Source organism: Macaca mulatta, chromosome 1 (assembly GCF_049350105.2).
Source record: "Macaca mulatta isolate MMU2019108-1 chromosome 1, T2T-MMU8v2.0, whole genome shotgun sequence".
Classification (NCBI taxonomy): domain Eukaryota; kingdom Metazoa; phylum Chordata; class Mammalia; order Primates; family Cercopithecidae; genus Macaca; species Macaca mulatta.
Window position 1 is genome coordinate 214017731 of NC_133406.1, and position 68686 is coordinate 214086416.

A 68686-nucleotide genomic window follows, 5' to 3' on the forward strand; every position below is an offset into this window, starting at 1 on the left:
ACACCCGGCTAATTTTTTGTATTTTTAGTAGAGACAGGGTTTCACTATGTTGGCCAGGCTGGTCTCGAACTCCTGACCTCGTGATCCGCCCGCCTCAGCCTCTCAAAGTACTGTGATTACAGGCGTGAGCCACCGCGCCTGGCCAAGTCACTTGTTTATTAATGCTATTGTTAAGTTATTGAGTTGTTATTAATATTAAGAGGAATAGTAACCCAGGACAGTCTGAGCCTTGCCTTCTTGACATTCAATGGTGATGCCTCTTGCAGAGACCTTTTTTGGATGTAGTGACCATGGCCCATTTTGGCCACCACTTTTGATCCTGGATGTATCTTTCAGAGCTGCATATCCTGGACCCCTCCTCTACCCTACTCAGGGCCCCAGAGCTGAGGTTCCTGTCTTTACCTGCAGATTTCTCTGAAAAAAAGAAAAGGTCAACTGATCAGTGGCCCAGGCTCGCAGTTCTGCCTCAGGGCAAAGGGAGAGATTGGGGCCTAGGGCCTCATTCAGTGGAAAATATTTGTTGAGTACCTAGTATGTGCCAGGACCTGTGCTGAGCACCAGGAACACAGGGGAACAAGACCAAACCCTGTAAGGAAGGAAGCTAAAGGAAGAGACAGAAGACAAGAAAACGACAGTGTGCTGAGTACAGGGACTGTTCTATGCAACAGAAAAACAGATAGACTTAGGGTCAGGGAAAGCTTCCCAGAAGAGAGCTTCCCTTTGAGTTGGAGCTTTATGTCCCGGCAGGAGCTCCACAGGTGCTCAGAGACTGACAGGACCACTAGCCTGTTGAATAGAAGAGGAGACTGAGCCCCAGCGCCTCTCGACCCCTCTCCGCCACATCTCACCTACTCGGACTAGGCCGAATGGCCGAGCACCCGAGCGGGCCCGCGCAGCTCCACAGAGCCCAGGGGCGGGGCCTCGGTCCAGGTGCGCGGCGGCGCTTCGCGGAGGCAGGAAGTGTGTCCCTAGCGGCGGCCCGTGCAGCGCTCCCGCGAGACACTCACCTGCGCCCCAGGTGAGCGGCGAGGGGGCGGGGGAGGGGCTGAGCCGGAGGCGACTCACCTGGCGGGACAGGTAAGCCCCGCGCGGGCCCGAGGGGGCGCAAACCAGGGCGGCGCCGCTGTGGGGAGCCCCCGAGGCTGAGCCCGGACAGGGGAGGGTCCCGGGCCCGGTTCCTCGGGGCCACCCTCCTACTTCCGGGGTGCGCGGGCCGGGCTGGGGAGCGGCCTGAGCGGGCGCCCGGGCTGGGCGCGCAGAATGGGGTGAGGGGCCGCGTTCGCTCTCAGGGCTGCACTGGCTGGGTGCGGGGGCCGCGCCCACCGGGGGGCAGCGTCGGGATGGGGCAAAGGCTGGTGCTCACCCCAAGGAACCGCGTCGGGACGGGAGGGAGGCTGGGTCCGCCCGCGGGGTAGGGCCCTTGCAGCTGGAGAGTGTAGTGCTCGCCCCGAGGGCAGAGCTGGCGTAGGGGCTGTGGTAGCCCGAGGGGCAGTGCCAGGGTCTGGTTCTTCCTTGTCCCCAGGACCAGGTGCCGGCGGATATGGGAGTCTTGGGCTGCACCTTTGGGGCAGGAGGCCGGGGGTGCACTGAGCCGACGGCTGTTTCTCGAGCAGGACTGGGGTGGTCCTCCCCGGCCTGGTGTCCGAGGCTTGGCACTGGGCTGGGGGCAGAGGCTGGTGCGGCCGGGCCTGTCCTGGGGACCCTGGGAGGAGGAGACGGTACATAGACCCTTGAGCGTGTGTGTGTTCGCGAGACTAATGGGGAAGAGGGAAGCATCAGAGAGAAATACAGGGAGGGCTGGCCGGGACCATCTGAACTCCGGGAAGATCCTTGCGGTGCCTTAGAGCGCCCAGTGACCTAGCCCCTCCCATGTGCAATGCCACTGCGGAAAGCCCCCTCACTCAATATTTCATTTAAATCTCACGAGATTGGCGGGGCATGAAGATAGTAGTCTCTCCTTATTTAAAGATGAGGAAAGCGAGGTTAAGAATCTTGCCTCAAGCCACAATAGGGACAGGGAGCCTCCCCTCACTAAACCAAGTGACCAGGGTTCCTAGGATTGGGCGGGGTGGTGGCGGGGCGGTGGCAGCAGCAGGGTCGGGGAGATATAGCCTGGAAGAAACTGCCTGAGTTTGACTTCAGGAGCGTTCAATGGCTGGAGGGAAGTGGGGAACTGAGGCAGGCATTGTTCTTATCCCAGGTCTTGCCTCTTTTCTCATCCCAGTCCCGCTGGAGATGTGTGGCACACACAAAGTACGCAGGCTCCAGAGCTTGGCGGACCACAGTGCAAATCCTACTCCAGCCCTCTCTTGCTAGGTGTCTCTGGGCCAGTCACTTTACCTTTCTGAGCTTCAGATTCCTGATCTGTGAAAAGGAGATATACTACTTATTTACAGAGCAATTGTGAGAGTCAAATAAGGTGAAAAGTCCTCTGGCCCATTCACTGCTGTTTTCTCAGCATTTAGCACAACGCTGGGCACCTCCTTGGTGCTCAATAAATACCTGTTGGATTAATTTAATCAATATTAGCGAGTCCTGAAGCTTTGGAGGTTGGGGGAGAAGAAAATAGCCAGCCCATCCTCAGGAGCCCCAGATACCTCCCAGCTCAGCATGGTTAACTGTAGATTTGTCCACTCTCCTGAAGGCTTGAGCCTGGAAGACAGGGCTCCCAACATGGGCTCTCTCTGGGCACACGCTGGTCCATGGAGCTGGCAGCTGGCAGCTTTGACTGCCTCTTTCCTCCCAAGTAATACATGGGATGGGGTAGTGGATAACAGTCTGGGGCCAGGCCAATTGTGTACAGATAGGTGTATGCCTTTGGACAACTTATTTAACCTGTCTGTGCTTCAGTATAATAATACAGGTAATAATATTACAAAGAGGGTTGTGAAAATTAATTGGTTATTATGTCTGAAGTACTTAGAACAGTGTAAGCCATCAATAATCAACTCTCACTGGAGTGTAAACTCCTGAGGTTGAGGGATTTTGTCTGTTTTATCACTTTATCCATAGAATTTAGAACAGCTGGGCCGGGCGTGGTGGCTCACGCCTGTAATCCCAGTACTTTGGGAGGCCAAGGCGGGTGGATCACGAGGTCAGGAGATCGAAACCATCCTGACTAACATGGTGAAACCCCGTCTCTACTAAAAATACAAAAAATTAGCCGTGTGTGGTGGCATGCGCCTGGGAGGCTACTCGGAGGCTGAGCTACTCGGGAGGCTGAGGCAGGAGAATCGCTTGCACCGGGGAGTCAGAGGTTGCAGTGAGCCAAGATCATGCCACTGCACTCCAGCCTGGGCAACAGAGCGAGACTCCATCTCAAAAAAAAAAAAAAAAAAAAGAATTTAGAACAGCTGGCCAGGCACCATGGCTTATGCCTGTAATCTCAGCACTTTGGGAGGCTGAGGCAGGTGGATCACTTGAGGTCAGGAGCTTAAGACCAGCCTGGCCAACATGGTGAAACCCCATCTCTATTAAAAATACAAAAAATTTAGCTGGGTGTGGTGGCATGCACCTGTAGTTCCAGCTACTCGGGAGGCTGAGGCATGAGAGTTGCCTCCACCTGGGAGGCAGAGGTTGCAGCGAGCAAAGATCGTGCCATGCACTCCATCGTTGGTGACAGAGTGAGACTGTCTTAATAATAATAATAATAATAATAATAATAAATCCAGCATGTGGCACACAATGGGCCCTCAGTAAATATCTGTTAATTCCGTGGATGTATGAATCCATACCCAACCCCACATTTCTCAAACTAAAGCAACAATTTTTAACCACTTGCCTCGGATTGCAAGGGAATTTAAAATCACCTGTTACAATTTTAATTGGGATACCTTTGCAGATGGGATTTCACTCCCTGTCACCTCCTATCCTCCATCCATACTCTGGTCAACCTAGAGCCTAAGTCTTTTTTTCTACCCAATGGTCCTGATTCTACCCTGAGGCAACCTGGAATGTGTCAGTCCCCTGAGGCACCTAGTGTACCAAACGCTGTTCTAGACACTGAGGAAGAAAAGAATTACACACAGTCCCTGCATTTCAGGGTCATGGTCCTTGGGGACATAGACTTATCCTCAAACAATCAGTACATGGCGACCCAGCTGACAGCCCAGCCGAAGGTCATGGGGAGAGGGCCTCCCATCTGACTAGTGATTCCAGAGGGTCCCTGGAGAAGGAGTGCTGAGTAGGGCCAGGAGAGTAGGTTGAAGAGTTGTAGGAATGGTTAAAGAACTGTATCCTAGGTCAGGCACAGAGGCTTATGCCTGTAATCCCAGCACTTTGGGAGGCCAGGGCAGGAGGATCACTTGAGGCCAGGAGTTCAAGACCAGCCTGAGCAACCTAGCAAGATCCCATATCTACCAAAAACCAAACCAAAACAAAAAACTAGTGGGACAGGGTGGTATGCACCTGTAGTCCTAGCTACTCAAGTGGCTGAGGCAGGAGGATCACTTGAGCCCAGTTGTTTGAGGTTTCATTGAGCTATGATTACACCACTGCACTCCAATCTGGGTGACAGAGGGAGACCTTATCTCTAAAAATAAAATAAAATAAAAAATAAAAGAACTGTATCTTTCACATCCCCATTTACCAGTGGGTAACATTCCCTCTTTCCCTTTCTGTACACACACATACCTTCTGTTCATTTGTGTTTGAACCATTTGAGATTAGGTTACAGATATCCTGCCCTTTATCCCCAAGTGCTTCAGTGTATGTTTCCTAATAATAGAACATTATCTTATATAACCACAGTAATCAAATTCAGAAAATGTAACATTGATATAATACTATCAAATAACATATTTCACCAGTTATTTACATTATTCAATTTCCAATTTTTCCTCCCAATCCAGGATCCTATCTAGGATCACATTGCATTTAGTTGTCATGTTTCTCAACTTGGGCTTGTCTGTTATTTCCTCATGATTACATTTAGGTTATGCATTTTTGACAGGAATACTTCGTGAGTTGTATCCTCCTTAGTACATAGTATCAAGAGGAACATGATGTCAGTTCATCCCATTATGGTGATACTATCTTTGATCATTTGATTAAAGTGGTATCTGCCATGTTCCTCTAAACATTTTATTTTATTTTATTTTATTTTTTTTTTTTTGAGACTGAGTCTGGCTCTGTCGCCCAGGCTGGAGTGCAGTGGCCGGATCTCAGCTCACTGCAAGCTCCACCTCCCGGGTTTACGCCATTCTCCTGCCTCAGCCTCCCGAGTAGCTGGGACCACAGGCGCCCGCCACTTCGCCCGGCTAGTTTTTTGTATTTTTTAGTAGAGACGGGGTTTCACCGTGTTAGCCAGGATGGTCTCGATCTCCTGACCTTGTGATCCGCCCGTCTCGGCCTCCCAAAGTGCTGGGATTACAGGCTTGAGCCACCGCGCCCGGCCCCTCTAAACATTTTAAAGTTTTTACTTGTTACAGCAAGTAAGAGGGAATGGAGGTGGCCAGAATGGGGGCTGTGACAGTATTTGGGTGAGAGATAATGATGGCCCTCTTTAGGGAGGTGGCATTAATTTTCCCCAGTGCCAAATCTGGGGTTAGATTAGGGCCAGAACTAGAACTAAAACACAGATATCCCGATGCCCAGTTCCATGTTCACGCACCCCCAGTTTCAGACCCCAGTGCCATTAAATCAGGAATAAAAGGATAAGGGATCAGTGTCTCAGAAAATCCAAGCTAAGAATGGTTACTGCCTGGCAAACCCCTACATGAAATCAAGGACCTTCCCAAATACACTACTGCATAATCTTCCTTCTCTCAGGCAGAGTTATTTACTCCCATGATGCTTCATATATCCTACATGCTCCATCTTACAAACTTGTTTGTTTGTTTGTTTGAGACGGAGTCTCTGTTGCATAGGCTGGAGTGCAGTGGTGCGATCTGGGCTTACTGCAATCTCTGCCTCCCAAGTTCAAGCGATTCTCCTGCCTCAGCCTCCTGAGTAGCTGGGATTACAGGCACGCTCTACCACGTTCAGCTAATTTTTGTATTTTTAGTAGAGACAGGGTTTCACCATGTCGGTCAGGCTGGTCTCGAAATCCTGACTTCATGATTCGCCCGCCTCAGCCTCCCAAAGTGCTGGGATTACAGGCATGAGCCACTGTGCCCAGCCCTCATCTTATAAACTTTTAAGCATCTGTTTTCCCTACAAAACCATGTGTGAATCATCAAGAACAGGATCTGTAGTTCATTCATTTTTGGTTCTACAGTATCCAGCACAGGGCCAGCCTCAGTGTTTATGAAGTGAATGAAGTCTTAGCTCTGAGCTTCCTAGCAACCAGGTCAGAATGGGAAAGAAGACAAATTTTGGGCCGGGCGCGGTGGCTCAAGCCTGTAATCCCAGCACTTTGGGAGGCCGAGACGGGCGGATCACGAGGTCAGGAGATCGAGACCATGCTGGCTAACACAATGAAACCCCGTCTCTACTAAAAAAAAATACAAAAAAATTAGCCGGGCGAGGTGGCGGGCGCCTGTAGTCCCAGCTACTCGGGAGGCTGAGGCAGGAGAATGGCGTAAACCCGGGAGGCGGAGCTTGCAGTGAGCCGAGATAGCGCCACTGCACTCCAGCCTGGGCGACAGAGCGAGACTCCGTCTCAAAAAAAAAAAAAAAAAAAAAAGAAGACAAATTTTGTGGTTCAGCATTTTTTTTTTTTTTTTTTTTTTTTGAGACGGAGTCTTGCTCTGTGCCCCAGGCTGGAGTGCAGTGGCGCGATCTCGGCTCACTGCAAGCTCCGCCCCCCCGGGTTCACGCCATTCTCCTGCCTCAGCCTCCCGTGTAGCTGGGACTACAGGCGCCTGCCACCTCGCCCGGCTAATTTTCTTGTATTTTTAGTAGAGACGGGGTTTCACCGTGTTAGCCAGGATGGTCTCGATCTCCTGACCTCGTGATCCGCCCGTCTCGGCCTCCCAAAGTGCTAGGATTACAGGCTTGAGCCACCGCGCCCGGCCGGTTCAGCATTTTTATCTAATCAAAGGACACCAACAGGGCTTGGTGTTAAATGTTGCTAGCAGGGCAAATGTGAGTAAGACTGAAATATTGACAGGGGACCTCTTACATTCCCAGATCTGATTTGAAGGACCAGGGGAGGGAAATAAGTGTTAATGATCAGGTTCCATAGCAAGTCTTATGAAAAGGCATTTGTTCAGCAGCCACAGAGACTCTCAACAAGAAAAACTTACCAACAGCAGGAAGAAACTGGGGGAGACCACTTCACAGAAAGTGAGATCCAGGAGATCTTTCTGTAAAATAGCTATAAAAGTTACCATATTAGGCCGGGTGCGGTGACTCATGCCTGTAATTCCAGCACTTTGGGAGGTTGAGGTGGGCAGATCACCTGAGGTCAGGAGTTCGAGACCAGCCTAGCCAACATGGCGAAACCCCATCTCTACTAAAAATGCAAAAATTAGCCGGGCGTGATGTCGTATGCCTGTGATCCCAGCTACTCTGGAGGCTGAGGCAGGAGAATCTCTTGAACCTGGGAGGCGGAGGTTGCAGTGAGCTGAGTTCGTGCCATTTCACCCCAGCCTGGGTGACAAAGCGAGACTCTCATCTCAAAAAAAAAAAAAAAAAAAAAAAGTACCTTATTAACCTTTTTTTTGTTTTTTTTTTTTTTGAGACAGAGTCTTGCCACTCTGTCGCCCAGGCTGGAGTGCAGTGGCACCATCTTGGCTCACTGCAACTTCTGCCTCCTGGGTTCAAGTGATTCTCCTGTCTCAACCTCCTCAGTAACTGGGATTACATGTGCCCACCACCTTACCCAGCTAATTTTTGTATTTTTAGTAGAGACAGGGTTTCACCATGTTGGCCATGCTGGTCTAGAACTCTTGACCTCAAATCATCTACCCACCTCAGCCTCCCAAAGTGCTGGGATTACAGGCATGAGCCACTGCACCTGGCCTAACCTTTTTTTTAAGAAACCACATTTGGCCGGGCACAGTGGCTCATGCCTGTAATTCCAGCACTTTAGGAGGCTAAGGCGGGCAGATCACCTGAGGGCGAGAGTTCAATACCAGCCTGACCAACATGGAGAAACACCATCTCTACTAAAAAAAATACAAAATTAGCCAGGCGTGGTGGTGCATACCTGTAATCCCAGCTACTCGGAAGGCTGAGGCAGGAGAATCGCTTGAACCCGGGAGGAGGAGGTTGCATTGAGCCGAGATCACGACATTGCACTGCAGCCTGGGCAACAAGAGCAAAACTCCGTCTAAAAAAACAAACAAACAAACAAAAAACAAAAAACAAACAAGAAAAACAGAGACCACACTTAAGGGCCGGGTGCCATGACTCACACCTGTAATCCCAGCACTTTGGGAGGCTGAGGTGGGGGGATCACCTGAGGTCAGGAGTTCGAGACCAGCCTGGCCAACATGGCCAAATCCTGTCTCTACTAAAAATACAAAAATTAGCTGGGCGTGTGGCATGTGCCTGTAATCCTAGCTACTTGGGAGGCTGAGGCAAGAGAATCGCTTGAACCGGGGAGGCAGAGGTTGCAGTGAGCCGAGATGGTACCACTGCACTCCAGCCTCAGTGACAGAGTGAGACTCCATGTAAAAAAAAAAAAACAAAAACTCAAGCCTGTAACCCCAGCACTTCGGGAGGCCAAGACGGGCAGATCACGAGGTCAGGAGATCGAGACCATCCTGGCTAACCCGGTGAAACCCCGTCTCTACTAAAAAAATATATAAAAAACTAGCTGGGCGAGGTGGCGGGCGCCTGTAGTCCCAGCTTCTCGGGAGGCTGAGGCAGGAGAATGGCGTAAACCCGGGAGGCAGAGCTTGCAGTGAGCTGAGATCCGGCCACTGCACTCCAGCCTGGGTGACAGAGCAAGACTCCATCTCAAAAAAAAAAAAAAGAAAAAACAAAACATATTTAAGCATCATTCCTGTGGTATTAAATACATTCACATTGTTGTACAACTATTGCCCATCCATCTCCAGACCTTTTTCATCTTCCCCAGCTGAAACTCCCTACCCATTCAACACTAACTCCCCAGTTCCCTCTGTCCCCAGCACCGGGCAACTACCATTCTACTTTGTGTCTCTATGAATTTGACTATTCTAGAGATGTCATACAAGTGGAATATTACAATATTTGTCTTTTTTTTTTTGAGACAGGGTCTGGCTTTGTTGCCCAGGCTGGAGTGCAATGGCACGATCTCATCTCACTGCAGTCTCCACCTCCGAGGCTCAAGTGGTCCTCCCACCTCAGTCCCCCAGGTAACTAGGACTACAGGTGTGCACCACCATGCCCGGCTAATTTTTGTATTTTTAGTAGGGATGGCTTTCACCATGTTGGCCAGGCTGGTCTCGAACTCCTGTGCCCAAGTGATCCACCCATCTCAGCCTCCCAAATTGCTGGGATTACAGGCATGAGCCACCACACCCCGGCTGTTTGTCCTTTTGTGTCTGGCTTATTTCACTTAGCATAAGTTCTTCAAGGTTCATCCATGTTGCAGCATGTATAAGAATTTCCTTTCCTGGGCCGGGTGCGGTGGCTCACGCCTGTAATCCCAGCACTTTGGGAGGCCAAGGTGGGCGGATCACAAGGTCAGGAGATCGAGACCATCCTGGCGAACACGGTGAAACCCCGTCTCTACTAAAAAAAATAAAAAATAAATTAGCCAGGCATGGTGGCGGGCGCCTGGTAGTCCCAGCTTCTCGGGAGGCTGAGGCAGGAGAATGGCGTGAACCTGGGAGGTGACGGAGCTTGCAGTGAGCGGAGATTGCGCCACTGCACTCCAGCCTGGGCGACAGAGCGAGACTCTGTCTCAAAAAAAAAAAAAAGAATTTCCTTTCCTTTTTAAGGCTGAATAATATTCCATTGTATGTATATACCACATTTTGTTTAGTCATTCATCCATTGGTAGACACTGGGATTGTTTCCACCTTTTGGCTATTGTGAATAATGCTGCTGTGAACATTGGTCTAAACATCGGAGTCTCTGCTCTCAATTAGGTTGGGTATGTATCCAGAGTGGAATTGCTGGGTCATGTGGTAATTTGATGTTTAATTTTTGGAGGAACCACCATACTGTTTTCCATAGCAGCTGCACTGTTTTACATTCCCACCAGAAATGCACAAGGGTTCCAGTTTTTCCACATTATTGCCAACACTCATTATTTTCTGGGGGAAGGGAGATTATTTTTAAATACAGATTGAGAGATTGAGTATCCCTAATCCAAAAATCCAAAACACTACAAAATCTGAAAGTTGAGCACCAGGATGATACTTAAAGGAAATGCTCATTGGAGCATTTCAGATTTTTGGATGAGGAATGCTTAACAGGTGAGTATAATGTATACAATCCACAATCCAGAATCCAAAACATTTCTGGACCCAGGCATTTCAGATAAGATGTTCAGCCGGGCGCGGTGGCTCAAGCCTGTAATCCCAGCACTTTGGGAGGCCGAGGCGGGCGGATCACAAGGTCAGGAGATCGAGACCACAGTGAAACCCCGTCTCTACTAAAAAATACAAAAAATTAGCCGGGCGCGGTGGCGGGCGCCTGTAGTCCCAGCTACTCAGGAGGCTGAGGCAGGAGAATGGCGGGAACCCGGGAGGCGGAGCTTGCAGTGAGCCGAGATCGCGCCACTGCACTCCAGCCTGGGCGACAGAGCGAGACTCCGCCTCAAAAAAAAAAAAAAAAAAAAAAAAAAAAAAAAAAAGATGTTCAACCTTTCATAGCCATCCCAATAAGCCTAAGTCACAGGGAATTTTGAAATCTGGGTTAGACCACAGAGACTTTGTGGAGGGAGGGCCACAAGATATGAGAGTTTATGGGCATACTTGGGTCCCTTCACATCCCAGGCCTCTGAGAAACTAGAAGTGTGAAGCTGCTCAAGTCAGCCCAGGAGTTAGTCCCTGACTTCTGATCCTGACCCCTTCCTGGCCTCTCCTCTGCAGGTGCCTGGCTGCTGCAAACCATGCAATGAGCCATGCCCCGCCCTGGACACCCCCGCCCAGCATCTGGGCCTCCACGCTTGGGACCCTGGGAGCGGCCAACAGAGCTATGTCTGGAGACATATGATAAACCACCTCAGCCCCCACCAAGCCGCCGCACCCGTAGACCAGACCCCAAGGACCCTGGTCACCATGGGCCAGAGAGCATTACCTTCATCTCTGGCTCTGCTGAGCCAGCCACTGAGTCCCCTGCCTGCTGCCTGCTCTGGCGACCCTGGGTGTGGGAGTGGTGCCGGGCTGCCTTCTGTTTCCGCCGCTGCCGGGATTGCCTCCAGCGCTGTGGAGCCTGTGTGCGGGGCTGCAGCCCCTGCCTTTCTACTGAGGACTCCACTGAGGGGGCTGCCGAAGCCAACTGGACCAAGGAGCACAATGGAGTGCCCCCTAGCCCTGACCGTGCACCCCCCAGCCGGCGGGATGGCCAGCGACTCAAGTCAACCATGGGCAGCAGCTTCAGCTATCCCGACGTTAAGCTCAAAGGCATCCCTGTGTATCCCTATCCCAGGGCCACCTCCCTAGCCCCTGATGCGGACTCCTGCTGCAAGGAGCCACTGGCCGATCCCCCACCCATGAGACACAGCCTGCCCAGCACCCTTGTCAGTAGTCCTCGTGGCTCCGAGGAGTACTACTCTTTCCATGAGTCGGACCTGGACCTGCCCGAGATGGGCAGTGGCTCCATGTCGAGCCGAGAGATTGATGTGCTCATCTTCAAGAAGCTGACAGAGCTGTTCAGCGTACACCAGATCGATGAGCTGGCCAAGTGCACATCAGACACTGTGTTCCTGGAGAAGACCAGTAAGATCTCGGACCTTATCAGCAGCATCACGCAGGACTACCACCTGGATGAGCAGGATGCTGAGGGCCGCCTGGTACGCGGGATCATTCGCATTAGTACCCGAAAGAGCCGTGCTCGCCCACAAACCTCGGAGGGTCGTTCAACTCGGGCTGCTGCCCCCACCACTGCTGCCCCTGACAGTGGCCATGAGACCATGGTGGGCTCAGGTCTCAGCCAGGATGGTAGGTGGGGGCCCCATGGGGCTGAGGGGCAGAGTAGGGGAGGCTCTGGCCAGGGGAGGGTTGGAATGGGGTCTTTGGCCACTGTGGGTGTACCCCTCAGCCAGTCCCTGCCCTTCCTCCTCCTTTGTGTCAACTCTTGCATTCCCCCTCCCCAGCTCCCACTCTGGCCCTTCCCTGTGAGGTCTGAGCAAGGCTGAGAGAAGCATGCAGACCCTGGGAGAGCTCTCTGGCCATCGCTGCTGTCCCCAGAAAGGACAAGGTTCCCTCTGCATTCAACAAGTTTTCCCAAAAGGCTCCTCTCCCCTGCTGTCTCATGCCAGAGTAGCTTCTAGGCCTGGTCTGGTTAACAGGACCTAGGGACCCACGTGAAGTTGGACCTCTGACCTGTTCTGGGCTAACCAAAACTCCTACTCATCCATCACTCTGCGCATGCACACGTTGTCTATGTGTCTTTTTTTAAGCATTATTTTTCTTTTTTTTTTTTTTTTTTTTTTTTTTTTGAGACGGAGTCTCGCTCTGTCGCCCAGGCTGGAGTGCAGTGGCGGGATCTCAGCTCACTGCAAGCTCCGCCTCCCGGGTTCCCGCCATTCTCCTGCCTCAGCCTCCCGAGTAGCTGGGACTACAGGCGCCCGCCACCTCGCCCGGCTAGCTTTTTGTATTTTTTTTTTTTTAGTAGAGACGGGGTTTCACCCTGTTAGCCGGGATGGGCTCGATCTCCTGACGTCGTGATCCGCCCGTCTCGGCCTCCCAAAGTGCTGGGATTACAGGCTTGAGCCACCGCGCCCGGCCTTTAAGCATTATTTTTCTAGCCCTGCCCAGGAGTGAGTGGCTCCTCCCTCATCGAGCTGGGAACAGAAGTAGGAAATGGGGTTGAAAGAATGTGCTGATGACCACTGCCTGCCTCACGTTCCCTCCCTAGAGCTGACAGTGCAGATCTCCCAGGAGACGACTGCAGATGCCATCGCCCGGAAGCTGAGGCCTTATGGAGCTCCAGGTGTGGTCCTGACCTAACGAGGGGTGTGGAGGGTGGGGGACTACCCTAGGGGTCCCTTACATGCTCCTCTCCCAGCTTTCTCTTGGAGTGGTGAGGATGACATCAAAAAGGGATGGGGGCCTAAGCAGCCACAGACCCATCTCCATCCAGCAAGCTGACTTAAAGTGGGTGCAGGTGCCCAGAACAGGCAAGCTGAAAGTGATCAGACCCCACGCCCAGATGACTAGGAAAGTAGTGGGTGGAGAACCATCCAGCATGGTGCCGGAAAGGCACCCTGTGTGGTTCTGTTGTGGTCTTACTGCCCTTGACAACAACCCCCGGGAGTGAGATCATTATCCTTTTACACAAAGGGAGGCTAGGGCTCAGACAGGTCAGTAAACTGAGTGGGTCATCCAGCCAGGATCAGACTGACCCAGGCTCAAGTCCCACTCTGCTCCTTCTCAGCAGGCTTCTCCCTGGTCGTGGGATCTGGATGAGCTCCTTCCCCTGAGCCTGTTTCCTCCTCTCCTCTCCTTCCCACCAGGGTACCCAGCCAGCCATGACTCATCCTTCCAGGGCACCGACACAGACTCATCGGGGGCACCCTTGCTCCAGGTGTACTGCTAACCCCTGCCAGGCCCAGCTGCCACACCGTTTCTGGGAGAAGCACAGCCTACAGAATGAAGAGGCGGACCAGGAACCCCTGCGGGAGGGGCTGGGCCTTAGACCTGAAGCAGTGCCCACTCTGGCTCCTCCTGCCTTGGCTGACTGGGTTCCTGGACCATGTGCATTTCACTGGGCCATAGGATCTACATCTCTTTGCATCCCCAGCTGGTCTGATCCCTGCCTGGGCCTCTTCCTTCCTGCTCATGGTCTTCAGGTGGCCTGATCATGGAAAGTAAGGACTTAGGCATTACCTTCTGGGAGTGAACCCTGACTCCATCCCCGTATTGCCACCCTCACCAATCATACAAACTTCTCCCTCCCTGGGGGAATTCAACGGCTAAAAGAAGCTTATCTTAAATATATTGTATTGGGGGGTGGGCAGGGCCCACTCTATGTTATGTTAAGCAGTTGGTTCTGGTTCTTGGCTGATGTTCTGTATGTTAACATGACCATAGTTTTAAGGAAAAGGTAATTGGTATCTGCCTGCTTATCTTGGCTGTCCTTTCTCTCCCGTCTGCCTTCACTTAACTGCTGCGCAGAGCGGGAGACAGGATATAGGTGTCCAGCCTGGCTTAGTGCTCTGCAGTTGAAGTAGGAAGAATAAAATGGGAGTAATGCCCCCATTTCAGGTTCACTGTGAGTTCCAGGAGATAAAGAACCAAGCACAGAGTCTGTGCCTGAGAAAGGTTGGATAAATGGTTTCTGACACTGTTTGAGAGGTTCTTCGAGGGAGACCTGTCTGAACTGCCTCTGCTCTCCCAGTCCACCACCTGCAGGCTGGCCTGCTTCTGCCCAGCCCCGTTTCCCCAAAGCCCTGATCATTTGTTGGCCCTACCCAGCCTTGGACCTGATGCTCCTCTCCCACTCTCTCTGTGGTGGTAACAGAGCACTGTGGTTTTCTTTTCTTTTTTTTTTTTTTTGAGATGGAGTTTTTACTCTTGTTGCCCAGGCTGCTGGAGTGCAATGGCGCGATCTCGGCTCACCGCAACCTCTGCCTCTCGGGTTCAAGCGATTCTCCTACCTTAGCCTCCCGAGCAGCTGGGATTACAGGCATGAGCCACCATGCCTGGCTAATTTTGTATTTTTTAGTAGAGACAGGGTTTCTCCATGTTGTGTCAGGCTGGTCTCAAACTGCTGACCTCAGGCGATCTGCCCACCTCAGCCTCCCAAAGTTCTGGGATTACAGGTGTGAGCCACCGTGCCCAGCCAGCACTGTGGTTTTCACCAGTATCTTGGCTTTTCCAATAACCTTGGAGAAGGGATATTATATTTCACAGAGAGGAAACCTGGGGCTCACAGTGAGGTCAAGGAACTTAATGGGACACGCAGTTGGTAACTGTGGCTCTGGCCTTGCTGGGGTAGACGCAGAATCCCTTCTTTAGGTATCAGAGCCCATGAGTTGAGAAGGATCCTACTTGGCTGCTCCTCACACGCAGGCTTATCTACTGGTCCTCTTTCAGCAGAGAGGCCAGGGCAGGCCCACCAGCCCATTCTTAATTAACCAGCTAGAAGGTATTGATCCAGCTCCCACATGACCCGCTGCCCCCACCGCCCTTTTTATTATTCCAAAAGGCACCCTTTGGAAAGTAACTACTAGACAAACTACTTGTTTGTCCAGTTTCCTAAGGGAAACAGGATGATCTCTCGGGACTATGAACGTAGAGTCCAGTTCTAACTCCAGGCTCTGCTGTCGCATCCGGGTGGCCTCCACAAGACTAAAATGACCACAGGGCAGAATAGGAGTAGAGTGGGAGTGACACCACAAACCCTCCACTCTAGCCTCAGCCGTAGAGCACCATTTTCCAAACCTAGCCTTGTAAACCACTATTTGCATTCCCAGAAAAAAAAGGTTTAGCAAGTTTGGAAAACAAAGCTATGTACCGCATAGCCTCTCTGAAATCTTTAACAAGCTATTCTGAATTTTTTTTTCCCCGAGACAATCTCGCTGTATGGCCCAGGCTGGAGTGCAGTGGCGCATCGCAACCTCCGCCTCCCAGGTTCAAGTGATTCGTCTGCCTCAGTCTCCCAAATAGCTGTGATTACAGGCAGGTGCCACCACACTCAGCTTTTTTTTTTTTTTTGAGACAGAGTCTCGCTCTGTTGCTCAGGCTGGAGTGCGGTGGTGCAATCTCACCTCACTGCAAGCTCTGTCTCCCTGGTTCGTGCTATTCTCCTGCCTCAGCCTCCCGAGTAGCTGGGACTACAGGCACCCACCACCACACCCAGCTAATTTTTTGTATTTTTAGTAGAGACGGGGTTTCACCGTGTTAGCCAGGATGGTCTCAATCTCCTGACCTCGTGATGCACCCGCCTTGGCCTTCCAAAGTGCTGGGATTACAGGCATGAGCTACTGTGACCAGCTACTCTGAAATTCTAAAAAAGACATCTGCGGCCGGGCGCGGTGGCTCAAGCCTGTAATCCCAGCACTTTGGGAGGCCGAGACAGGCGGATCATGAGGTCAGGAGATCGAGACCATCCTGGCTAACATGGTGAAACCCCGTCTCTACTAAAAACACAAAAAACTAGCCGGGCGTGGTGGCGGGCGCCTGTAGTCCCAGCTACTCGGAGGCTGAGGCAGGAGAATGGCGTGAACCTGGGAGGCGAAGCTTGCAGTGAGCCGAGATCGCGCCACTGCACTCCAGCCTGGGTGACACAGCGCGAGACTCCGTCTCCAAAAAAAAAAAAAAAAGACATCTGCATTCCAGAAATTTAGGGGCCAGAGAACTAAGCACTCACAGCAAGTCAACCTAGACATTCTTGCTATAACCTCTGTGGCTCAAGCATTCTGACCTCCACCCTCTAGCCAAAGTGGGGCAGGGGTCAGCTCTGTGGGCTGGATCTGAGCAAAGGGGAGCACCTCTTCAGCCCTGGGAGCTAGCTTTGAGAAGGCCTAGAATCTGCAGAGGTCCAGGTCAGAGATAAAAACAATGAGGCCTCACTGGACTTTACTCTGTCCTCCTGGTAAGGTCCCTGTACCACATACACACCAGATCTGAGGCCTGAACTGTCTTCCTGGTACCCCTCCCAAGCCAGGCAGTGTCACCTTGGCCCATGCTGCTCTTCTGTCCTGGTACACAATAGTCTCTAGTTTGAAGAATACTTGATTCACGGCTAGAGGGCAGACCCGCTGCAGTGGGCAGTGAAAATCAGATCAACAAGTCCAGCAGTCTTAAAACTCTGTTGGGTCGGCCGGGCGCGGTGGCTCAAGCCTGTAATCCCAGCACTTTGGGAGGCCAAGACGGGCGAATCACGAGGTCAGGAGATTGAGACCATCCTGGCTAACACGGTGAAACCTTGTCTCTACTAAAAAATACAAAAAACTAGCCAGGCGTGGTGGCGGGGGCCTGTAGACCCAGCTACTCAGGAGACTGAGGCAGAAGAATGGTGGGAACCCGGGAGGCGGAGCTTGCAGTGAGCTGAGATCCGGCCACTGCACTCCAGCCTGGGTGACAGAGCGAGACTGTCTCAAAAAAACAAACAAACAAACAAAAAAAAACAAAAAACCTCTGCTGGGTCATGCGCCCCTTTGAGAACCTGACACATGTTCTGGTCTCCGTAGCCAGAAAAACTCAACCTTTGCTCAGAAACATACATAGACTAAATGCCTTGTTTTATTTATTTATTTTTTTGAGATGGAGTCTCACTGTGTCACCCAGGCTAGAGTACAGTGGTGCAATCTGGGCTCACTGCAACCTCTGCCTCCCGGTTTCAAGCGATTCTCCTGCCTCAGCCTCCCAAGTAGCTGGGATTACAGGTGTGCACCACCACACCCAGCTAATTTTTGTATTTTTAGTAGAGACTGGGTTTCTCCATGTTGGTCAAGCTGGTCTCAAACTCCTGACGAGGGGATCTGCCCCCGTCAGCCTCCCAAAGTGCTGGGATTACAGGTGTGAACCACCATACCCGGCCAAGCCCTGTTTTAATCTTCACTTTAAGTAATGAGAAACTGAGGCCCAGAGAGGGCAAGGATTTGCCCTAGGTCACACGGCAGAATCTGGGCTAGAAGCCAAACTCCCAGTTCCCAGCAGCAGCCGTAAGAGGCCTGTGCCCCAGAGAAAGGCCAGAGGCAAGAGAGGACACAGAAGGAGCTGGGCAAATTGTTTTAATGTGTAACAGTAGACCAACTGGGGAGGACAAGGCCCCAAGCCCCAGCCTTTCTCCTGATGCCCTGGGACCTGTGTGCCTGGGACATTCCCATGCCTGCCCCAAGCCCTGAGGCCCACAAGTCCCAGAGAAGAGTGGGAAAGTAAGTTGGGTAGTTGCAGCTCAGCCCCAAGAGTTCAGGGAGGAAAAAACAGGGGCTAGTTGAATTTAGCCTTGGAAAAATCCATCTCCGGATGCTGATCCATGAACCTGGAGAAAGGGAAGCAAGAAGATGAAACAACTCATCCTTCTCTTCTAAAGCTGTCCCTTCTCCCAGCACCCCCGTGTCAAGTCTAATCTCTTTAGACCTCAGCAACACCGAGCCAGGCTGGGCAAGAGCAGTGCCCAGGGTATCTGAGACCCATTTGAGCCCCAAGGTTGGAAGCTGAGGCGCCAACACTGGCACTGTTTTCCTGTAGGTGGCAATGACCCGCCTGTTACCCCTTCCCTCCTATCATGAGCCATGAGCCGGCCTTGCCCTCAAGATGACCTCAGCAAGTGACAAGAGTAGGCAAGCCAAAGCCATAAAGCCATAAACGTGGCTGGAAAGGGGGCAGGGCAGCTGCTGAGGCAGCTCAGTGATCCACTCACTACTGTCACTAAAATCTAAGCCCCCAGGCACCCACCCTCCCCCAACCCCTCTTGCTCACTTCTTCAGAATCTCCTGTTTCTTCTGTTCATCTGAGGTTGGCAGCCCCATGGACTTCTGTCTCTGGTCATACATCATCTTTTCCACCATGCTGCGAGTCTCACTGTCCAGGTCTGACAGCTGAGGGCAGGCAGTGACGGGAACTGGTGAAGCTCTGGAAACACCTAGGCCCCTCACCCTCCTGCCGAAGTTCTCCCAACCAGCCAGGGCTCACCTTGGAATTCTCAGGGTTAATCTTCTTGGTATTGATCTCAGGGTCACTGGACACCAAGCGGCTCCACCACTCCATCTTATTGATCTATGAAGAGAACAACCAGGGGGTGGGAGGTGGCCTGCTCTGTGCACCAGGAATCACCCCTTAACCCTTTCACAACCAAACTCTCTCTCATCCATATCCTGCACCTGAGACCCCTGCAGGCCTATACTGGGTCCAGAGGTACAAGACTGCCCTTCCTGCAGCTAGGGGAGACACAGAGGCAAACAGTTACAAATCAGTGTGATAACGGAAAGAAGAAAGCAGAAAGGGAGATATTCATCCAGGGTGGAGGGAGAAAAGTTTGAAAGTGACACTTGGGCTGAGCCCTAAGACACAAAGCAGTATTCCAGATTTAAAATGGGAAGAAAATTTTCTTTTTTTTTTTTTTTTGAGATGGAGTCTTGCTCTTCTTGTCCAGGTTGGAGTGCTGTGGCACCATCTCGGCTCACTGCAACCTCTGCCTCCCAGGTTCAAGCAATTCTCTGGCCTCAGCCTCCCGAGTAGCTGGGATTATAGACATGCACCACCCACCACACCAGGCGGATTTTTGTATTTTTAGTAGAGACAGGGCTTCACCATATTGGGCCAGGCTGGTCTCAAACTCCTGACCCTAGGTGATCCGCCTGCTTCAGTCTCTGAAAGTGTTGGGATTACAGGTGTGAGCCACCGCGTGCAGTGGTGCAGTCTCAGCTCACTGCAACCTCCGCCTCCTGGGTTCAAGCGATTCTCCTGCCTTAGCCTCCCAAGTAGCTGGGATTACAGGCGCCTACCACCATGCCCAGCTAATTTTTTTGTATTTTTAGTAGAAATGGGGTTTGCCATGTTGGCCAGGTTGGTCTCGAACTCCTGACCTCGTGATCTGCCCACCTCAGCCTCTCAAAGCACTGAGATTATAGGCATGCGCCCCACGCCCAGCCTGAAAAAGTTTTTAAGCAGGGAAGTGCCAGGCGTGGTAGCTCCTACCTCTAATCCCAACACTTTGGGAAGCCAAGGCAAGAAGATCCCTTGAGCCCAGGAGTTTCAGACCAACCTGAGCAACATGAGACCCTGTCTCTACAAAAAACATTTAAAAATTAGCCAGGAAGGGTGGCACTCACAGTTACTCAGGAAGCTGAGGTGGGAGGGTCGTTTGAGCCCGGGAGGTCAAGGCTGCAGTAAGCCGTGATTGCGCCACTGCATTCCAGCCTGGGTGAGTACAAGACCCTGTCTCAAAAAATAATAAATTTAAAAGGCAGGGAATGGGCCAGGAGTGGTGGCTCATGCCTGTAATCCCAGCACTCTGGGAGGCCAAGGCAGGTGAATCACGAGGTCAGGAGATCGAGATCATCCTGGCTAACACGGTGAAACCCCGTCTCTACTAAAAAATATCAGGAAAAAAAAAAAAAAAAAGCTGGCCATGGTGGCGGGAGCCTGTAGTCCCAGCTACTCTGGAGGCTGAGGGAGGAGAATGGCGTGAACCCGGGAGGCGGAGTTTGCAGTGAGCCGAGATTGCGCCACTGCACTCCAGCTGGGCCACAAAGCAAGTACAGAGGCATGGAGGGGTGAGTGAGGGCAGCCAGTGCCAGTCGGGCAGGCTGGGACAGGGTCTTATGTGCCCTGAGAAGTTCTCCTCAGACCTTTGGCCCTTTTCAGAGACCACCTTTATTTACTGGTGTCTGTGTCCCACCTCTCTGTAAAGGCAGTGAGGTTGAGCATGTAGGCTTCCTGAGGGCACAGATTTTCCTATGTTTTGTTCACTGTTCTCTCTCCAGCACTTAGAACAAGAACAGTACCACGCACAGAGTAGGTGTTCAAGTATTTGATGAACTGAATCCATGTACAGACCTAGTGAAAAAGAAGTGGCTTCAGAACTTAAGACTTTCTTTTTTATGAGACGGAGTCTTGCTCTGTCACCCAGGCTGGAGTGCAGTGGCACAATCTCAGCACACTGCAAGCTCCACCTCTTGGGTTTACGCCATTCTCCTGCCTCAGCCTCCCGAGTAGCTGGGACTACAGGTGCCCGCCACCTCGCCCAGCTAGTTTTTGTATTTTTTTTTGTTTGTTTTTTGTGTTTTGAGACAGAGTCTCGCTCTGTCACCCGGGCTGAAGTGCAGTGGCCGGATCTCGGCTCACGGCAAACTCCGCCTCCCAGGTTCACGCCATTCTCCTGCCTCAGCCTCCCGAGTAGCTGGGACTACAGGCGCCTGCCACCTCGCCCGGCTAGTTTTTTGTATTTTTTAGTAGAGACGGCGTTTCACCGTGTTAGCCAGGATGGTCTCGATCTCCTGACCTCGTGATCTGCCTGTCTCGGCCTCCCAAAGTGCTGGGATTACAGGTTTGAGCCACCGTGCCCGGCCAGAACCTAAGACTTTCAATTCTGACTCCACCCTTTCCCAGAGGCAGGAGCTTGGGTAAATCAGTGACCTCTTTTCCTGACTCAAGTCTGTAATCTCAGCACTTTGGGAGGCCAAGGTGTGAAGATCGCTTGAGGCCAGGAGTTCAAGACCAGCCTGGGAAATATAGTGAGACCTCCGTGTCTCTACAAAAATTAATAACAAAAATTAGTCAAGCGTGGTGGTGTGCACCTGTAGTCTTGGCTACTCAGGAGGATGAAATGAGAGAATTGCTTGGGCCCAAGAGTTCAAGGCTGCAGTGAGCTAAGAAGGTGTTACTGAACTCCAGCCTGGGCAACAGAGTGAGACCTTGTCTTTAAGAAAATAAAATAGGGGCCGGGCGCGGTGGCACAAGCCTGTAATCCCAGCACTTTGGGAGGCCGAGACGGGCGGATCACGAGGTCAGGAGATCGAGACCATCCTGGCTAACACGGTGAAACCCCATCTCTACTAAAAATACAAAAAAACTTAGCCGGGCGAGGTGGCAGGCGCCTGTAGTCCCAGCTACTCGGGAGGCTGAGGCAGGAGAATGGCGTAAACCCGGGAGGCGGAGCTTGCAGTGAGCTGAGATCTGGCCACTGCACTCCAGCCTGGGTGACAGAGCGAGACTCCGTCTCAAAAAAAAAAAAAAAAGAAAGAAGAAAATAAAATAGGGACAGATCTACTTTAAAGAGTGTTGTCATGGGGATTAAGATAATTCCACAATGCCCCCAGCATGGCTCCTGAGTAAAATAAGCACACATCCTCCTTTCTTCTTCCATCAACACCCCAGGCTAGAAGGGCCGGGCCTCACATACCTTCTCCAGATGCACAGTCACCACTTTGCCGTCCTCAATGAGCCACGAGCTCTCCTCCACCTTCACTTCGTTGTAAAGCTCCCCATCGATGATCGCTGGCTGCCCCTTGAGCCCCACCCGGAGGTGCCGCCGCTGGATGTCCACCACCACATCCTTTCCTTTCAGCCGGAAGTTCACACGGAAAGGGACCGCTAGCTGCATAGGGCAGAGGCAGTCAGAAGAAGCCTTACTAAGTGCTGCTGGTACCCCAGGCTGGCTCCCTAAGCTTCACCTCTGGTCCCTGCCACTCACGTCCAGCTCCGACAGGGTCTGGCTCCAGCGGTAATTGGGCAGGTCTGCCCCGTTGCCTAGGTTGGGCTTCAGTTTTCCTTTGTCCTTCTCATCTTCCTCCTCCTCATCTTCCTCAGTCTCCTGCTTATAATCAGGGACACTCAGCTACTTACTTGACAAACAAGACACACATTGAACCCTCACTGGGCCAAGCCCAGGGCTAGCACTGGGCATACAGTCACAAAAGAAAAGAGACTTGGTACCTGCCCACTCCACAGAGGGGCAGACCCCAAGCCTTGGTCCACCGGGAACCAGGTAAAATGTGGTTCCGATCTCAGCCTGAGAGGAGCTCAGACTATTATACCATGTGACAAAGGATATGGCTGGGCCCACAGAACCCAGCCAACCTCAGATGGGACCTGTAATAGGCACTGCCCTTTCTGGCTCTTGGGTTTTCCTGCCATAAATGGGTTAAGGCCAGTTGGTTTGTTTTTTTTTTTTTTTTGAGACAGAGTCTTGCTCTGTTGCCCAGGGTGGAGTGCAGTGGCGTGATCTTGGCTCATGGCAACCTCCGCCTCCTGGGTTCAAGCAATTCTCTGACTCAGCCTCCCGAGCAGCTGAGATTACGGGTGCCCGCCACCACGCCTGGCTAATTTTTGTATTTTTAGTAAAGACAGGGTTTCACCATCTTGGCCAAGTTGGTCTTCAACTCCAGACCTCGTGATCTACCCGCCTTGGCCTCCCAAAGTGCTGGGATTACAGGTGTGAGCCACCACGCCCAGCGGGTTTTTTTTTTTTTTAACCTGGATCCTTTGGTTCAATGTCTCTGAGTGTGATCTTAAAGTATGGGGAAGATTCCCAAAGCCGGGAGGGGAGGGGTTAGGATAAGGAAGGGTATTTCAGAGAAAGCAGTAGGCAGCAGAGTTCCTGTAAGTTCCAACCTCCTGGCTCATCCCAAGTCCCTGCAGTCCATCTCACCTGCTTCCCTGGGGAGTCAAGGCTGCCGTTCTTGAGCTGGGCCTCATGATTCTCTGCATCCTTTTTCTGGAGCAAAGAACACAGCAGTTGGCAACAGGACCCCCTGCTCAGTGCCAGTGGGGATCTGAGGGGTAGAGAAGGGAAGCCCACTCTTCACCTGGTCAATCTCTAGCTGCAGCCTCTCTGCCTCTTCATCAGTTAGCTCCTTGATCTGGGGCCCTGAGGTCTCTGACTTGGCTTCCTTGGCCAGCCTGGCCGCCCGCTCTGCCTTCTCCCGCCGCTCGGCCTCCTGCCGGGCTCTCTTCTCCCGCCGGGTCTTCTGTGCCAGCTGATTGTGGTGGCTGAAAGTCTGGGTGATAAGCTGGAGAGGGAAGAAAAGCCATGAGGCATCAGAGCAGGGGACGGTGTCCCATAGCCTGGAGTCCAGCCCTGCTCTCTACCTGCTGGGTGCAAGGGCAAAGCACTGCACCCAGAACCTCAGTTTCCTCATCTGCAAAATGAAAATACATCTGTCTCATTGGGTTGTAATGAGAATACCTGCAAAGCACCTGTCTCAATAAACTGCCTGTTTTAAAAAGTGACGCTTGGCCAGGCGCGGTGGCTAATGCCTGTAATCCCAGCACTTTGGGAGGCCGAGGAGGGCAGATCACGTGAGGTCAAGATCATCCTGGCCTTCATAGTGAAACCCGTCTCTACCAAAAATACAAAAAAAAAAAAAAAAAAAAAAAAAAAGCTGGGCATGGTGGTGTGTGCCTGTAGTCCCAGCTATTCGAGAGGCTGAGAGAGGAAAATCGCTTGAACCTGGGAGGCAGAGGTTGCAGTGAGCCGAGATCGTGCCACTGCACTCCAGCCTGGTGACAGAGCAAGACTCCATCTCAAAATAAATAGATAAATAAATAAAGGAATTGCAGACTAGTCTGGCCAACATGGTGAAACCCCGTCTCTACTAACAATACAAAAAATTAGCCAGGCATGGTGGCGTGTGCCTGTAATCCCAGCTACTCATGAGGCTGAGGCAGGGGAATTGCTTGAACCAGGGAGGTGGAGGTTGCAGTGAGCCGAGATCAGGCCACTGTATTCCAGCCTGGGCGACAAAGTGAGACCCTGTCTCAAAAAAACAAAACAAAAAAAGTGACGCTGTTAAAAGCAAAAACTCAAGCCTCAGTCCCTCACAAGCCTTTCTTGAATTCTCAGGCCCACAATGACCGGCTCTTCTGACTAATCACTCTTACTCTTAGTGCATCCCGTCTCCAAGACCACAGTCCAGCTATGCAAGACTTGACACCACACCCAGAAAGGCCACGTTAGCAGAAAGCCAGGGAGCTTTCTTTTCTTTTTCTTTTTTTGAGATGAAGTCTCGCTCTTGTTGCTCAGGCTGGAGTGCAATGGCGCGATCTCAGCTCACTGCAACCTCCGCCTCCGGGGTTCAAGTGATTCTCCTGCCTTAGCCTCCCGAGTAGCTGGGATTACAGGCATGTACCACCACGCCTGGCTAATTTTGTATTTTTAGTAGAGATGGGGTTTCTCCATGTTGGTCAGCCTAGTCTCAAACTCCTCACCTCCAGCGATCCGCCTGCCTCAGCCTCCCAAAGTGTTGGGATTGTAGGTGTGAGCCACCGTGCCCAGTCAAAGCAAGGAAGAGCCTGTTCACCCTCTCTGCAGCCAGCAAGCTGTTAACTTCAAATCCTTTTTCTCCACTACACCTTCCCAAGTTTCCACCCCACGATGTGCTAGCCAGCTTCCCTGCTACCCAAGGGCGACCCTCCACCCATACTATTGCCACCTGTCATTATTTGGCTCCTGGCCTTAGACGAGTGAACAACTTTGACTCTTTCTAAGCCTCAGTTTCCTTATCCGTCATGAGGATTGAGTATGACAGCACAAATCAAGAGCCTAGTGAGGTCCACATCACAGGGTTCCCCTGACCTGCAGCATCAGCATCACCTAGAACCTGTTAGAAACGCTAAATCTTAAGCCCCACTCCAGATCTACTGGATCAGAAATTCTGGGGTATGGCCAGGCAATCCGTATTTTTAACCAGCCCTCCTGGCCAAGTTCCATGCATACTTCAAAGTCGCACCTAGATTTGAGTTCCTGGTCTACTCTTACTTGCGTGACCCTAAGGTCATGTCTCTGTACCTCTATCTTGTTGTTACTATTTTTGAGGCAGGGTCTCACTCACCCAGGCTGGAATGTAATCAACCTCCCTGGGCTAAGGTGAGCCTCCCACTTCAGCCTCCCCAGTGGCTGGGACTATAGGTATATGCCACCATCCCTGGCTAATGTTTTTATTTTTTGTAGAGACAAGGTTTCGCCATGTTGACCAGGCTCGTCCAAACTCCTGGGCTCAAGTGATTCACCTGCCTCTTCTTCCCAAAGTGCTGGAATTACAAGTGTGAGTCATTATCCCCGGTCTATGTTATTATTTCTAAAAGCAGTCTTGGCCAAGTGTGGTGGCTCATGCCCATAATCCCAGCACTTTGGGAGGCCGAGGCGGGCGGATCACCTGAGGTCAGGAGTTCTTGACCACCCTGGTCAACACGATGAAACCCTGTCTCTACTAAAAATACAAAAATGAGCCAGGTGTAGTGGCATATGCCTGTAGTCCCAGCTACCTGGGAGGCTGAGGTGGAAGAATCACTCGAACCCAGGAGGCAGAGGTTGTAGTGAGCAGAGGTCGCGCCACCATCCTGGGCAACAGAGTGAGACCCTGTCTCAAAATAAATAAATAAATAAAAGCAGTCTTGGCATATGTTGTTCTTTGCCTGGAATGTCTCGTCCCCACTCTCAGGTCACCTGGCAAACCAATTCATCCTCCATGACCAGTCAAGTGTCAAAGTTTCACCTCTGGCCCAGGAACATACCCTTAGGACACTCAACTCAATGCCAACCCATACGCAGTGTGCATGTGCACACACACGCACACACCTCTAGAGGCCTTGCCATGTGATCAGTGGTCAATAAACCCTCTTTCAAGCATCTCTAAGACAGAACTGCAGGGAAAGCTCTGCAGGGGCTCAAGGTCACAGAAGTCACCCACGGGGCCCCAGACCTGGGGTTCTGCTAAATGCCCTGTGGATTCTCATCCATTTGATGCCAATTTCTCCTGCTATGCCCAAACCCCCTGCCCCATGCCACACCACAGTAGCTCCACACTCTACAAGGTTAAAGAACACCAAATATACCTCCTAAACCATGAATTAAACTGGTAGGGGAGGCCATTCTGCTGTTAATGGAAACCATGGGTCATAATTACGCCAGCAGAGGCTGTTCCACCACAGGGCCTTGGTCCCAAGTCCCTAGTCAGAGAGACCTTGAACTAAAGCCATTTGCCAAACAGTGGCCAAAGGGAGGTGGGAACAGGGCCCTCCCCTCTCCCAGCTCCACTGAATCATGTCACATCCCATTTGTACTGTTCCTTCCTAGCTCCTGGAGGTTAAGCAAGGGCAGAGCTAAACCACCAGGCAGAGTCAAGGCCAATCACAGCAGCCTCTGACCCCTCCTCCCATCAACTTGACCTAGGCCCAACCTCAGACAGATAACCCCAGCGGTGTGGAAGCCTACCCAGAGGCTGTCACAGACTCAAGCTTCAGTCACTGGACACATATTTGGGAACCACAGCCAACCAGGGTGGGGAGGGCTGGGCCTGCTCTAAAGCCAAGCCTGTCGCTCTCCCCGAGAAGAGGCCCAGGACAGTACAGGCATGTGTCACAATACCAGCCCTCTCAAATACTTTTCAGAGGGCAGAAGAATTTTATGAAAGAGTTGTTATTAAAATGCTAATCCAGGTCAGGCACGGGGGCTCCCATCTGTAATTCCAGCACTTTGGGAAGGAGAGGCAGACAGATCACTTGAGCCCAGGAGTTTGAAACCAGCCTGGGCAACATAGGAAGACCCTGTCTCTATAAAAAATACAAAAATTAGCTGAGTGGAGTGGTACGTGTCTGTAGTTCCAGCTACTCGAGAGACTGAGGTAGGGGAATTGCTTGAGCCCGGGAGGTCAAGGCTCCAACAAGCCATGATCACACCACTGCACTCCAGCCTGGGAGACAGAGCAAGACTCTGTCTCAAAAAAATAAACAAATAAATATAAATAAAAATAAATAAATAAATGCTAACGCACTGGGGAACTACAACTGTGCAAATAAATTGAAGTTTACCGGGCACAGTGGCTCATACCAGTAATCTCAGCACTTTGGAAAGGTCGAGGCGGGCAGATCGCTTGAGCTCAGGAGTTTAAGACCAGCCCAGGCCGGGCACGGTGGCTCAAGCCTGTAATCCCAGCACTTTGGGAGGCCGAGACGGGCGGATCACGAGTTCAGGAGATCGAGACCATCCTGGCTAACACGGTGAAACCCCGTCTCTACTAAAATACAAAAAAAATTAGCCGGGCGAGGTGGCGGGCGCCTGTACTCCCAGCTACTCGGGAGGCTGAGGCAGGAGAATGCCGTGAACCCGGGAGGCGGGGCTTGCAGTGAGCTGAGATCCAGCCACTGCACTCCAGCCTGGGCAACACAGCCAGACTCCGTCTCAAAAAAAAAAAAAAAAAGACCAGCCTGGGCAACATGGTGAGACCCCGTCTATACCAAAAATACGAAAATATTAGCTGGGCATGGTGGCACATGCCTGCAGTCCCAGCTACTCGGGAGGCTAAGATGGGAGGACTGCTTGAGCCTAGGAGCCGGAGGTTGCTGTGAACCGAAGGTTACAGTGAGCCGAGATTGCGCCACTGCACTACAACTTGCGTGACAGCGAGAACCTGTCTCAAAACAAAAAACCCCCTAAACGATGGGGTTTGGAGTTTCTAGGTTGGTGAACACATCAAAGTGTTGGGAGGGTGGCACACCCAGAGAGGGTATGGAGGCTCCATGCCCCACCCCAATACCTAGCCCTACACAGCTATTTGGCTGTTCCTGAGTTATGTCTTTTATAATAAACCAGTAACAGTAAATAAAGCACTTTCCTGAGTTCTGAATCATTCTAGCAAATTATTAAACCTGAAAAGGTGGTCATGGCAAACCCCAGTTGATAGCTGGTTGGTCAGAAGTACACAAGGCAACTTGGAACTTATGACTGGTGTGTCAAGTGGCCGCCGTCTTATGGGACTGAGTCCTTAACCTGTGGAAGCTGCAGTAATTCTGGGTAGTTGGGGTCAGAATTCAATTGAATAGTAGGACACCCAGTTGGTGTCCAGAGAACTGGAGAACTGGTTTGTTAAGTGGTGGAAAAACCCACACATTTGGTGTCAGAACTGCTGTGAGTAAAAACCATTCTTAGGATGCAATATGCAAAATCCAGATTGTGGGAAACTTTGCCAGGACAAATAACCATTTCTTCAAAAAACAAATTGCAAGAAAAAAAGAGATCTCTTGTGTTTTATTTTTTAAATCTTTACATTTTCTTTTGTAGGCCAGGCAGGGTGACTCATGCCTGTAATCCCAGCGCTTTGGGAGGCCGAGGCGGGTGGATCACCTAAGGTCAAGAGTTAGACCACTGGAGTTTGAGACCAGCCTGGCCAACATGGCGAAACCCTGTCTCTACTAAAAATACAAAAATTAGGCCGGGCTCAATGGCTCACGCCTGTGATCCCAGCACTTTGGGACGCCGAGGCGGGCGGATCACCTGAGGTCGGGAGTTCGAGACCAGCCTGACTAACATGGAGAAACCCTGTCTCCACAAAAATTAGCCAGGCGTGGTGGCGCATGCCTGTAATCCCAGCTACATGGGAGGCTGACGCAGGACAATCGCTTGAACCCGGGAGGCAGAGGTAGTGGTGAGCTGAGATCGGGCCACTGCACTCCAGCCTGGGCAACAATAGCAAAACTCCCTCTCAAAAAAAAAAAAAAAAAAATTAGCCGGGCCTGGTGGTGGGTGCCTGTAATCCCAGCTACTTGAGAGGCTGAGGCAGAACTGCTTGAACTCAGGAGGCGGAGGTTGCAGTGAGCCAAGATCATGCCACTGCACTCCTGCCTCATCACGAGAGTGAGACTCCAAGTCAAAAAAGAAAAAAAAATTTTTTTTGTAGAGATGGAGTCTCACTATATTTACCCAGGCTGGTCTTCAACTCCTGGGCTCAAGCGATCCTACCACCTCAGCCTCCCAAAGTGCTGTGATTATAGGGCTGAGCCACTGTGCCTGATCCTTAATTTTTTGTTTTTGAGGTCTCTTAATTTACAGGTTTCTATCACCCAGTGTAATGTGTGAACCTTGTTTGAACTGGGAATCAAACAATCGTAATCAAATAACCCAATTAAAAAAAGACAAATGTCTTAAAGAGAAATGGGTACTTCCATGCTGCTTTCTTGATAGTGAGTTATCATGAGATCTGATGATTTTATAAAGGGCTTTTCCCCCTTTGCCTGGCACTTCTCCTTCCTGCCACCTTGTGAAGGTGGTGCCTGCTTCCCCATCATCTTCCAACCTCACTGTAAGTTTCCTAAGGCTTCCTCAGCCATGTAGAGCTATGAGTCAATCAAACCTCTTTCCTGGCCGGGTGCGGTGCCTCATGCCTGTAATCCTAACACTTTGGGAGGCCGAGGGGGGGCAGATCACCCTCGGTGGTCAGGAGTTCAAGACCAGCTTGGCCAACATGGTGAAACCCTGTGAAACCCTGTCTCTACTAAAAATACAAAAATTAGCCACGTGTGGTGGTGGGCACCTGTAATTCCAGCTACTCGGGAGGCTGAGGCAGGAGAATCGCTTGAACCCAGGAGGCGGAAGTTGCAGTGAGCTGAGATCACACCACTGCACTCCAGCCTAGATGACAGAGCAAGACTCTGTCTCAAAAAAAAATAAATACATAAAATAAAAAAACAGAACAACCTCTGTCCTTTATAAATTACCCAGTCTCGGGTATTTCTTCACAGCAGCATGAGAGCGAACTAATACCTTGCCAGAGATGAGCTTTGGACTTGGACTTGTGGGTTAATGCAGAAACGAATTCAGACTTTGTGGGGCTGTTGGAAGGGCATGATTATGTTTTGAAATGTGAGGACATGAGATTTGGGAGGGGCCAGGGGCAGAATGATACAGTCTGGCTCTGTTTCCCCACCCAAATCTCACCTTGAATTGTAATTCCCACATGTCAAAGGCAGTACCAGGTGGAGGTAATTGAATCATGGGGGTGGTTTCCCCCATGCTGTTCTCATGATACGAGTGAGTTTTCACAAGATCTGATGGTTTCATTAGCCTCTGGCATTTCCTCTGCTGGCACTGATTCTCCTGCCACTCTGTGAAGGAATGCCTTCCTCTATGATTTTAAGTTTCCTGAGGCCTCCCCAGTCATGCAGAACTGTGAGTCAATTAAGCCTCTTTACTTTTTTTTTCTTTTTTGAGACAGAGTCTCACTCTCTCGACAGGCTGGAGTGCCGTGGCACGATCTCAACTCACTGCAACCTCCGCTTCCTGGGTTTAAGCGATTCTCTTGCCTCAGCCTCCTAAGTAGCTGGGACTACAGGCGCACGCCACCACACCCAGCTACTTTTTGTATTTTTAGTAGAGCTGGGGTTTCACCGTGTTGGCCAGGATGTTCTTGATCTCCTGACCTTGTGATCTGCCCGCCCTGGCCACCCAAAGTGCTGGGATTACAGGCGTGAGCCACCGTGCTCGGTCGTAAACCTCTTTTCTTTATAAATTACCCAGTCTAGGGTATAGCAGCATGAGAACGGACTAATACAGAACCCTCATGTACTATTAGTGGTAGTGTCAAATGGTGCATCTGCTATGGAAAAGATCATGGCATTTCCTCAAAAAACTAAAAACTGGCTGGGTACAGTGGCTCACACCTGTAATCCTAGCACTTTGGGAGGCCGAGGCGGGTGAATCACCTGAGGTCAGGAGTTCGAGACCAACCTGGCCAACATGGTGAAATCCTGTCTCTACTAGAAATACAAAAATTAGCCAGCTGTGGTGGCACACGCCTGTAATCCCAGCTACTCAGGAAGCTGAGGCAGGAGAATCGCTTGAATCCAGGAGGCGGAGGTTGCAGTGAGCCGAGACTGCATCATTGCACTCCAGCCTAGGCAACAAGAGTGATACTCTGTCTCCAAAACAAAACAAAACAAAAACAAAAGCAAAACAAAAACTACCATATTATTCAATAGATTACACTGCCGAGTAATACCTACAAGAATTGAAAGTAGAATCTCAAAGATTTGTGCACCTATGTCCACAGAAGCACTATGCACAAAAACCAAGGGGTGAAAGCAACCCAAAAGTCCATCAAGAGAAGAATAGATTAAAAAAAAAAATTGTGGCTGGGCGCAGTGGCTCAAGCCTGTAATCCCAGCTCTTTGGGAGGCCGAGTTGGGCAGATCACAAGGTCAGGAGCTCGAGACCAGCTGGCCAATATGGTAAAACCCTGACTTTAATAAAAATACAAAAATTAGCCGGGAGTAGTGGCGTGTGCCTGTAGTTCCAGCTACTCGGAAGGCTGAGGTTACAATGAGCCGAGATCGTGCCACTGCACTCCAGCCTGGGCAAGAAACAGAGCAAGACTTGTCTCAAAAAAAAAAAAAAAAAGTGATATATATATATAATGGAATATTATTCAACCTTAAAGGGGAAGGAAATCCTGTCACATACTACAATGTGGATAAATCTGTGGACATTACATTAAATGAAAAAAGCCAGTCACAAAAAGATACATATTGTATGATTCCATTTATATGAAGTATCTAAAGTAGTCAACCTAGACAGAAAATAGAACAGCAGTTACCAGGAGGTAGGGGAGGGAGCAAAACGAAGTTGTTTAATGGGTACAGGGTTTCAATTTCACAAAATGCAAAGAGGTTTTACAAATATGTTTCATAATCTAAGTACACTTAACACTACTGAACTGTACACTTAAAAATGCTTAACATGGGCCAGCACAGTGGCTCACATCTGTTATCCTAGCAATTTGGGAGGCCGAGGCAGGTGGATCACTTGAGCCCAGGAGTTAGAGACCAGCCTGAGCAACATGGTAAAACCTCATCCCTACAAAAAAATAGAAAAATTAGCTGGGGGTCGGGTACAGTGGCTCACGCCTGTAATCTCAGCACTTTGGGAGGTTGAGGCAGGAGGATCATGAGATAAGTTCAAGACCAGTCTGATTGACTTGGTGAAACCTCATCTCTACTAAAAATACAATAATTAGCTGGGCATGGTGGTGTGCACCTGTAACCCCAGCTACTCAGGAGGCTGAGACAGGAGAATCGCTTGAACTGGGGAGGCAGAGGTTGCAATGAGCTGAGGTCGCACCACTCATACTCCAGCCTGGGCAACAGAGCGAGACTTTGCCTCAAAAAGAAAAAAAAAGCCGGGCGCGTTGGCTGAAGCCTGTAATCCCAGCACTTTCGGAGGCCGAGACAGGCGGATCATGAGGTCAGGAGATTGAGACCATCCTGGCTTACACGGTGAAACCCCGTCTCTACTAAAAAATACAAAAAAACTAGCCGGGCGAGGTGGCGGGCGCCTGTAGTCCCAGCTACTCGGGAGGCTGAGGCAGGAGAACGGCGTAAACCCGGGAGGCGGAGCTTGCAGTGAGCCAAGATCCCGCCACTGCACTCCAGCCCAGGTGACAGAGCGAGGCTCCGCCTCAAAAAAAAAAAAAAGAAAAAGAAAAAAAAAAAACTTAGCTGGGCATGATGGCACTGGAGTCCAAGCTACTTAAGAGGCTAAAGTGGGAGGATCACCTGAGCCTTGGGGAGGTCAAGGTAAGTTGTGATCGTGCCACTGCACTCCAGTGGCTGACAGAGTGAGACTCTGTCTCAGAGGGAAGAAAAAAAAAAAAGGGCCAAGCATTTTCGGAGGCTGAGGCAGGCAGATCACAAGGTCAGGAGTTCGAGACCAGTCTGGCCAATATTAGTGAAACCCTGTCTCTACTAAAAATACAAACTTTAGCCGGGCATGATGGTGGGCACCTGTAGTCCCAGCTACTTGGGAGACGGAGGCAGGAAAAATATTTTCTTTTTTTTGAGACGGAGTCTTCTTCTGTCGCCAGGCTACAGTGCAGTGGCGATCTTGGCTCACTGCAACCTCCAACTCTCAGGTTCAAGCAATTCTCCTGCCTCAGCCTCTCGAGTAGCTTGTGCCACCACACTCGGCTAATTTTTGTATTTTTAGTAGAGACAGGGTTTCACGGTGTTGGCCAGGATGGTCTCGATCTCCTGACCCCGTGATCCACCCGCCTCGGCCTCCCAAAGTGCTGGGATTACAGGCATGAGTTACCGCGCCTGACTGGCCGGAGAAATCTCTTGAACCTGGGAGGCAGAGGTTGTAGTGAGCTGAGATGGTGCCACTGCACTCCAACCTGGGCAACAAAGCGAGACTCCATCTCAAAACAAAAACAAAAACAGGCAGGGCGCAGTGCCTCATGCCTGTAATCCCAGCACTTTGGGAGGCCAAGGCAGGCAGATGACCTGAGGCCAGGAGTTTGAGATCAGCCTGGCCAACATGGTAAAATCCCATCTCTACTAAAAATACAAAAATTAGCCAGGCGTGGTGGCACACGCCTGTAATCCCAGCTACTCGGGAGGCTGAGGTGGGAGAACTGCTGGAACCTGGGAGGCAGAGGTTGCAGTGAGCTGAGATGGTGCCACCACACTCCAGGCCGGGCAACAGAGCGAGACTCCATCTCAAACAAACAAGCACACAAACAAAAAAATCAAAACAAAGGTTAAGAGGGTAAATTTTATGATGTGCTTTTTACCACACTTTTTTTTTCTGAGACAAAGTCTCGCTCTGTTCCCAGACTGGAATGCAATGATTTTCAATTTTTTTGTACAGATATGGTCTATGTTGGACCAAACTGGTCTTGAACTCCTGGCCTCAAGTGATCCCCCCACCTCAGCCCATAATTTTTTAAAAAACAAAAGAGCTGGGCGCAGTGGTTCATGCCTATAATCCCAGCACTTTGGGAGGCCAAGGCGGGAAGGTTGCTTGAGATCAGAAGATCGAGACCAGCTTGGGCAAGATGGTGAAACCCCCACTCTACAAAAAATACAAAAATTAGCTGGGCATGTTGGGGCACGCCTATAGTCCCAGTTACTCAGGAGGCTTATGTGAGAGGATCACCTGAGCCTAGTGGTCATGGCTGCAGTGAGTCATGATCGCACTACTGGACACCATCCAGGCTGGGCAGCAGAGCCAGACCCTGTCTCAAAACAAAACACAACAGTAAGAGAGCACTGAGGGAAATCAGAACCCTGAGTGGATGTGGATCTCTGGTAATATTTAAAGAATTAGTATGCCTTTTTGGAGGAAATAATACCATTACAGTTACGTTTTGTTATTGTTGTTGTTGTTTTTGAGACGGAGTTTCACTCTTATTGCCCAGGGTGGAGTGCAGTGGTGTAATCGCGGCTCACTGCAACCTCTGCCTCCTGAGTTCAAGCGATTCTCCTGCCTCAGCCTCCCGAGTTGCTGGGATTACAGGCACCCACCACCATGCCCAGCAAATTTTTGTATTTTTAGTAGCGACAGGGTTTCACCATGTTGGTCAGGCTGGTCTCGAACTCCTGACCTCAGGTGATCCACCCGCCTCAGCCTCCCAAAGTGCTGGGATTACGGGCGTGAGCCACCACACCTGGCCCTACAGTTATGTTTTAAAACTGTAACTTTTCTTTTAGTCACACAATATTTACTTATCAAAAAATACGCCTTCAATGATATGTAAGTGGAATGTAATAGGGCAGTCCCACCGTACCCATGGGGATTCGTTCCAGGACCACTCCTCAGCACTAATTTCTCAGGATGCTCAAGTACCTTATATAAAATGGCATTTTATTTGCATATAACCTACACACATCTTCCTATATACTCTCAATCATCTCTAGATTACCTAATACCTAATACAATGTAAGTGCTATGGATGTAAATAATTAGATTGTATTTTTTTTAATGTGGTGTTTTGTTTTTGTTTTTTTAGATGGGGTCTTGCTATGTTGTCCAGGCTGATTTCAAATTCCCGGGCTCAAGCCATCCTCCCATCTCAGCCACCCAAGTAGCTGGGATTACAGGTGTGCATCACCACGTCGGGCTTAACTCATATTATTTTTTCTTATTGTACTCTCGTTTAAAAAAATGTTTTTTCCAAATATTTTCCACCAGTGGTTGGTTAAACTCATGGATGTAGAGCCCACAATACAAAGGATCAACTGTATTTGTCCTTTTGTGACCAGCTTATTTCATGTAACACGATGTCCTCCAAGGTACATCCATGTAGCAATGGACAGGATTTCTTCCCCTTTTAAGGCAGAATAACATCCCAGAATATGTCTATACCACATTCTGTTTATCCATTCACCTGCTGATGGAGCCTTTGGTTCCTTCCACCTTTTGGCTATTGTGAATAAGGAGTGAACATGGGTGTGCAAATAAATCCTCCTTCCAATTCTTTTGGGTATATACCAACAAGAATGACTGCTGGACCATACGATAGTTCTATTTTTTAATTTTTTGAGAAACTGCCATAACATTTTCCATAGCAGATGCACCATTTGACATTCCCACCGACAGTATACAAGGGTTCCAGTTTCTCCCTATCTTTGTCAACATTTGTTATTTTGTTTTTTCTTTTAACAGATGCCATCCTAACAGATGTGAAGTAGTATCTCATTATGGGTTTTGTTTTGGAAACAAAGTCCTGCTCTGTCACCCAGCCTGGAGCATAGTGGCACAGCGGCGCAATCACAGCTCACTGCAGCCTCAACCTCCCAGGCTCAAGCAATCCTCCTACCTCAGTCTCCCAAGTAGTTGGGACTAGAGGTGTGTGCCACAAGGCCTGGCTAATTTTTATTTATGAGTTCCTAAATATGAAATTAACCATTAAATGTTATTCATCCTCTGCACTGCATATTTTCTCATAATCTAGTGTTCTTCAATTGACTTAAATATGTCTCTTTTACCATTTACAAATTTTCAGCATTTGAAAAGGCAAACAGCTATCTCTTCTTTTATAGCTTCCAGTTTTCTAATCTTGAAGTCTCCCCCACATAAGACTACAGATTCCTAGCTTTCCTTACAGGATTTTTCTTACCTGTATTTTTTTTTTATAGAGTATGACAGATGGTAAATTTTGGTTTTCTAACCAAAAAAAATTCCACGTAGCAGCATGACTTATTGAATCATGCTTTGCCTAATGAACTGAATTACCACATTAGACACATTAAATCCTCATAAATGCTAGACTTTATTTCAGGATTCTCTAGTCTGCTTCACTGGTCCATTTTTCTCTTCTTCTATCAATGCCATATTGATTAGATCACTATGGCTGTATTCAAGTCTACAATTCCTAGTCCCAAAAGCTATAAAATCTAAGAGTGCTTTTGTAATTTTTTGTAAGTTTGCAGTATCAGGTATTCTCTACAGAAATATTAATGTGTTTTGTTACAGGATGCAGCTCCTGGCCCTGGGATTGGATTATGATCTATAATGCACATTATATGCACTGTATTGCCTTCCTGAAATCCAAATAATTTTAAATACCAAAACACATGTGGCCCCAAGGGATTCTGAAGTGGATTGTGGTCTTTTGCCTTTTTTTTAATCCTTGTAACTTCCTTGTGAGGTAAGAATTATTCCCTCTTACAGTTAAGCAAAATTAGAGGCTGGGCGCGGTGGCTCATGTCTATAATCCCAGCACTTTGGAGGGCCGAGGCGGGCAGATCACGAGCTCAGGAGTTCAAAACCAACCTGACCAACATGGTGAAACCCCCGCTGTACTAAAAATACGAAAATTAGCTGGGCGCGGTGGCAGGCGCCTCTAATCCCAGCTACTCAGGAGGCTGAGGCAGGAGAATCACTTGAACCCGGGAGGCGGCGGCTGCAGTGAGCTGAGATTGCTCCACTGCCCTCCTGCCTGGGTCATAGAGCAAGACTCCGTCTCAAAAGAAAAAAAAGAAAGAAAAATTAGGTAGTCCCAGCACTTTGGGAGGCTAAGGCAGCTGGATTGCGCCACCGTGCTCACGCCACTGTGCTCCAGCTGGGACACAACAGAGCAAGACCCTGCCTCAAACACACACACACACACCCCCCCCCAAGGGTTCATCTCTCTCCCTTCTTACAGCTATTTATCCTTCATACCTGAGGCATCACTTCCTCACAAAGTCTTCTCTGAGCCCCCAACCTAGGTTAGTTTTACGTTCCCAGGGCTTCTGCCCCAACACCCACTACTTTTTCACTGCTTGTTTTTTTTGTTTGTTTGTTTTTGGCTACATTGTGAGATCCATGAAAACAAAGAACAAATCTGTATTCACCTCTGCAATCCCAAAGGGTCTGATACAGCACCTAACACAATCCAAAGTGTTAAGTGCCGTGGCTCATGTCTGTAATCCCAGCTCTTTGGGAGGCCGAGGCGGGCAGATCACCTGAGGTCAGGAGTTTGAGAACAGCCTAACCAACATGGTGAAACCCGTCTCTACTAAAAATGCAAAATTAGCCAGGCATGGTGGTGCATGCCTGTAATCCCACCTACTTGGGAGGCTGAGGCAGGAGAATCACTTAAAACTTGGGAGGCAGAGGTTGCAGTGGGTCGAGATCATGCCATTGCACTCCAGCCTGGACAACAAGCATGAAACTCCGTGTCAGAAAAAAAAAAAAAAAAAGAAAAGAAAAGAAAAAATAAATGATTAGCCCCAAAACCTATAAAAACTAAAAGTGCTTTTGTATTTTTGGTAAGTTTGCAGCATGAGGTATATACAGGTAGTGTGACCCACAGAAAAGCCAGAGGTGTTAGTGACAATACAGAAAGAATATCTGAGCTAGAAGGGGTCTACTTTCTCCCATTTTACAGATGGAAAGATGGAAAGAACGAGAGCATTGCTGGGAACTCGACTAAGTAACATAGCTAGACCAAGAACCTGGGACTCCTACTGTTAGGTAATGTGTCTACGACAGAGTGGCCTCAAACCTTCAAGACACATTAAAGAGTTTACCAACTTGTTAGAATCCTGAAGCCACAGAAACAGTTTGCAAAGAACGTCTCCTTCTTATTATGTCTCTTATTTATGTCTATTATAAAGATAATGGTGCCGGGCATGATGGCTCACGCCTGTAATTCCAGCTACTCAGGAGGGTGAGGCACAAGAATTGCTTGAACCCAAGAGGCGGACATTGCAGACAACCAAGATTGCACCATTGCACTCCAGCCTGGGTGACAAGAGCAGGACTCCATCTCAAAAAAAAAAAAAAAAAAAAAGAAAGAAAAAAAAAGGCCGGGCACGGTGGCTCACGCCTGTAATCTCAGTACTTTGGGAGGCCAAGGCAGGTGGATCACCTGAGGTCGGGAGTTCGAGACCAGCCTGGCCAACATGGTGAAACCCCATCTCTACTAAAAAATACAAATATCATCCAGGCATGGTGGTGCATGCCTGTAATCCCAGCTACTCGGGAGGCTGAGGCAGCAGAATTGCTTGAACTCGGGAGGCGGAGGTTGTGGTGAGCCGAGATCATGCCATTGCACTGCAGCCTGGGTGACAGAGTGACTCTGTCTCAAAAAAAAAAAAAAAAAGGAACAGCTAAGTGAGGTAGAATCCTCATGATATAACAATTTTCAAAAGTATAATTACAACCTTAAGGAATCAGAAAGGAGTTCAAGGTCTCAGAATCAAGACTACAAAACACGAACCCTTAAACTCTGAGTCAGAGCATCTGGGAAGACATGGCTCTGAGTATTTCTAAATTTATTTCTAAGCATCAGTTTCTAGTATCTGCCCAGTCTCATCTCCTAGGTAATTAGTTAAAACCTTCTCAGGCCGGGTGCAGTGGCTCACACCTGTACTCCTAGCACTTTAGGAGGCCAAGGTGGGTGGATTACTTGAGGTCAGGGGTTCGAGAACAGCCTCGCCAACATGGTGAAACCTCATTTCTACTAAAAATACAAAAATTAGCCAGGCATGGTGGCGCCTGCCTGCAGTGCCAGCTACTCAGGAGGCTGAGGCCCAAGAATCACTTAAACCCAGGATGCGGAGGTTGCAGTGAGCCAAGATTATGCCACTGCACTCCAGCCTGGGTGACAGAATGAGACTCCATCTCAAAAAAATAAAATAAAATAAAATAAATAAAAGTAAAAATAAAACCTCCTGGCCAGGCACGGTGGCTCATACCTGTAATCCCAGCACATTGGGAGGCCAAGGCGGGTGGATCATGAAGTCAGGAGTTCCAGACCAGCCTGGCCAATATGGTGAAACCTCATCTCTATTAAAATACAAAAATTAGCCAGGTACAGTGGCGGGCGTCTGTAATCCCACCTACTCGGGAGGCTGAGGCAGGAGAATTGCTTGAACCCAGGTGGCAGAAGTTGCAGTGGGCCAAGATTGCGCCACTGCACTCCAGCTTGGGTGACAGAGCAAGACTCCATCTCAGAAAAAAATAAAATAAAAAATAAAACCTCGGCCGGGCGTGGTGGCTCACGCCTGTAATCCCAGCACTTTGGGAGGCCGAGGCGGGCGGATCACAAGGTCAGGAGATCGAGACCATGGTGAAACCCCATCTCTACTAAAAATAGAAAAAATTAGCCGGGCGCAGGGGCGGGCGCCTGTAGTCCCAGCTACTCGGGAGGCTGAGGCAGGAGAATGGCGGGAACCCGGGAGGCGGAGCTTGCAGTGAGCCAAGATTGCGCCACTGCACTCCAGCCTGGGTGACAGAGTGAGACTCCGTCTCAAAAAAAATAAATAAATAAAAATAAAAAAAAAAATAAAACCTCCTCATTGGAAAAGGAACTGAGAGGCACTGTGTTGGGACAGAGGGCAGGTTTTCAACAGACTGGTTTCAACCCTGGTTCTCCCATAGCTCAGCTCAAGACTTTGGATAAGGTGCAAAACTCTCTTGAGCCAGTTTCCTCAACGGGGATAGTTAACACCTGCCCCTCTTGTAGAACTGCAAAAATCATGGGAAATAAGGTAGATAGAGCGCTGAGCAAGGAGTGGAGACCGAAGAAATGACAGCTTCCTTCCCTTCCCCAACTCCTCACCTCTGACATTTCGCTTCTGCTGAAAGTTAGTTACTATTATGCCAAAGGAAGACCAGGTGAGTTTTTCTTCTGAAGAGACAGAGCTGCCGAAAAGAGAGCAGTTTCCAACACTTACCTTCTCTGCCATCCCCTCTTCTCCTCCAATGAAAAAGTCTGTTTTGCGTCGAAGGAAGCTGAAGAAGGTGTTCACAAGCTGAAAGATGGGGAGAAGATTAAAGGTGTGGAGCTGCCATTTGGGAGCCCTTCAAGTGCACACAAGTCAACTTCTTTTGTCTAGGAGGCAACTTGGGACTTGACTATTTTTCCTCTGAGCCTCCCAACTGAGGAGACATCTCCCCAGCAGGTTCTCTTAGTTACTTCCACCATGAAGCAGATTTCTCATATCCTGTGTGAGTGTGCGCGTTTCATTTTCCTTGTGATGCCTGAAGCAGCCTAAGTGTATGCAATACTCCTCTGCATCCAGGGCATGAAAAGCCCAGGCCCAGCTTTAAAAACCCCATCAAGACACCGGCTCACACCTGTAATCCCAGCACTTCAGGAGGCTCAGGAGGGCGGATCACTTGAGGTCAGGAGTTTAAGACCAGGTTGGCCAACAGGTGAAACCCCACCTCTACTAAAAACACAAAAATCAGCCGGGTGCGGTGGTGGGCAACTGTAATCCCAGCTACTTGGGAGGCTGAGGCAGGAGAATCACTTGAACCCGGGAAGCAGAGGTTGCAGTGAGCCAAGATCATGCCACTGCACTCCAGCCTGGGTGACAGAGTGAGACTCTGTCTAAAAAAAAAAAAAAAAAAAAAAAAAAAAAGACACTAAGTTACTGGGTCAAAGCAAGACGGAGGAGAGCAAATGAAGCACTTCAAAGGAGGATAAGATGGATTAACTCTGGCTGGAGTACAAGTGTAGCCAAGGGTTTGAGTATCTGACGGACATATATTACCTTTTGACTTTGCAGAAGTTTCTTAACTCTGTACAACAGGAATAAGATGCAGTACCTATTTCTAGGGACCTGGTGAGGATCATGAGGTCATGGAGTTGAGGCCTTCAGCCACGTATGGCACAGAGCAAGAGACCCACTGGCAGAGGGTAAACACCTTACAAATAGGACCATGACCCATGGCTTAGTCTATCTGCCACCTGCAATGCTGGGCACCAGATAGAGCTAAAGGTACATGCTCAGTAAAATTCTTGCTGAATGAAACAATCTAGCGGTGACCTAAAGTCAGCACACACAAGCCCTTTATTTGCCCAAGAGTGGGTCTAAATCTGATGAAATCTGACGCTAGAACATATATCAGTGATTTCCATTCTTGCTTCTAGACACTTTTTCAGTTTGTTCAAAAATGAACTCACTCCCAAATCCAGTTTTGTGTAAACAGTTTAGAGGAATGGAGACAGGAAGGCTTTTCACACTTCCAAATTAGAAGCACTCTCCCCACCACAAAGGGCTTAGAAATCCTTGGTCACCAGACACCTGGGTTACATAGCAATAGAAAGTTCAATGGAAACCTACCTCCAGTGAGACACAATCAGCCATGGACTCTGGGAAGCACACTGACCTGTCCAGGTGAGGACCACGCTGTATGATCTAGGCAAATCCCTGCCACTTTTCTGGCTCTGAGAATGACAGTTCTGATCCTGACGGACTTTTCTACCTCTAACTTTGTGTTTGTTCCAAAAAAACCAACTCCAGAATCTGGAACAGTTGGCCCTTATTATTCATACACTGTGTTACCGTGTCTGTCACTGTGCACGAATTATCTCTTTGAAATGCTCTTTGTAAGCTCTATCAGGGCGAGGACAAGTTTTTGTATCCCCAGTCGCGTTGAGTGTGGGACACACATTAATCACACGACAAATACTTGTTGAATGAAAAAGCCTTATTACTGAGAACTTACGGTACTTCACTACTCTCGGGAAACCGGCATTCGCAGCTGTCTCACAGACAAGGAAACTCAGGCTTGGAGAGATGTAAAGGTTCCAAGTTGGTAGGTGGTGGAAACTAATCGTGAACACAGGCCTCCTCTCCTATTCCCCCATTCAAGGCCTAACAAGACCACGTGCTAACATCACCCCGCGCCCCTACCACACACATTCGACGGCTCGCCCCAAGCCTTGGTGGATCCAAATCACTATATTTGGCACGGTTCTTACTAAGGGATGCTCCTCGGAAGACGCCATGAAAGTGGAAACGGGGTTGGGGGTATATGTGAAACTAAAGGGGAATCCTAAGCTCAGGGACGCGATAATTGCTACTACTGAGGGGCGCCGGGGGCCCAGAACTGATGCGAACCGGGTGAGACCGCCAGCGGGTGGCCAGGCCGGAAGCTGGGCGCGGTGAGAATGTGGGGGCATCCCAGAAGCCCGCGAGCCCCAGGGGTGGGTCTCAGCCCTGGAAGGCAGAGAAGGGCGGAAGGAGCTTGGCCAGGGCCGCCGGATGGGCCGACGCCGCGCGGACCGTTACCTCCTGCACGCCGCCCTCGTGCTGCTGAGCCATGGCCAGCAACATGCCGTCGAACCGCTCCTCCTCCTGCTCTCCGCCCATCGCGCCGGCTCCGATCCACGTCCCGAGCTCTGCACTCTAGTCCCGCGCTCTCTAGGCTCCTTCGGATCGCGCCGGGCCCAACGACTCTAGTCGTCCGCCTTCCGCAGCGGAGCCGGAAACACGCACCCGCGCGGCCCCTGCAGGCCTGCCTCCTCCTCCTTTCTTCCCGCCTTCTTCCCGGCTCGCGGCCATTGACCGTGCGGCAAGCAACCCGCTTCGCCGACCATTGGTCGACATTCTGAGCCAATCAACAAGCGCGTCCACGAAGCGGTGGGCGGAGCCGTGGGCTTGAGAGTTTGGCATGAGTTGCTATGGTCACCCGATGCCGTGGAGACTTCTAGAAAGCCCTGGACTCAAATCTGGCAGAGTTGGAAGTTAAAAAGGGACAAGTTTTGCTCCTCTCCCTTGCTAGTGACCCCCCAGCTTGTAGAACAGTGAAGCTGAAAGTAGCCTTACTCATCTCTTCCAATCCTAGAAGGGACTTACCACAGGACAGCCTCCTTCTCATCGACCTCATTTCATACTTGACCAGGGCCAGCTTCATGGGAGTAGAAATTGCAGTCGCACAGCACCCAGGCTTAGAAAGGCTCCACGCTTGATTTAATGCTTTTCTGTTGTAGTCTTGAAATTCTTAATAATTTTGGAATAAGGAGCCCCACATTTTCACTTTGCACAGGGCCCAGGAAATTATGACAGGTGCTGAAATTGACCTTCACTTCTGTTAGTGCAGGGACAGGACCCAGCCATCCAAGCTAATCCCTCCACTTTTGCAATGAATCTCATCATCTTAGTCTTTTCAGGAACTCTATGCCTGTTAATTATCCCTTTTTTAGCTTCTGCATCACAAATACCTTTATTCTTCCCTTCAATTTACAAACATGCCTTAATGTCTTTTTGTTTGTTTTTAAAGGTGCGGGTCTTGCATTGTCACCCAAGCTGGAGTTCAGTGGCGCCATCATGGCTCACGGCAGCCTTGAACTCCTGGACTCAAGCCATCCTCCCCACTTCAGCCTCCAGAGTAGCTGGGACTACAGGCTCACACCAAGCCCTGCTTTTTTTTTTTTTTTTTTTGGGTAGAGATGGAGTCTGTGTTGCCCAGGCTAAGTCTCAAACTCCCGGTTTCAAGCACTCCTCCTGCCTCAGCCTCTCAAAGTGCTGGGATTACAGGTTTGAGTCACCATGCCCAGCCCTGTTTTTATATTATTATTCCATGACCCCACTTTCTTCTGCTGCTACCTCCCCAATTTTCAGCTCTCATTTGCAGCAAGCTTGTTTGCTTGTTTCTCTACTCCCTCACCTTCCATCTCTCTACAGTTTATTCTAGTCTATCCATTATTATTGTTATTATTATTTTAGACAAAGTCTAGCTCTGTCGCCTAGGCTGGAGTGTGATGACACGATCTCAGCTCACTGCAACCTCTGCCTCCCAGGTTCAAGTGATTCTCAGCCTCCCAAGTAGCTGGGCTTACAGGCACCACCATGCCCAATTAATTTTCTTTTTTTTTTTTTTTTTTTTTTTTTTTGTATTTTTAGTAGAGGGGCTTTCATCATTTTGGCCAGGCTGGTTTCAAGCTCCTGACCTCAAGTGATCCACCTGCCTTGGCCTCGCAACACACTAGGATTACAGGCATGAGCCACTGTGCCCGGCATATTCTAGTCTATTCTTTAAAGGCTCTGATATGGTTACAGTGCTACATATTGCCAAACCCAATGAGTCACTATTATCTTACTCAGCTTCTCAAGTGCATTTGACACAGTTGACGCCTTCTTCTTTCCTTTTTTCCTTTAGGTTTCTCTTGTGGTTGGAATTGTGTGTTCCCCGCTTTAGACTAGAGACTTCGCCCTTTAGATTAGAGACTCCTAGAGTTCATCTGTGTCTTCTCCCTCAGACTGAGGGCTCTAGGGCAGGCTGCGTCTTCCCCCTTCAGACTGAGGGCAGGGCCTGGGCCAAGGGCAGCCGATGGACTGTCTCCCTCACCGAGACTTTCCAGCTCTCTGAGCAAATGGTCCCAGTCAGGCTCTGGGCTGTAGACATCCCAGACAAGGCCTTTCCTCAACCTCCAGGGACTCCAGGACTGACACCCTGGCCTTCAGGCCACACACAGGGCTCAGAAACCACAGTTCCCCACAGTGCAAAAAACTTGAGACTTAAAACCCAAGGACCTGACACTGATTTATTGGGATAGGAAAACAAAAAGAACCCAGGAACCTAGCTTCCAGCCCAGCAGAAGGGTCTCCTCTCTTCTCTGAGTCTCTTCTTCCTCAACTTCCTCTTCCAGAAAATGATGATGATAGCAACAGCAATCGAAATGACAAGGGCCATCCCATATGGAGCACTTGCTGTGTGCCGGGCATTTTGTGTCCTCATACAGACATTATTTGAACCTCACAAACACCCCTAGGAAGGGCACTAGCAGAGGCAGATTTTTTGTGAAGCTAAGGAAGGGCCTTGAACTTGCACGGGCCCATCCTAGGCACTGGGAGCAACCCCAGCAATGTCTTCATAGCGTCAAATACATACATTTTTTTTTCTTTTAACTTGCAAAAGCAAAATTCTAAAACTGCAATTGGTTAAGACTCCTATTTCTTCCCACTCTATCCCACTTTCCCTTGAATCAGGTGATATCAGAGATACCATGAGGATTTGGTGATCCAGCTAAGGGGAAGTTGAGTTGGAGATACATTTAGTCTGGATTGATTTGATGGGATATAGTTGGGTGGCTGGCAGTCACTTTTGTGTATAGTTAAGTCATTGTGAGCTGTCCTGGTGTGGAAAGGGTTTCCAGGAATATTCCTACCATTTGCTGTACCTCATGACCCTTGCTGCACAGGATCAGAAGTCTTATCTCAATATAAATGATTTCCAAGACAGCTGGAAGTATGTGAGCAGTGAAAGAGAAACAAGTTTATGTGCAGAACAAGAAGCAAATCCGGGCCGGCTGCAGTGGCTCATGCCTGTAATCCCAACACTTAGCAAAACATAGCAACATAGCAAAACCCTGTCTCTACAAAACAATTTAAAAATTAGCGGGGTATGGCAGCGGGAGCCTGTAATCCCAGCTACTCAGGAGGCTGAGGTGGGAGAATCACTTGAGCCTGGGAGGTCAAGGCTGCAGTGAGCTGTGATCATGCCACTGCACTCCAGCCTAGGTGACAAAGCCAGACCCTGTCTCAAAAAAAAAAAAAAAAAAAAAGGCAGCCGGACATGGTGTTTCATGCCTGTAATCCCAGCACTTTAGGAGGCTGAGGCAAGTGGATCGCTTGAGGCCCAGAGTTCAAGAGCAGCCTGGCTAACATGGTGAAACCCCATCTCTACTAAAAACACATAGATGAGCATGGTGATATGCACCCGTCATCCCAGCTACGCTGGAGGCTGAGGCAGAAGAATCACTTAGGCCGGGTGCAGTGGCTCACGCCTGTAATCTTATCACTTTGGGAGGCTGAGGCAGGTGGATCACCTGAGGTCAGGCGTTTGAGACCAGCCTGCCTAACATGATGAAACCCCATCTCTACTAAAAATACAAAAACTTAGCCAGGCATGGTGGCGGGCACCTGTAATCCCAGCTACTTGGGAAGCTGAAGCAGGAGAATCTCTTGAATCTGGGAGGTGGAGGTTGTAGTGAGCTGAGATCGTGCCATTGCACACCAGCCTCGGCAAGAAGAGCAAAACTCCATCTCAAGGAAAAAAAAAAAAATGCTGGGTGCAGTGGCTCATGCCTGTAATCTCAGCACTTTCGGAGGCCAAGGCAGGCAGATCAGGAGGTCAGGAGTTCGAGACCAGCCTGGCCAAAATGGTGAAAACCCGTCTCTACTAAAAAATACAAAAAATCAACTGGGCGTGGTGGCAGGTGCCTGTAGTCCCAGCTACTCAGGAGGCTGAGGCAGGAGAATTGCTTGAACCCGGGAGGCGGAAGTTGCAGTGAGCCGAGATTGGGCCTCTGGACTCCAGCCTGGGTGACAGTGAGACTCCGTCTCAAAAAGAAAAAAAAAAAGAGAGAATCACTTGAACCCTGAGGCAGAGGTTGCAGTGAGTCAATATCACTCCACTGCACTCCATCCTGGGGGACAGAGCACGACCCTATCTCAAAAAATAAAGAAAGAAAGAAAAGATAATGGAGCCGGGTGCGGTGGCTCAAGCCTGTAATCCCAGCACTTTGGGAGGCCGAGACGGGCGGATCACGAGGTCAGGAGATTGAGACCATCCTGGCTAACACGGTGAAACCCCGTCTCTACTAAAAAATACAAAAAACTAGCTGGGCGACGTGGCAGGCGCCTGTAGTCCCAGCTACTCGGGAGGCTGAGGCAGCAGAATGGTGTAAACCCAGGAGGCGGAGCTTACAGTGAGCTGAGATCTGGCCATTGCACTCCAGCCTGGGCGGCGGAGTGAGACTCCGTCTCAAAAAAAAAAAGAAAGAAAGAAAGAAAGAATAATGGACACCAGATTGCTCAGTGTGAAAGACGGGAGGTATAAATGCACAAGAGGCAAAAACTAGAATGAACCATGTGATGTGAGCTTGGAATTGGAGATGATAGTCTGAATTCATGTTTAGTATGTGTAATTATAGAAATAAAGATAATTGTAAATGTGTGTGTGTGTGTGTACACATTCATTAGCTCTAGGAGGGACTGGGACTAGTGACCCTCATAACAATGAACGATTCTGGTTTCTTTTTTTTTTTTTTTTTTTGAGACAGAGTCTCACTCTTGTCACCTAGGCTGGAGTGCAGTGGTGGGATCTTGGCTCACTGTGACTTCCGCCTCCCGGGTTCAAGCGATTCTCCTGACTCAGCCTCTCGAGTAGCTGGGATTACAAGTATGCATCACCACGCCTGGCTAATTTTTGTATTTTTAGTAGAGACGGTTTTGCCATGTTGGCCAGGCTGGTCTCAAATTCCTGGCCTCAAGTGATCCGGCCGCCTCAGCTTCCCAAAGTGCTGGGATTACAGGCTTGAGCCACCATGCCCAGACGGTTTATTTTATTTATTTATTTTTATTTATTAGTAGTATTTTTAGACAGAGTCTCACTGTGTCTCACCCAGGCTAGACTGCAGTGGCACAATCTTGGCTCAGTGAAACCTCTGCCTCCTGGGTTCAAGGGATTCTCCTGCCTCAGCCTCCTGAAAAGCTGGGACTACAGGCATGTGCCGCCATGCCAGGCTGACTTTTGTATTTTTAGTACAGATGGAGTTTTGCCATGTTGGCCAGGCTGGTGTCGAACTCCTGACTTCAGGGGATCCATCCGCCTTGGCCTCCCAAAGTGCTGGGATTACATCCAGCCCTATTATTATTATTATTACTATTATTATTATTATTATTATTTTGAGACAGGATCTCATTCTGTTGCCCAGTCTGGAGTGCAGTGGCACGATCTCGGCTCACTGCAACCTCTGCCTCCCGGGTTCAAGCTATCCTCCCGCTTCAGCCTCTCTAGTAGCTGGGACTACCATTGCATGCCACCACACCTGACTAATTTTTGTATTTTTAGAAGAGACAGAATTTCACCATGTTGGCCTGGCTGGTCTCGAACTCCTGACCTCAGTTGATCTGCCTGCCTTGATCTCCCAACGTGTTGGGGATTACAGGCATGAGCCACCATGCCTGGCCCGATTTTTATTTATTTATCTATTTTTAGTCAGGGTCTCATTCTGTTGCCCAGGCTAGAGTGGAGTTGCATGATCACAGCTCACTGCAGCCTTGCCCTCCTGGATTCAAGTGATCCTCCCACTTTAGCCTCTCGAGTAGCCGGAATTATAGGTGTGCACTACCTGCCTGGCTAATTTTTGTATTTTTTACAGAGATGGGGTTTCACCATGTTTCCCAAGCTGGCCTTGAACTCCTGGGTTCAAGCAGTTCACCCACTACAGCCCCCAAAGTATTCGGATTACAGGTGTGAGCCACCGCGTCTGACCAGTTCTTGGTTTTTTAGTATGATTCTAGTGCCTACTTCATGCTTTCTAAATATTATTTTCCACTAAAAGATTGAATCAGAGCTCTTTGGAGTACTGGTTGATTCCAGCGGCTGGAAAAGTTGATATCTTGTTATACAAGAAAGCAAATGTTCCAGGAATTATGGAAGCAGGCCAAAATGACATGGACCCCAGCTTAAAAGGGTTCCCATTGACCAAATAAATATAAATATTCAGGGTTTGGGGGGAGGTTTTGTGTGTGTGGGGAGGTTGTTTTGTTTTGTTTTTGTTTTTTAGACAGAGTCTTGCTCTGTCTAGAGCAAGGCAGGAGGGCAGTCGCACAGTCATAACTCACTGTAGCCTTGAAGTCCTGGGCTCAAACCATCTTCTTGCCTCAGCCTCTCAAGTAGTTAGGGCTACAGATATGCTCCACCACACTGGCTAATTTTTTTTGGTAGAGATGAGGTCTCACTGTGTTGGCCAGGCTGATCTTGAACTCCTGAAGCCTCAAGCGATCCTCCCACCTCAACTTCCCAAAGTGCTGGGATTACAGGCGTGAGCCACCGCGCCCGGCCGTGTATTCTTTTCTTAAAGAGGATCCTCCAAATTGTAACCGTCAGGCCCCATAAAACCAATATCCACCTCTAGATATTCTTGTCATCATTTAAAAAATGAGGAAACTGAGGCACAAAAAGAGAAAGTGATTTGCCCAAGGTCACTCAGCTAAGTGAAGAAGCAGGATTTGGACCCAGCCAGTCTGACTCGAGTCTGCTTCAAGGGGACACTGTGAAGATTCAGTGAGATTTAAAGACATGAAAGGAACTTTATAAATTTAAGGATTAAGACTAATAATCAAATGAAAGAGGTATGCCTGTTTGTCCACTGGTGCTCAGCTCCATAGAGGAAAGGGGCAGAAAAATCCTTCTACCATATGGCAGAAACTACTTGGAATTTAACAACCAGGACCTCATTTTGTCCCCATGGCAGCCCTAGAGGCAAGCATTATTGTCCCAGTGAGGCTCCTGAGGCTCATCGAGGTTCAAGGATCAACCCAAGTCACACAACTGAAAAGTGATGGATTCTGGAGCAGATGCCAGAGCTGGTGATGCCAGAGCCTCTCTCTCCCCATCCAGGGCACCAGGCTGCCCAACAGCATGCAGCAGAAGGTTTGCCACGCTGGACTGGCCAAGGTCCAGAAACATGACACAACCAAGGGCCTCTCCACCTTCTCTCATCCCCGGTGCTCTACCATCTGAGAAAGATGCCCGGGACAGAGGAGCCACATGGCAGCAGAGCAACATTTCTGCCTAGATCACAAGTAGGCAGAGCAGGCTGCAAAGCAGGCAGCAGCAAGGTGGGGGCAGCTAGCCACAAGCTCAGAGAATCTCAGGCTCTGGCTGTGCAATTGGGCCAATGGGTCCAGGGGAACAAACAAGGACTTTGGAGTCAGGCAAGATCTGGGCTTGGTCTTCCTGGTGGGATGACCTTGGGCAAGTCACTTTAACTTTTTTAGTCTCACAAAGTAAGAATCTAGCCTTAGAAGGAGGCTGCCAATATTAGAGTGGGAAGTGCCTGACACATAACAGGTGCTCAGAGAATGGCAACCATATATATATATATACACACACACACACACACACACACACACACATTTTTTTTTGAGACAGGGTCTTGCTCTGTTGCCCAGGCTGGAGTACAGTGGCATGATCTCAGCTCACTGCAACCTCTGCCTCCCAGTTTCAAGTGATTCTTTTGCCTCAGCCTCTAGGGTAGCTGGGACTACAGGCACATGCCACCATGCCCGGCTAATTTTTGTATTTTTAGTAGAGACAGGATTTTGCCATGTTGGCCAGGCTGGTCTTGAACTCCTGACCTCAAATGATCCCCCTTCCTCGGCCTCCCAAAGTGCTGGGATTACAGGCATGAGCCACCATGCCCAGCTGGCAACTATCTTTTATTATAACTCTGTGAGTTCTTCTCAGCAGAACTGGACTTTCAGGAGTGGTAGGAATCAGGCAGGGAAAGGCCGGGCGCGGTGGCTCAAGCCTGTAATCCCAGCACTTTGGGAGGCCGAGACGGGCGGATCACGAGGTCAGGAGATCGAGACCATCCTGGCTAACACGGTGAAACCCCGTCTCTACTAAAAAAAAGTACAAAAACTAGCCGGGCGAGGTGGCGGGCGCCTGTAGTCCCAGCTACTCGGGAGGCTGAGGCAGGAGAATGGCGTAAACCCGGGAGGTGGAGCTTGCAGTGAGCTGAGATCCGGCCACTGCACTCCAGCCTGGGCGACAGAGCAGACTCCGTCTCAAAAAAAAAAAAAAAAAAAAAAAGGAATCAGGCAGGGGATAGGGATTCTGAAGGACCTTATTCCTGCAGGGGGCCCAGAACTGAAACCAGAGGAAGGGGGCCTCCGAGACTGGACAGCGGGCAAAGTCCTCCCAGCCCCCCCAGGGTCCTGGCTCCCTTCCCTGTAGCCTGCTCCTGGCCGACAACAGAAGCAGGGCCCCAAGGTTAGGCAAACAAGCTAGTGATAAGGCACTTCCAGGTCGGGCCTTGCATTCAAGGCCCACCCAGCTCTGGGGCTGACTTCCTGGCTTAGCGAAAGCGCTAGTCTTTTGTGCACACAAGAGCAGGCACCAATGGGGACACCTGCTGATTGTGCACCTGGGGCCTTGGTGCCCTGGTACAACCTGGGTTAATGACCTTGTTTATCCACTTGAGTCATCCGATAAGGGGCAGCTGAGTGAGCGGCAGGTGGCCCTGTGCCCTGCACCGGCCACTTCATTGACTGAAGTGATATCAGTGCCACGTGGGGTTCCCAATGCCCCCTCCCCCACCACTTCCCCACCATTCCTGCCAGGGGCAGTGTCTGTGTGTTTTTTTCAATGAACATGACTTCTGGAGTCAAGGTTGTCGGGCCATTCCCCCCCTTCCACTCACTGGGAATATAAATAGCACCCACGGCGCAGAACAGAGGGCCAGAGAGCTGGAAGTAAGGGCAGATCCCAACCATGAGCACCAGCCAACCAGGGGCCTGCCCATGCCAGGGAGCTGCAAGCCGCCCAGCCATTCTCTACGCACTTCTGAGCTCCAGCCTCAGGGCTGTCCCCCGACCCCGTAGCCGCTGCCTATGTAGGCAGCACCGGCCCGTCCAGCTATGTGCACCTCATCGCACCTGCCGGGAGGCCTTGGATGTTCTGGCCAAGACAGTGGCCTTCCTCAGGAACCTGCCATCCTTCTGGCAGCTGCCTCCCCAGGACCAGCGGCGGCTGCTGCAGGGTTGCTGGGGCCCCCTCTTCCTGCTTGGGTTGGCCCAAGATGCTGTGACCTTTGAAGTGGCTGAGGCCCCGGTGCCCAGCATACTCAAGAAGATTCTACTGGAGGAGCCCAGCAGCAGTGGAGGCAGTGGCCAGCCGCCAGACAGACCCCAGCCCTCCCTGGCTGCAGTGCAGTGGCTTCAGTGCTGTCTGGAGTCCTTCTGGGGCCTGGAGCTGAGCCCCAAGGAATATGCCTGCCTGAAAGGGACCATCCTCTTCAACCCTGGTGAGCTCCCAGACACTCCTGGGTAGGGGGCAAGGCTGAAGCAGGAGCCAGCCAGGGAAGGTAACTTCTAAGGGTTTGATATCTGTAATCTCATGGGGTCCACATTTTCTTTTTTTTTTTTTTTCTGAGACAGAGTCTCACTCTGTCACCTACTCTGGAGCGCAATGGCGCGATCTTGGCTCACTGCAACCTCTGCCTCCTGGGTTCAAGCAATTTTCCCTGCCTCAGCCTCCCAAGTAGCTGGGATTACAGGTGCCCGCCACCACTCCCGGCTAATTTTTGTATTTTTTAGTAGAGACGGGGTTTCGCCATGTTGGTCAAGCTGGTCTTGAACTCCTGATCCCTCTGGTGATCCACCCACCTTGGCCTCCCAAAGTGCTGGATTACAGGCGTGAGCCACTGTGCTTGGCCGGTTCCTCATTTTCATCAAATAGCCATCTCACAGAAGAGGTACAGAGAAGCTAAGTGACGAGCTAAAGGTAACACAGCCAGGTAGGGACAGACCAGGATGGCAACTCAGGTCTATTCACTCCAGAGACTGGCCCTTGCCACTCTGCCTGAGAAATTTGCTCTGACCTTTAGAGAAGGCTGCGGGGGAGGTGGGGTGGGCAGACACAGCTGTGTCTCAGTCACATCTTCAAAGGAAGGCTGCATGGTGAAGCTCTAGAGCTGAAACTCCTCTGTGGGTTCAGAAAGATCACTTAGAAGAGAGAACTGAAAGGGGTGTAGGGAGGACAGGAAGGGAGTCTTTGTGGAATTTGGCCAGGAGAGTGGCAGATGAGACAGTGCTCTTTGTAATCTGGAGAGCATCTGAGATGAGCGTTCCCCAGGAGTCCCTGTGGCACGCATAAATCGTAGTAGTTAATTGCAATAATAGTAGCAAATACTCATATCACACTTACCATATGTTAGGCCCTATTCTAAGGGTTTTACATATACTAGTTCATTTAAATCTCATAAAAACCTAGGAGACAGGTCCTATTAATATTATTATCCTCGTTTTACAAATAAAGAAACTGAAGCCCAGAGATTAAGTTACTTGCCCAAGGTCACCCAGCTAAGTGACAGTACTGGGATTCATACTCAGGAAACCTGATTCTTAACCATTACTCCATACTGCCTCTTCATAAATGGATGGATGAATACAATGGAAATTGATAAATAAATTACCTCCTCCAAAGGAGGAGGTAGTAGTGGGACCTCAAAGGCCGAGCAAAGGAGGCAGAGGGGTGTCTCTGATGGCCCAGATCTTGGGCCAGTCTCTTCCTTTGGTGGCTGGGAGTAGGATGCTCACCAACCCTCTTCTCCCTCTCTGCCCACAGATGTGCCAGGCCTCCAAGCCGCCTCCCACATTGGGCACCTGCAGCAGGAGGCTCACTGGGCGCTGTGTGAAGTCCTGGAGCCCTGGTGCCCAGCAGCCCAAGGCCGCCTGGCCCGTGTCCTCCTCACAGCCTCCACCCTCAAGTCCATTCCGACCAGCCTGCTTGGGGACCTCTTTTTTCGCCCTATCATTGGAGATGTTGACATCGCTGGCCTTCTTGGGGACATGCTCTTGCTGAGGTGACCAGCTGCAGCCCAGGCAGAGATCAGGTGGGCAGAGGCTGGCAGTGCTGATTCAGCCTGGCCATCCCCAGAGGTGACCCAATGCTCCCGGAGGGGGCAAGGCTGTATAGACAGCACTTGGCTCCTTAGGAACAGCCCTTCACTCAGCCACACCCCACATTGGACTTCCTTGGTTTGGACACAGTGCTCCAGCTGCCTGGAAGGCTCTTGGTGGTCCCCACAGCCTCTGGGCCAAGACTCCTGTCCCTTGTTGGGATGGGAATGAAAGCTTAAGCTGCTCATTGGACCAGAAGTCCTACTGACTTTATACAGAACTGAATTAAGTTATTGATTTTTGTAATAAAAGGTATGAAACACTTGGAGCCTGATACTGTTGTTTGTGCATATAGAAGGGACTGTCTCACCTCCAGGGCCCACCCTGCTCCTATCAGAGGTAGCCCAAGGGAAAAAATCCACAGGGTTGCTGGAACTAATTTTCCAGGGAACAGTATCAGTTCACAATCCCATCACCTCATTGCCTTTATCCTCAGGGGAAGGAGGTTGCTCTCCTGTTCCCAAACCCTTCACTAACCACTCTCCTGGCTCCTACCCACTTCATGCGCCCTCTCACCACAGTTAAAGCCCAATCACAGCCAATCAGGAAGCAGTCCATTCCCGAATTGAAACAGACAAGGTCACTGCCATTTCTGCAGTTTAAGATCATTCACTTCCCCCATTCCTGCAGATGACAAAAGACGGTGGTCCATTATTTTCCCAAAGGGAAGGGACAAGGGCACCCAGGGCTGGCCTGGCAACTACTTGAACGCCAAGGCAGAGCAAGGTTTAGCTGGACCACCAGGATTTGACTACATCAGTTGTTTAAGTCTGAAACCCTTCCAGGACACTTGGATCATAGCCACCACCCTGAGGCCTCCCAACTTTCCTTCCCTGCCCCTCTGCCCCAGCCCCTCTCCTGGGATTCTCCTCCCAGACATTCCCACTGTCTAACAACTAAAGAGGCAACTCTTGGCATAGCCATGACCTCCCTGACTGCTCCATTCAGAATATGACTTGTGTCTATTCTGATTGGTCAATGTCTGTGCCTCACTGTTTGTTAAATATTTTGACCCAGTCGCCATGGGTAAGGGTGAGTGACCTGAAGGGTGGGCAGGAAGGAGTGATAACAACACACATGCCTATAGGATTTTCTGGCCTCCCCCTTTCGCCAGCGGTAAGTCCTGCCCTGACCAGTCCCCACCCCCTTCACCATAACAGTTTGGATTCTTCTCACAGGTGCCCAGTTAATGATTGCTCAATAAGAGGCCATTCACTTGGGGATAAGAGTCTAGGTGTCATCATTCAGGCCTTTCTCTAAGCCCCCCAGGTTAGGACGACAGCTGATTGGCCTCGTACCCATTATGGTGACCCAGTGCCAGCAGCAAGGGGAACCCTGTCCCTTGCCCAGCCTCTCACTCACAAGTCAGACACCAGATAGAGACAAAAACACAGCTGAGATCTCACACAAATACAAACAACACAACTTGGACCCCCCCAATACACACACACACTAAGATGTACAACTCAGGCACGCCTACACAGACCCAGAACACAGACTCTCCAACCACCCACTTACAGCCCAGAAAAGCACTGCCCAGATACAGTCACTCAGCAACGTACTGCAGACCCTGACACAGTCACACAGCACAAGTACGCACCCTTGCACCTGAGGGTAGGGCACACAGTGTGGAGACACCCCCATCCAGAGTGTGTTCATCTTCCCCATGTCACAGGAAAGGGAAAAGTGGCCCCCTAAGTAGGCAGACCTGTGTCTGCACATCTTCAGGGTCCTCTCAGAGCCTGTGAGCCCAGGCCAACTGCTCTGCCTGGCATTTGGGACCCCAACTAACCATTCATCCTCTTTCCCCGTGGTGACTTCAATGTCCATCCTCCTCTCAGCTCAACAACTGTCCCCAGCTGGGACCAAATCAAATCCCCAATAAAGGCATCCTTCAGGGCCCAGAACAAGTCCTGCATCCCCCCATCTCCCACCAGATGCCCCAAACTCAGACCTCAGGCTCCCGGGCCTCTCTCTACCTGCCCTCCCCATCCCTCTGGCACACATCACCCTGTGTAACCTTGTAGACGCATGAAACCGCTCTTTCAAGAGCAGAAGCCCTGTTTCCCACATAGGACCCAAATCCAGAAGATTCAGGGATTTAGGGTCATTCTTTTTTTTTTTTTTTTTTTTTTTGGAGACGGAGTCTCGCTCTGTCGCCCAGGCTGGAGTGCAGTGGCGCGATCTCGGCTCACTGCAAGCTCCGCCTCCCGGGTTCACGCCATTCTCCTGCCTCAGCCTCCCGAGTAGCTGGGACTACAGGCGCCCACAACCGCGCCCGGCTAATTTTTTGTAATTTTTAGTAGAGACGGGGTTTCACCGTGGTCTCGATCTCCTGACCTTGTGATCCGCCCGCCTCGGCCTCCCAAAGTGCTGGGATTACAGGCGTGAGCCACCGTGCCTGGCCCGATTTAGGGTCATTCTACATCTTTTATGCCCTGCCAGTTTCTGCCTCTATTAATTAACTGCCACACCTCTCTGAATCCTCCCACCTCTGAAAAAAGCTGGATCTTCCCACCTCTTACCCTTCCCCTTCTCTAGCCCTGAACAACCATTAGGAAGCATTCCCTGCCATGCCCCACCCTAGGCTTTTTTCCTCAACTTATTTAATTTTTTCCGTCATCCAAATAGCTTCCCTTATTAAGTCTACCTTGCCAGGCACTACTGGTGGCTCATGCCTGTAATCCCAGCACTTTGGGAGGCTGAGGTGATAGGATCGCTTGAGCCCAGGAGTTCAAGATCAGCCTGGGCAATGTAGTGAGATTCCTGTCTCTACAAAAAATTATAAAATTAGCTAGGGGCCAGGCACGGTGGCTCACACCTATAATCCCAGCACTTTTGGAGGCCAAGACAAGCGGATCACCTGAGGTTGGGAGCTCAAGACCAGTCTGGCCAACAATGGTGAAACCCTGTCTCTACTAAAAATACAAAAATTAGCTAGGCATGGCAACACTCGCCTGTAATTCCAGCTACTTGGGAGGCTGAGACAGGAGAATCAGTTGAACCTGGGAGGCAGAGGTTGCAGTGAGCCGAGATCGCACCACTGCACTCCAGCCTGGGCGACAGAGTGAGACTCTATCTCAAAAAAATTAAAAAATAAGGCCGGGGGGATCACAAGGTCAGGGGTTCAAGACCAGCCTGGCCAAGATGGTGAAACCCCGTCTCTACTAAAACTACAAAAATTAGCCAGGTGTGGTGGCAGATGTCTGTAATCCCAGCTACTCCAGAGTCTGCGGCAGGGAAACCGCTTGAACTGGAGCAGCAGAGGTTGCAGTGAGTCGAGATTGCACCACTGCACTCCAGGCTGGGTGACAGAGTAAGACTCTGTCTCAAAAATATAAATAAAATAAAATAAGCTAGGTATGGTGGCTCATGCCTGTAGTCCTGGCCACTCGAGAGGCTGAAGTGGGAGGATTACTTGAGCTGGGAGTTGGAGGCTGCAGTGAGCATGGTAGCATCACTGCACTGCAGCCTGGGCAACAGAGCAAGACCCTGTCTCAAAACAAATAAAAAAAACAACAAGAAAAATCTCTACCTTGATCCTTTTCAAATTTCTTCCCTACCAGTCCACATGGTTTGGGAGCTACACTTCTGTTTCTTGTCTGCATTTCTTGAGTCATTCCCCGTGCCCTACTTCCTTGCCTTGAGCAAAGAACATAAAGACAAATACGGCAAAACTAAAGAGATAATTATGGTACAATGTAGTAAGGGGAATTGTGCTTTCTCCATGAGACTGTAGGCTTTCCAAAAGTGGGGAAGAATGTCTCCATGATCAGCATCCTGGGTTGGGATCTGTATCTCATTGCTAATGAGGGAAGAGGAGGAAACAGGCTCAGATGGGTATGTAACTTAAGGTCTGGGCTGATCACTGTCTGTGCTGAGACTCTTTTTTTTTTTCAGACGGAGTTTCGCTCTTGTTGCCCAGGCTGGAGTGCAGTGGTGCGATCTCCGCTCACTGCAACCTCCACCTCCCGGGTTCAAGCGGTTCTCCTGCCTCAGCCTCCCGAGTAGCTGGGATTAAGGCGCCCACCACCAAGCCTGGCTAATTTTTGTATTTTCAGTAGAGACAGGGTTTCATCATGTTGGCTAGGCTGGTCTCAAACTCCTGACCTCAGTGATCCACCCACCTCAGCCTCCCAAAGTGCTGGGATTACAGGCGTGAGCCACCGCACCTGGCCTGTGCCGAGACTTGTACTCAAACCTGTGTAATTCTGGAGGGTTCTTGTCAGCAGCACAAGCTGGAGTGAGTCATGGCCAGGATCAGGCGGTCTGGAGCCAGTTCAGCCACTGTTGACTGACCATCTACCTCTCAGCCATGATTCCTGTCCTCAGGCCCAGCCAGGGATGACTCACTGGAAAGCAGGAGAGTGGCTATGGCTCTGGGTCAGCCTAGAGAACCATTTTATTGCCATCATTATCTCTATCTTCATTAGCCAAATCGTTGACTGCCTATTAAGCAGTAAGACAGCTGACGCATGCTGTGCCCTGCATTAACCCCACCCTGTCCTTGGGGCATTCAAATATCCTAGAACCCGTGATGCTGGCAAAAAGCCAACACCCACTATCCATCCATTAATTCATTCTATCACTCAACATCTCTCAACCTCCACTTGTACCAACCCCTGTGCTAGATGCTGGGGTAGGGGGCACAGAATAAATAAGATACATTTCTTACTCTCATGAAACACCTTGTCTGTGGCAGAGGAAGACACATAAGTAATTGTAATGCAGAGTGATCTGAGCTGTGATAGGGGTACAGACAACAGGCAACAGGACAGATTAAATCTGCCTCAAGGTGGGAAAAATGCTTCACCCAAGTGGTGACTGGTTTGAGCTAAAGAGAACAAATAGGGTTTTGCTAGGCAACCCAAGGGATGGACATTCCAAACAGATATATGCAAAGGCACAGAGATGTCAGAGAGTAAGGGGTGCTTAGCTAACTGCAAGTGATGTGTGGGGCCCAGGGTAGCAGGAAATGGGCCTGGAGAGATGACAGGGACCACCTCACAGAACAAGACAGCACAGAAAGGAAGTATCAATGAAACCGATGGAGGCGACAATGCTAAGATCTCAGGGGAGTCAGAGTTAACAAAGGAGACCTCCTCTTCCTGGCAGGGTATGACCAGAAGAAACCCCAGGCTATGGCTGCTTACTCTGGGTAGCTACTAAACTATAACCACATAACATTTGTGCTCTAAACACATTTCCTGGATTATGGTATTTCATTCTCACAACTCTGTGCTGGAAGTACTATCATTATCTCCATCCGTTTTATCTTTCTTTTTGAGACAGAGTCTCACTCTGTTGCCCAGGGTAGAGTTCAGTGATGCGATCTCGGCTCACTGCAACCTCCACCTCCTGGGTTCAAGCAGTTCTCGTGCCTCAGCCTCCCAAGTAGCTGGGATTACAGGCGTGCGCCACCACGCTCAGCTAATTGTGTATTTTTAGTAGAGACGGGGTTTCTACATTTGGTCAGGCTGCTCTCGAACTTCCAACCTCAGGTGAACCGCCCGCCTCGCCCTCCCAAAGTGCTGGGATTGTAGGCATGAGCTACCACGCCCAGCCTTTTTTGTATTTTTTAGTAGAGAAGGGGTTTCACCATGTTGGCCAGGCTGGTCTCAAAGTCCCGACCTCAGGTGATCTGCCCGCCTCCGCCTCCCAAAGTGCTGAGATTACAGGCGTAAGCCACCACACCCGGCCTCCATCCATTTTATAGACGAAGAAACTCAAGGAGTGAAGGACATGCCAATGTGCCAAATTGGCATCTTGATCATTTTGAGTTGGAAACCTTGGAGAAATTGTAGTTTCAGAAAGGGCGAACTGACCTGCCTCTTCCCACATGCAGCAAGCCATCAAGATTCCTCTGTGAGGGATATCCTCTCTATACCAGGGCAAAAAAATAGCCCTGATTACCAGAGACTGGGAACTCGGGGCTGCAACGGACCTGAATAAATATACTTTCCAAGGTAACCCTTATCTTCCACTGGTTCCACCTCAAATATCTCCTCATCACTCACCTAGAAATCTACTGCCCCTAGCTAGATATCCCTTGTCCTGTGACTTCTCAAATTTATTGTTGTCTAAAAAGTATAAAAGCATGTTGTAGTTGGGCACTGTGGCTCATGCCTGTAATCCCAGGACTTGGGGAGGCCGAGGCGGGAGGATCACCTGAGGTCCAGAGTTCGAGACCAGCCTGGCCAGCATGGTGAAACCCTGTCTCTACTAAAAATACAAAAATTAGCCGGGCATGTTGGCAGGCTCTTGTAATCCCAGCTACTCGGGAAGCTGAGGCAGGAGAATCGCTTGAACCCAGGAGGCAGAGGTTGCAGTGAGCTGAGATTGCGCCATTGCACTCCAGCCTGGGCAACATCTTGTTTTGACCAGTTCTTCAGACTTCACTCTCTTGTGAAGATCCCCACATACACGTAAAACTAATAAAATATTATATAATGTTAAAATATCATACAATAATAGGCCAGGCTCAGTCACTTGCACCTGTAATCCCAGCACTTTGGGAGGCCGAGGTGGACGGATCACCTGAGGTCAGGAGTTCGAGACCAGCCTGGCCAACATGGTGAAACCCCGTCTTTAGTAAAAATACAAAAATTAGCTGGGTGTGGTGCTGGCCTGTAGTCCCAGCTACTTAGGAAGCAGAGGCAAGAGAATGGCCTGAACCTGGCAGATGGAGATTGCAGTAAGCCAGATTGCATCACTGCATGCACTCCAGCCTGGGTGACAAAAAAAAAAAAGTATGTAATAAAATAAAAAATAAATAAAATCCAGATATGATGTGGGTTTAAACCTAGATATAATTGTCCTAGCTACAATTTCCCACTCATTAGAAGACGTTTTAAATTTTTTATTTTTATTAGTTTTTGTAGAGACAGGGTCTTACTATGTTGCCCAGGCTGGTCTCCAACTCCTGGCCTCAAGCGATCCTTCTGCTTCGTTCGGCCTCTCAGAGTGATGGGATTATAAGTGTGAGCCACTATGCCTAGCCATGTTTTTCAATTTTTAAAATTCATCATATAGTTGTATATTTGCTATCACACGGTAACTATTGCTTTCTGAAATGAGTTATTTTCACTTTTAACATTTTTACATTTTAAATATTGAGTAAAACAATGTTCATAAATATGTGTAAAGTATAAAGAATAACAGTAGAATGAACTCTATTATTGTTTCATAGGTCATTATTACCATTAACTTTGAAGTCCCTTTCTAAATCTATCATTTCCCTCCAAAGGTAACAACTACCTTGGATTTTATGTTAATAATTTATTTGCTTTTCTTTCTGATTTTAAAGTATATTCATTTATGTAGCCCTAAGAATAGTTTTTAGTTTGCATTTTTGGAACTTTGCATAAATAAAACAATTCTCTGTTTTCTAACTGGCTTTGCCTGAAGTTATTAGCACAAAAAGCCAGCTTTTTGCATTTATAAGGACTGCAGCTATGAATATTTATATATACTGTGAAATAAAAACAAATCCAGACTTGGTAAGGAGAGATTTTATTATAATAATTTTTTTTTTTTGAGACAGAATCTCGCTCTGTTGCCCAGGATGGAGCGTGTAGTGGTGTGATCTCGGCCGTCTGCAACTTCCGCCTCCTGGGTTCAAGCAATTCTCGTGCCTCAGCTTCCCTGAGGAGCTGGGATTACAGGCTCATGCCAGCATGCCTGGCTAATTTTTGTATTTTTAGTAGAGATGGGGATTTCACCATGTTGGCCAGGCTGGCCTCGAACTCCGGACCTCAAGTGATCTGCCCGCCCCAGCAGATCACTTGGGATTACATGCCTGTATGTAATCCCACCCACCTTGGCCTCCCAAAGTGCTGGGATTACAGGCATTAGCCACTGCGCCCAGTCATTATAATTTTTTTTTTTTTTGAGACAGATTATCATTCTGCTGCCCAGGTTGGAGTGCATGGTACAATCATGGCTCACTGTAGCCTTGCTCTCTTGGGCTCAAGTGATCCTCTCACCTCAATCTCCCGATGTGCTAAGATTACAAGTGTGAGTTACCACACCCCGCCAGGAGAGATTTTATTTGAAAGGATTATTGCAGAGCCGGGCGCGGTGGCTCAAGCCTGTAATCCCAGCACTTTGGGAGGCCGAGACGGGCGGATCACGAGGTCAGGAGATCGAGACCATCCTGGCTAACACAGCGAAACCCCGTCTCTACTAAAAAATACAAAAAATTAGCCGAGCGAAGTGGCGGGCGTCTGTAGTCCCAGCTACTCGGGAGGCTGAGGCAGGAGAATGTAAACCCGGGAGGCGGAGCTTGCAGTGAGCTGAGATCTGGCCACTGCACTCCAGCCTGGGCGACAGAGCGAGACTCCGTCTCAAAAAAAAGAAAAAAAAGAGAAAGGATTATTGCAAGGGAAGAAAGGAACTACTGCAATAGGGGGAGGAAGAATATTGCAGCAGGGAGGACCCTCTGACCATAATATCTGCAAGTGACTCAAGGGTTAGGCAAAAAGGGTTCTTCTCTCATAGGGAGGAGTAAACAGGGCAGTAAACAGGGAGGAAGTGGGATGATCAGGAGTGGCAAGATGGGACAGTAGATCAGGTGATGCTTTACCCTGAAGCCAGCCTATTCTCAAGAGGGGCTGTTAAGGAGGAGATGTGTGCTGGCTCAAGCTGAGGGTAAGCCAAAGTTCAGGAACCAGGGGGAAGAAGAGAAATTTTAACCAAAGTTTGTTCCAACTGATCAGTGGGGAGAAGAAGTTCCTCAAAGCTTTCACGAGGAGATTTGGAATTTGGAGTCTGTGTCTGGCTTTGTCATTGGTGAACCAGAGGGGCATATACTGGTCTTATCTAACTCACTTGAGGAAGGATGTTTTTTTGCAGTATGCTGTGTTCCAGAACACAAAACAGTGGGGAGGCATTTCTTAAGCTTTAGTGTTCCAGGATCACAGGGCTTGGGTAAAAGTCAACATTATCAATAAGTCTTCCGATAAACATGTGCAGTAATTTCTTTTCTGTTTAGACAAGGGTCTTGCCAACTTGGCCAGGCTGGTCTCAAACTCCTAGGCTCAAGGTATCCTCCTACGCTGGTTTGCCAAAGTGCTGGGATTATAGGCGTAAGCCCCTGCGCTCAGCCCTTTATTTTTTGTTTTTGTTTGAGGTCTCTCAATGTATAGGTTCCTCCTATCGCCCAGTATAATGTTAGACTTTGTCTGAATTATGAATCAATGAATCAATAGTAATCGAATAACCCAATTAAAAAAACGGACAAAGAGGGTCGGGTGCGGTGGCTCACATCTGTAACCCCAGTACTTTGGGAGGCCAAGGCGGGTGGATCATCTTAAGTCAGGGGTTTGAGACCAGCCTGACCAGTATGGTGAAACCCCGTCTCTACTAAAAATACAAAAATTAGCCAGGCGTGGTGATGCACGCACCTGTAGTCCCAGCTACTTGGGAGGCTGAGTCAGGAGAATTGCTTGAACCCAGGAGGCGGAGGTTGCAGTAAGCCGTGATCGCACCATTGCACTCCAGCCTGGATGACAGAGTGAGACTCCATCTTAAACAAAACAAAACAAAACAAAACAAAACAAAAACAAAAAGCGGGGCACCGTGGCTCACCCCTGTAATCCTAACACTTTGGAAAGCTGAGGCCAGTGGATCGCTTGAGCACTGGAGTTCAATACCAGCCTGGGCAACGTAGTGAGACCCCGTCTCTACAAATAGTTTTAAAAATTCGGCCGGGCGCGGTGGCTCACGCCTGTAATCCCAGCACTTTGGGAGGCTGAGGTAGGCGGATCACGAGGTCAGGAGATCGAGACCATCCTGGCTAACACAGTGAAACCCCGTCTCTACTAAAAATACAAAAAATTAGCCGGTCGTGGTGGCGGGCACCTATAGTCCCAGCTACTCGGGAGGCTGAAGCAGGAGAATGGCATGAACCTGGGAGGCGGAGCTTGCAGTGAGCTGAGATCGCACCACTGCACTCCAGCCTGGGTGAGAGAGCGAGACTCCATCTCAGAAAAAAAAAAAAAAAAAAACCCAGGCATAGTGGGGTGCATCTGTGGTCCCAGCACATCTGTCGTCCCAGCCTGGGCGACAGAGACCCCAACTCAAAAATAAATAAAATATTACCTACAAGTGTTGAGTCAAATGCTGTGTAGCAACTTCGCTTTTACTAGATAAAGTCAACTGTTTTCCAAAGTGGTTGTATCAACTTACATTTCCAACAACAGTGTATGAGAGCTCCAGTTCCACCATGTTGCCATCGATTCGAAGGTTTTAAAGTTTGCCAAAGTGGTGGATGCAAAGTGGGTCTCGCTGCATTTCCGTTATTACTGAGTTGCGCATCTTTTCTTTAACGTAAGCCTCTAGCAACTCATAGCACTTTCATTGTAAATTGGACCTGCGTGTTTCCTCTTTTGTGAAATATCTGTGGCACATTTTTCTACTGGGTTATCTTTTTCTTACCGATTTGTGGGAGTTCATCAACACATTTTGGAAAAATAAATGGAAGAACGACTAAAGGTTCAGAACTGAGGAAGGCTGAGATTAGGTGTGCAAGATTCACAACTAAATACCTCAAAAATGACCCCTCCCGCAGGCTTCTTATTTGGTACTCATTAGAGCTTTATGAAAGAACTCTATGACCCCATTTTCCAGGTGAGTTTTTCCATCATCGCCAGCTTCCCTCTGTGGGAAAGGAACACAGAAGACTTCGGATCTTCCGGCTCCAGATTCCACAACCCCAACACCAACGGACTAGTTAGAATTTTCACATCTCGCAACGCAGACGCTGGAGCGTTGCTCGCGGTGTTTTCGCGAGACTTGAGACTTGGTTCCAGCAGATCATGTGACAATCCAACATGGCGGTGCCCGGCGAGGCGGAGGAGGAAGCGACAGTTTACCTGGTAGTGAGCGGTATCCCCTCCGTGTTGCGCTCGGCCCATTTACGGAGCTACTTTAGCCAGTTCCGAGAAGAGCGCGGCGGTGGCTTCCTCTGTTTCCACTACCGGCATCGGCCTGAGCGGGCCCCTCCGCAGGCCGCTCCTAACTCTGCCCTAACTCCTACGGGCCCAGCCGCTGGGGGCCAGCTTCTCGCCCAGACTTCGGCCACCGATGTCCGGCCTCTCTCCACTCGAGACTCTGCTCCGATCCAGACCCGCACCTGCTGCTGCGTCATCTCGGTAAGGGGGTTGGCTCAAGCTCAGAGGCTTCTTCGCATGTACTCGGGCCGCCGGTGGCTGGATTCTCACGGGACTTGGCTACCGGGTCGCTGTCTCATCCGCAGACTTCGGCTACCTACGGAGGCATCAGGTAAGAGTGAGAAAGTTAGTAGACTGGGCCTACGGGCCTGGAACAGAGGCACCTTGTCAGAAGAGTGGTGAGGATAAGTCAGGCATCTGGTTAGGACTCTAGGAGTTGAGGTCATATTCTAGACAGCTTCAGGCTCAACTTGCAGGGAGTTAGTTCAATGCATGGAGAAAAATAAACCGGAGAGGCTTATTCGGAAGAGCTTTCATTTTGTTAGGTCTCTTCTGAGACCCCTTCTCTATCCAAGGGGTTGATTTTGCACTAACACAGAAGGAAAAAAGGAAATCCAGTCTGAGACAATCTTTTCTCTAGACAGCTCCCACTTTTATGGGAAATCAGTCTGATGGGGATACAGGACAGTGTCAGAGCCCTCCAGTTCACACATTCAACAGATGCTTCTATTGCTAGAGCTAGTGTGACTAGCTGGGTATGCAGAGAACAGTTGCACATAGTGTGTGCTCAGAATCCACAAAGGAAGAGATTTGGAAAAAGGTAATTGCCACAGAGATGTCATTCTAATTGTTAGCATTCGCTGAGCACTCTGTGTATTTAGTAGGCACTGTTCTAAGCCTTTTGTTTTCTTACCCCTCACAACAGTCCTATGAGATAGGAGCTATTGTTTCTCCCATTTTATAGGTGAAGAAACTGAGGGAAGCGAAGTTATGTGACTTGCCTGAGGTTACAGAGTTAGTGTCAGGGCTACAACAAACCTAGGCGTCTGTTCCAGAGCCTGTACTGTTTATCACTAAGTGCTGTGAGATGACAGAGAAGGGAGAAACTGACTTCCTAGACTTATCATGAAATGTGACTTTCCATCTGGGTCTTGAAAAATAAATAGGAGTTAATAGGAGAGAATGGTGTTTCTGGGTTTCAAGGTAAATGGCATTTGCAAAGATTTGAAAGTCCGTGAAACTTTCAGGGCATGCTAAATTGTTCATTGTGGGCCGGGTTGCAGTGGCTGGTGCCTGTAATCCCAGCACTTTGGGAGGTGTGTAGGCGGATCTCTTGAGCTCAGGAGTTCAATACCAGCCTGGGCAACATGGTGAAACTCCATCTCTACCAAAAATACAAATTAACCAGTTGTGGTGGCGCATGCCTGTAGTCCCAACTACTTGCGAGGTTGAGGTGGGGGGATCGTTTGAGCCCAGGAAGTGGAGGTTGCAGTGAGTCAAGATTGTGCCACTGTACTCCAGCCTGAGTGACAGAACGAGACCCCGTCTCAAAAAAAAAAAAAAAAAAAAAAGAAGAAGAAGAAGGAGGAAAAAAAGAAATTAGGAGAAAAATTGTTTGGTGTGGCTGAAGCACATGGTATGAAGACATGCAGGAGGTGGGAGTTGGTGACAGTTGAGAATCAAAAGGTCATCAGATGGGTGGATTGCTTGAGGCCACGACCAGCCTGGACAACATGGCATAACCCTGTCTGTACTAGAAATACAAAAATCAGCCAGGCATGGTGGCACATGCCTGTAATCCCAGCTACTCGGGAGGCTGAAACACGAGAATCACTTGAACCCGGGAGGTGGAGGTTGCCGTGAGCTGAGATTGCACAACTGCATACTCCAGTCTGGGTGACAGAGTGAGAATCTGTCTCAAAAAAAAAAAAAAAGAAAGAAACAAAAAAAAGGCTTCAGGAGCGAGAGCTGGAAGAAACTTGTATGCCTAGCCAAGGTGATGAGAAATGACATGAAACTACTAGGTAGTTCTGTAGTTCTGCTTGAGGAGAGATGAAAAGGCCTGGAGAAGTTTGAGAGGGAGGAACAGCATTAGGCTAATGGATTTATTTTATTATTTATTTATTTTTGAGACAGGGTACTCTGTCACCCGAGATGGAGTGCAGTGGTGCAGTCTCGGCTCACTACAGCCTCACTTCCCAGGCTCAAGCAGTCCTCCTGCCTGAGCCTCCCAAGGAGCTGGGATCACAGGGTGCACCACCACTCCCAGCTAACTTTTTTATTTTTTGTAGAGATAAGGGTCTCACCATGTTGCCCAGGCTGGTCTTGAACTCCTGAGTTCAAGCAATCCTCCTGCCTCAGCCTCCCAAAGTGCTGGGATCACAAGCGTGAGCCACTGTGTCAGCCTGGATTTATTTATTTTTATTTTGTCTAAGTCTGTTTACTAGGGAAAGGCTAATAGATTTAAACATTGGCCAATTTCTGGCTCAAGTGTTGCTGGAGGCTTCTGGGTTTCAAGATCTATTCTCCCTCCTTCCCAAGGTTTGGGCTCCTTTTCCTTTAAGACCCGGAAGGAAATGCAGAGTCGGAAGGCTGAGAATGAAGCCTTCACCCTGGCTGACCTGAAGCAGCTGCCAGAGCTGAACCCACCGGTGCTGATGCCCAATGGGAATGTGGGGACTCCCCTGCGGGTCTTTTTGGAGTTGATCCGGGCCTGCCGCCTACCCCCTCGGATCATCACCCAGCTGCAGCTCCAGTTCCCCAAGACAGGTTCCTCCCGGCGCTACGGCAATGTGCCTTTTGAGTATGAGGACGCAGAGACTGTGGAGCAGGAAGAGCTTGTGTATACAGCAGAGGGTGAGGAAATACCCCAGGGAACCTGCCTGGCAGATATACCAGCCAGCCCCTGTGGAGAGCCTGAGGAAGAAGCAAGGAAGGAAGAGGAAGAAGAGTCTCACTCAGATGACGTGAGTACAGTGTGCTACCCTGTTCTGCTGGCAGCTGAAAGAGGCCAAAGGCATTAATAATACCACTTTTCAATTGTCCGTTACAAGGGTGCGGTCGTGGTGCAGTCTCTGCTCACGGCAAGCTCCGCCTCCCGGGTTCAAGCCATTCTCCTGCCTCAGCCTCCCGAGTAGCTGGGACTACAGGCACCCACCACCACGGCCGGCTAATTTTTTTAATATTTTTAGTAGAGACGGAGTTTCACCGTGTTAGCCAGGATGGTCTCAATCTCCTGACCTTGTGATCCACCCACCTCGGCCTCCCAAAGTGCTGGGATTACAGGCATGAGCCACTGCGCCTGGCCTGTTACAAGGGTTATTAACCTGGGGTCCTCAGGAGGGTTCCAAGGAGTCTGAGAAGGAATGTAAAACTACATTTGCATGTGTGTTTCTGTATTTCTCTAGGGAGATGGTCCAGAGCTTTTACCAGAATATTTATAAGTGGGTCTTATTTTTCATTCCCTTGGAAGGGATATATAAGGGTGGTTCCTTTTTTTTTTTTTTTTTTTTTTTTGAGACGGAACCTCACTCTCTTGTCCAGGCTGGAGTGCAGTGGTGCGATCTCAGCTCACTGCAAGCTCCGCCTCCTGGGTTCACGCCATTCTCCTGCCTCAGCCTCCCGAGTAGCTGGGACGACAGGTGCCCGCCACCACGCCTGGCTAATTTTTTGTATTTTTAGTAGAGACGGGGTTTCACCATGTCAGCCAGGATGGTCTCGATCTCCTGACCTCGTGATCTGCCTTCCTCAGCCTCCCAAAGTGCTGGGATTATAGGTGTGAGCCACCGCCCCCAGCCAGGATGGTTCCTTTTTATTCATTTTTTCTTTGTTTTGAGACCGAGTCTCGCTGTGTCACCCAGGCTGGAGTGAAGTGGTGCGATCTCGGCTCACTGCAACCTCCACCTTCTGGGGTTTAAGTGATTCTCCTGCCTCAGCCTCCCGAGTAAGCTGGGACTACAGGCTTGTGCCACCAAGCCCGGCTAGTTTTTGTTTTTGTATTTTTAGTAGAGACGGGGTTTCACCATGTTAACCAGGAGAGTCTCGATC

The 68686-nt window shown here is 49.7% G+C and overlaps 4 protein-coding genes and 3 long non-coding RNA genes across 11 annotated transcripts in view; 4 read left to right on the forward strand and 3 right to left on the reverse strand.

Moving 5' to 3' along the window:
- Nucleotides 1-921: 921 nt before the first annotated feature.
- KDF1 (keratinocyte differentiation factor 1) lies at nucleotides 922-14090 on the forward strand. 4 transcript variants are annotated; one of them, XM_077967819.1, is made up of 5 exons: nucleotides 980-1077; nucleotides 9126-9227; nucleotides 10914-11984; nucleotides 12904-12978; nucleotides 13502-14090. In XM_077967819.1, exons 3-5 carry the CDS (start codon nucleotides 10946-10948, stop codon nucleotides 13582-13584), a joined length of 1197 nt encoding a protein of 398 aa, XP_077823945.1. In that variant the 5' UTR covers nucleotides 980-1077; nucleotides 9126-9227; nucleotides 10914-10945; the 3' UTR covers nucleotides 13585-14090. The 4 variants fall into 4 exon arrangements, with proteins under 4 accessions (XP_028693304.2, XP_001110637.2, XP_077823961.1 ...); XM_028837471.2 differs by lacking the exon at nucleotides 9126-9227 and having other exon boundaries at nucleotides 922-1018; XM_001110637.5 differs by lacking the exon at nucleotides 9126-9227 and having other exon boundaries at nucleotides 929-1077.
- A 3618-nt stretch (nucleotides 14091-17708) lies between these two features.
- Nucleotides 17709-42695, reverse strand: NUDC (nuclear distribution C, dynein complex regulator). Of its 2 annotated transcripts, XM_028837475.2 has the most exons (9): nucleotides 42501-42695; nucleotides 40155-40232; nucleotides 23246-23449; nucleotides 23089-23154; nucleotides 22132-22251; nucleotides 21841-22035; nucleotides 18630-18713; nucleotides 18417-18535; nucleotides 17709-17976 (listed from the first exon to the last, which is right to left on the reverse strand). In XM_028837475.2, exons 1-9 carry the CDS (start codon nucleotides 42579-42581, stop codon nucleotides 17925-17927), a joined length of 999 nt encoding a protein of 332 aa, XP_028693308.1. In that variant the 5' UTR covers nucleotides 42582-42695; the 3' UTR covers nucleotides 17709-17924. The 2 variants fall into 2 exon arrangements, with proteins under 2 accessions (XP_028693308.1, XP_077824034.1); XM_077967908.1 differs by lacking the exon at nucleotides 22132-22251.
- On the forward strand, nucleotides 19040-22714 carry LOC144335127 (uncharacterized). The gene is made up of 2 exons (XR_013405587.1): nucleotides 19040-19240; nucleotides 21703-22714. It is a non-coding gene; the product is annotated as an uncharacterized LOC144335127 (long non-coding RNA).
- LOC144335123 (uncharacterized) lies at nucleotides 36296-38272 on the reverse strand. The gene is made up of 2 exons (XR_013405581.1): nucleotides 38118-38272; nucleotides 36296-37394 (listed from the first exon to the last, which is right to left on the reverse strand). It is a non-coding gene; the product is annotated as an uncharacterized LOC144335123 (long non-coding RNA).
- Nucleotides 42696-51437: 8742 nt separating the features above from the next.
- NR0B2 (nuclear receptor subfamily 0 group B member 2) lies at nucleotides 51438-53950 on the forward strand. Its single transcript, XM_001110533.4, has 2 exons — nucleotides 51438-52030; nucleotides 53353-53950. The coding sequence occupies exons 1-2, from the start codon at nucleotides 51499-51501 to the stop codon at nucleotides 53592-53594; spliced, it is 774 nt and encodes a 257-aa protein (XP_001110533.1). The 5' UTR covers nucleotides 51438-51498; the 3' UTR covers nucleotides 53595-53950.
- A 10549-nt stretch (nucleotides 53951-64499) lies between these two features.
- The window catches only part of GPATCH3 (G-patch domain containing 3), an 11115-nt gene continuing 6928 nt past the window's right edge, over nucleotides 64500-68686 (forward strand). The window contains exons 1-2 of the mRNA XM_001110411.5: nucleotides 64500-64970; nucleotides 67181-67605. Coding sequence (XP_001110411.1) covers nucleotides 64520-64970; nucleotides 67181-67605 — 876 coding nt within the window. The 5' untranslated portion in view covers nucleotides 64500-64519. The remainder of the gene's footprint in view (nucleotides 64971-67180; nucleotides 67606-68686) is intronic.
- On the reverse strand, nucleotides 64506-68212 carry LOC144335133 (uncharacterized). Its single transcript, XR_013405595.1, has 2 exons — nucleotides 67778-68212; nucleotides 64506-66363 (listed from the first exon to the last, which is right to left on the reverse strand). It is a non-coding gene; the product is annotated as an uncharacterized LOC144335133 (long non-coding RNA).

Excerpts from the sequence above, each read along its gene's own strand:
- KDF1 (XM_028837471.2), top strand. The coding sequence starts at position 10,946 with ATGCCCCGCCCTGGACACCCCCGCCCAGCATCTGGGCCTCCACGCTTG. Across the intron at positions 11,985-12,903 it reads CTCAGGTCTCAGCCAGGATG|AGCTGACAGTGCAGATCTCC; the intron begins GTAGGTGGGGGC and ends TTCCCTCCCTAG. Across the intron at positions 12,979-13,501 it reads GAGGCCTTATGGAGCTCCAG|GGTACCCAGCCAGCCATGAC; the intron begins GTGTGGTCCTGA and ends CCTTCCCACCAG.
- NUDC (XM_028837475.2), bottom strand. The coding sequence starts at position 42,581 with ATGGGCGGAGAGCAGGAGGAGGAGCGGTTCGACGGCATGTTGCTGGCC. Across the intron at positions 22,036-22,131 it reads AGACCCTGTCGGAGCTGGAC|CTAGCGGTCCCTTTCCGTGT; the intron begins GTGAGTGGCAGG and ends TGCCCTATGCAG. Across the intron at positions 17,977-18,416 it reads AAACAGGAGATTCTGAAGAA|GTTCATGGATCAGCATCCGG; the intron begins GTGAGCAAGAGG and ends CCCTTTCTCCAG.
- NR0B2 (XM_001110533.4), top strand. The coding sequence starts at position 51,499 with ATGAGCACCAGCCAACCAGGGGCCTGCCCATGCCAGGGAGCTGCAAGC. Across the intron at positions 52,031-53,352 it reads GACCATCCTCTTCAACCCTG|ATGTGCCAGGCCTCCAAGCC; the intron begins GTGAGCTCCCAG and ends CTCTGCCCACAG.